Genomic DNA, 62,069 nt, shown 5'->3' with positions numbered 1-62,069 from the left:
AGTTTGAAAATAATGGTTTCAGCCAATACTGAGTAAGAACATTCTGGCCTACCCTGGCCACGTGTGGTTTTGCTGCCAATCAGGAGCGATTTTACTTATTTAAAAATAGTGGTTTCAGCCAATACTGAGTAGGTTATTCAAGCCAGACCTGGCCAGCCGCGCGGGTTCGCTGCATTCATATGCTAATTAGGGCCATTAGTGCAGCTGATCGCTCTCCACATACGTCAGAGTCCGGTTCCGACAATTTGTGGCACTGAAAACGGCGACAAGCACGGGTTGCAAATTGTCGTTAACTGCCGAAAATTAGGGAGATCTGCGGTAGTTTACGGGGACGAAAATCTCACTTTTCATGCAGTGATGGCTCTCTTTAGCTTGACAGTTCCAATCTTATCACCGGCACTCTCCGGAACCACCACTTCTGACATTAAACTTAGCACAGTGTGATCAGACATATCTTCTGCATTTAAGCTCTTGCTGCATTCCACCCCCAACTTATCTTTTGTCTTCAGGCGATTGACCAAATGCCGCATAAGGTTGCTGCCTATGATAAGGTCCTCACTTTGTCCTGCAACCACCGGCATAGGCCCAACAACTTTGCAGCCATACATTTCCACTGTAATGTCACACACACCAGATGGGATTGTCCTTGAACCACCACAACCAATCAGTACAACATCAGTGGGTTGCAAGGTGGGGGTCTGCAACACTGCATGATCTAAGAGGTGGGGTATCAGATCAGTACTGAGGGTGCAGGCCATGGAGCCACTATCAAGCATTGCTTTAACAGATACTCTGCCATCAAGGGTCACATTTTCATAGAACAGTTTATCGTGTTGTTTCAATCTTTGGGTGTTCTGAAGCACTGGTCAATGACCAAGCTGTCATTCTTCACAGACAGTTTGGTATACAGACTCCAAATCATCATAATCAGTCTCTTGGGGCACAATTTCAGGCCTAACACTTGCCCCCTCCACATGTAGGCCAACTAGTTTCCCATCTACTGGGCACCTGATTCAGGCCCTCTCGCTTTGTTAGATACGGCCCTGGGACATTGAGCCCGTGTGTGATCCGCAGCATGGCAGATGAAGCACAGCTGATTGGCTCTACAGTGGTAATAGGTAGAGTGTGCTGTGTCAACACAAATTACACAGGGCACGACTTTGTGTACTTGGTCTCGATGTGCTCTGACATCATCTTTAGCAGGTGTTCTTGCTTGTCGAGGCTGACCCTCCAGAACTTTCTCCAACAGAGCTATCACATGATCAAGACGATCAGCAGGCGCCGGTGCATTGAGCCCAGTAGAGGTAGAGATCGGGGATGGCCTGGTACATTTACTGCTGCATGTCACCTGTTGCACATGAGGACTCACCTCCTGTCGCTGAGAACTTAAAGCACTGGATGCACTTAGCTGAGAGCCACACTTCTGATCTTTGCTGTGCTCCAGCAACTTCTCGTGTACATCACCAGGTGTCCACTGCTGCAACGGCTTACATTTGAAAATAAGAGACAGTTCTGGGTCTGGGCAGTGTCGAATGAACATTGTAGTCAGTTCTTTTGTCAGATATGCAAATGACTTATTCTGTCGTTTGAGACAGTCCTCTGTGAGTTCCATGGCTCTGTTCAGCCGGAGCCAGTAATCGAAAGGTGTGTCACCTAAGTTAGGTAATGTTGCATAAAAATCAGCCAAAGGCATGCTCGAACAGGCAGTGTCACTAAAGTGCTGTTTTAAGATCTCAAAAATAGGTTCTGGGCCTACCTTAAGACACAAGGATGGGTTACTGCTTATGCCCACCCTGACTTCCTCTCTTGCCTTCCCTGCCAGTTTACTAAGCACTTCATCAGCCTGTTCAGCTGTCTGTACCCCTTTTTCTTCAAATAGGTCATCATCATTTCCTCCCATTCCTGAACACTGCATGTGTCACAACCATCCCCTCTAAAACACACAGGTTCTTTAACATCAGATTTCACAGCCCAAGCGAGACTCAATACAAGAGGCAATGCTTTCTCCAATAGAAACTCCAATTTGCGTTGCTATCTCTGCATAAAGGCTCTCTGTTGTAGGTTTGGTATCTGATTTAGAATGATGGGAATCATCACAGTCACCATCAACAGGTGTTTCAGTTAACTCAGCAAAGACAGGCCTAGGTGTGGATGAGACTGGGGCTGCCAGCAAACCTGCTCTACCCCTGCCAAAAAACTGTAGTGGGATAAAACTAACAGTCCCCCTCCCTCTGCCAAAACCAGGAAGGTCTGTCATGATTTAAATCTGCTTTGTCCTTTTTTTCTTTTTTTTTTTTTCTTACAACCAGACGTACAGAATCCCACCTCAGTGTTCCAATAGAAAACAGCAAACGGTGGGAAGAAGGGAAATCCCACGGGGTTTCCCACAGTCCATGTGGTGACTCCAACCACTGTCCAGGAAATAGACAGCACCGCTGCAGATACAGGATCGCAGAAGCTCAGGTCACGGCACCAATGTAACCGGGTTCTGCTTCAGTCCACTGTACCGGGCTGGCCCAAGTAACCCCTCGACTCTGCGTTGTGTAGTTTTTTTTAAATGATGACGAGTTTCTGGGTTGTCAGGCAGTTTATTTCCTGAATGGGAACATATCGGGGTTTGAATCAGTGCAACGGCTCAGCTTCACTCAGCACGCTACAACAGAGCGTTATGTTAGCTTTTAACTTAGCACACCAAGTGTTTTACAATATTAAGAAAACTAAAAGTACAGATATTGGTGCCAGGCACACATCTAGTAACTAATCATTACAAAGTACTTGTCTAATTTAGTAAAAAAATTATGTTTTATGATGTTGCTAACACTTTTCTACTGTGTGCTGAAGAATGCAACTCACCTCTCGTGCAGCTTTCACAGACTGGCACTGACTACAGGGACCAGCAACATATAACCAACCACACAAAGAGGGGGGCGCTATTTCCCCATTGCACTGATACATAGAAAGCAAGTGGAATTCTACAACTTAAACCTAAACACTGTTACACCCGCAGCACCCTCCTTCCCGCGTCTATGTTAGAGTCCAGGTAAATGTTTCAGAAGGAGACTTTTTACTCTCATAGTGTTATTTACAAAAACTTAAACATTTTGTTTGAGGGTATTTGTGAATATAAGTAATTGAATAACTAATCATTGTGGTTTTCAGATCTTAGTGACTGAATTTCTATTTCCTTTCACTTTCTTTTTCCCCTCTTTGTAACTATTTAGCTTTAACGAACATTTTTACAGATTTTTTTTAAACAAAACAATATTCACAAGTTACGATTTTTTTCTGACAAACAGCCAACATTTCTATGTTTTCAGTATTTATTTGTATGTGGCAGATCCTTAGCATTCAGCTTATTATCTTTTAGCACCTGGAAAAGCCTCAGCATGCCTGAAGGAAGCACAAAAAATGCCATTTTAAGTTGTAGAGTTTTCTTGGAAGAAATGTGCAGCATATGATAACCTCCCAGTGTTTAGATTAAATAACTTCTTCATGTTGTTTGCTACTAGCTCCTCTAAATTGCCCTTAGCTGGACGATGTGTGCATGAATGCTTGTCTGTACTGTGTCGCTGAATAACATAGTATTGATTTTGATTCACTCAGTCATTTGTAATAAGTATTTTGATCATATTCTCTTCAAAATCGCAGTCTTTTCGCTATTTTTCATGTAAATCCTTGGTGGCGCTTGATAGCGAAGCCGGTGAGGCCTCTGCGAGCTTGGCCTCCCCTGGGATTGCGCAATCCCATGTTAACTGCGCTGGCTTCCATTCCGTGAATGCATCTTCCTGTCTCTAGATCATAAATTCAATTGTTCAAACAGTTATGAACTGATTTTCCACAATTTAATATATGTGGATTACGAATTGTGTTTTGATCATCAAACTGTGTGCAGGTAACAATGTTTTCGTGCTGCTGCGCGATCATAAAAGGCAAAGAGCTGGTTGTAGGTGAGGCCGGTGAGCAGGCTCTTCCTACGCTGATTTTTTTAGAAGAAGTGGCGAGTTAACCCAGCGGACTTGCTAGTCCTTCAATCAATAATGCAAATGTACATCACGTGATTTTTTACTGTTTAGAAAATGTTTAAAGACCTTGTTTTATTAATTTGTGGTGTGTATTTTATAATTTTGGAAACAGCTACCGATTAAAGTAAATTTTAAAACCTTGACTTGAGTTTTTTTAATTTTTGGTTTTAACCGAGAAATCTATCAGAAGTGACGTGACAGTGTTCAGCCCAGCCTCCCTCGCTGCAATGCGCGCTCCCGACACAGGGGAAACAGATTTCCATAGGGGAACAGAATTGCGCACAACACCGGCAGTTCCTTGGCCTCTAGGCAGGGGGCGCTCAAGGGGTACCGCTCCTGAACCTAAAACTGTAGAGTGACAGCAAGTTTTTTTTTTTTTTTTTTTTTTTTTTTTTTTTTTTTTTTTTTATTTAAGTAAATCCAAAATACAATTTTCAAAATATCAGATAAGTACAATTAAACATATGACAGCCATAACAGATTTTTTTTTTGAAAGACAAAAAATAAAATAAACTTGAACAGTCTCATTAAAGTTAAATCAAAAGTAAAAAGAAAATAAAACATATAACACAGGGGTTTAGCTAAAGTATACTGTTATCAAATCTGAAAACTTTAAGGCTTTGTTACTTTCCAGTAATTTGATTGAAGCATACAAATTCTTTACATCATTTTGGAATGCTTGAAAATTTGGAGAAATTTTAAAAAATTTGCATTTGTGAATAAAGAATTTTCCAATAATGAATATAGTATTACACAGAAATTCTACCCTTTTATCTTGAAAAGTAATGCCAAATTTAACTCCTTTATATTCAAAATTAGGAATCACATTTTTTGTTGATAACCAATCATGAATCTTGTCCCACAAAGACTTAACCACACAACAACTGTAAAAAAGATGTTCTTGTGTTTCCAAATCTTTCTGACAAAAATTACATACATCAACATCAAATTTAAATCTTAAGTTTAGGAACTCTGCACAGGGATAAATATTATTTATAGTTTTTAAAATGAACTTCTTTCATCTTGGGTAACACAGGAAATGAGAAAAATCTGGTTCTAATCTTAATCACATCCATCTCTGAAAATTCGTTTAAAGATAAATTCTTTTTAACTGGGAGAGGGAAAATTTCGTTGTTTATATGTTCTCTCATCATTTTGTTACTGAATTTGAGATCTGTGAAATCGTATTTACCTATAAGAAGAGAGGGAAAGATCGGAGTTACATCAGAATATTGAATCATTCCTTTGACCAAGTTTATCATGGTTGCTGGAATTGCCTTGATCACAGATAGAAACTGTCTCTGTGGGCAATCTAAATGATATTTTCTTTTAAATTCTGTGTAATCTAGAATATTACCTCTTGTATCCATTAGATGTACTATGGCCCAAATTCCTTTTTCATCCCAGTCCTTGTAGTATAGAGATTTTCTCTTATATAGAATATATTTGTTGTTCCAAATAATCATATTATGTGGTGTAAAGTTGTGCTTGTATAGCATTTTCCAATACTTAAGAACTTGTGTGTGGTAGTCTGATAATTTAATTGGTAATTTTGCAGGATCAAAGTCACATTTTAAGAGAAATTTTATTCCACCAATTTTTTTAAATAGTTGTGATGGGAAACTAAACCATAAACTTTTTTCATTCTTAATAAAAGTCTGCAGCCATTTTAATTTTATTACGGCATTCATTACTTCAAAATCAATAATGTTTAATCCTCCTTTTTCAACAGATTTTACTATGTCGTTCTTTCTGATCAGATGTTGTTTATTATTCCAAATGAAATTGTAATGAATTTGATTAATTTTTTTTATTGTAGAATTTGATATATTTAAGGAATATGCCGGATAAACTAATCTGGCTATTCCTTCCATTTTTGTCAACAATATTCTACCAAAAATTGAAATGTTCCTTTGGAGCCAGCTGTTAAATATTTGTTGATTTTTTTGTAGGATGGGTTGAATATTTATTTTTTCATTTTCAGTGTGGTCCTTGTTAATCATTAAACCTAAATATTTTACTTCATTTTTTGCTTTGATATTATGAATTAAAGTGGATTGATTATTTTGAATAGTTAAAATTTCACATTTTTCCATGTTAAGCTTTAAGCCTGAAGCTTTTGAGAAGAACGAAACTGCTTCTAAAGCCTCAGGTATTTGGTCAGCATTTTTTAAAAACAATGCTGTATCATCTGCTAACTGTGTGATAACAATTTTTGTACCGAGGAAATTTAGTGGACTTATCTTGCTGAGAGTGACAGCAAGTTATGGATGTATTATTAGCGAGTTTTGATAAACAAGTAAAGCACTAAAAAGACTCTAAACATACAGCTGGAACAGGACTGATCAAGGAAGGCTTTCCTCCCTGGTAGTGAGCTCCATTGACACTGAGAGACTTTTAAATCTGAAGAACTTTTAAAATGACCGATATTTTTGTTCAGAAAGAGCTCCGCATGGACTTCATTTATAAGTAGAGGTAAGACAGCGATAATTATAATTAAATGTGTGTAATGTGGGTTATAGTTTTTAAATGTGTTACAAATGCAGAAATCCATCAGAACTCATAAACTGTTACCAATCAGATGACAAATAATTTAGTTTTATTTTTTTCATCAAAGTATCAATATTTTTCCATGTCTCTTGGTGAATTTATTTGGCCCAATCAGTCTCCTTCAGCACTTTGCAATGAATCTACTCTGTAGAGTGTATATTTTTGTAAATCTGACTCTGGTGACGTCAGTGCTTCACCAGCTATGAACCCTACCGCACGTCACTGGCTGGCAGGGGAAGGAGCCAAGATGGCGGCTAGCGTTTAGACCACAGACATATATACGTAGACGCGTCATAGGGCGCAGGTTCGCACGTCAACGTCACCCCCATATTGTATGTGGCAGAAAAAAGTTGAGTTCTGTTATTGTGAACGTGGATCAGAGAAGATGCCTCATTCTTGTGCTGCAATAAATACACACACACACACACACACACATATATATATATATATATATATATATATATATATATATATATATATATATATATATATATTTGTGTGTGTATGTGTTATGAATATAAGGGTCAATTTGTTAAATCTAAACATTGTGGTCTTCATTATTTCATAAAAGCGTGTCACATGTGAACCTTTAGGAACAGACTGTTGGGTGAGTATTAAAGAGGTAAAATTAATAATATGAGGAAAAAAAGTCATAGGTCAATAAAGTAAAACTAAACAAACAAACACAAAAGTGATAATGTTATGATAAAAACATCATATTATGAGAATTAAGGGGGAACATTTCCAGAATAATCACAGTTTGCAGAATTATTTCACTCCTGGAGTAATAGGGCCAGGTTAGATTATTTTAAATATTTTTATTCTTTAGGAGAATAAATTCAGGAGAATGAAGCTAACGGGATACGAAAATAAACTTCTAATATTACAAAAAAATACTACGAATACAAAGTATATTCAGAGATTAAAGTCCCTCTGATACTGTTTAAGTGACTGAGTAACTGCAGATTTGCCACATTTAAGATGGCGGACGCTCTGACGCATCGCAGCATAGGCAGAACCCGCCCAATGACGCGTCTACTCTTATATTATGTCTATGGTTTAGACTCTGTTCGGAACTTTCCTCCAACTTTACTCTTCTCCCGTCGGAACAGATACAGTTGTAATGTCTTCAACTTCAACAACAAAACGCAAAACCGAAGGTCATCTGGTACTTACTCCTACAAAGTCAACATCTACCAAGAAAGGTAAAATGGAGCAAGCCGCAGCAGAGAACGTGATAGCGGTGCTAAAGCTGGCTATTGAGGAGCAAGGAACGTCTATTGGAAAATCTATCGATGACTTGAAGTCTTCTATTAATTTTCTCTCCGCTGACATACAAGATATTAAAAGCACGCTGCAAACCACGGTCAGCCGGGTCAGCAAAGCTGAGGAAAAAATTGGCGCTGTCATCATAAGGGCAGGGAACAGTCGGAGAATAACAGCACACGACTACATCAAGTTGTTTCCACGAGCGACACGTCACACGCCACCGCTTTATTTACTTCACACAACAACATTGCGCATGGTCCACAATTTATAGTCACACCCATTAATGACGTCACTGAAGAGCACTCATTAGAATACACATGACAACACATTGGAAAACAAAGTGCTGGAGCTTGCACGCGAGAAAAAGCGGTGGAATCTGCGACTCCGTGGCATGCCCGAAGAAGGGACGGAGGATGTTCGGCTCAAAGTGGTGGAGGTGTGTCAGAATATAATTCCAAACTACAAAGAGAAGCTTCTGGAGGTGATTGATTCAGTGCATCGGCTAGGCAAAAAACATCCAACCAAACCACATCCTCGAGATATAATCATCCAATTTTCTATGAAGCATTTCCGCAACATGATCTGGAAAATGGCAAAAAACTCTGGCTACCTGAAGCAAAGAAATCTCCTGTTCAAAGAAGACCTCTCTGTGGAAGACCAGGAGAAGCGCAGCCGGCTGTGGAGCAATAATCCAACAAGCCCGCAAGGATAAGAAGATCGCATACTTTGTAGGAGGACGAGCCTTTGTGGATGGCAAGGAAATTGAATAACTGTTTCGTCGGATTCCATTCAACTTATTATGGAGGAAAAGTTCTATGTTCCCAGTTAAATTCAACTAAAAACTCAGACTTTTATCTTGTTTATTTTTTTTGTTCTTCTTTAATATGTTAAAGTTCTTCTCAATTAATGCTCGAGGACTGAGGGATATCACTAAAAGAAAAGCTTTATTTCTGTTCGCAAAAAATTGTTGTGCTGATTTTTGTTTATTTCAAGAGACTCATTCCATTGAAAGTGACTATAAACTCTGGAAAACTCAGTGGGGAGAAGATGTGTGGATGGCCCATGGAACTCACCGTGCAGCAGGTACATTAACTTTAAAGCACAAATTCAATAGCAGCATCATCTCGACCGAAGCCGACCCAGCTGGACACTATATTCTCACAGTTATTAAGTGTGATAATGTTTTCTTTCTTATTGGTAACATTTATGGTTACAACAACACCAAGGAAAATGTCAGGTTGCTTGAAACTTTAAATTCCAGTATTGATGCTTTGATTAAAAAATTTAATGATATTAGGATAATTTTAGGAGGAGATTTCAACATTACTGTGAATGATGAGGTTGACCGATGGCCTGGCAAGCAAAAAATAAATTCTCAGATTGTTGACTTTATGAATGAGCGAAGTTTAATAGATATTTGGAGGGTAATTAATCCAAACACAAAAAACTTCACATGGAAAAATAAAGCTGGTTCTCAACACTCAAGAATAGATTTTTGGTTAATATCTGACTCCTTTCAACTCTCTAATTGCAAAGCTGAGATTATTCAAGCACCCCTTACAGATCATAAAGGCATTTTACTAGAGGTTTGTATTTCCCCTGATAAAACTACTAAAAGGTACCCTGCATATTGGAAAATGAATAACTCCCTTCTTAATGACAAATCTGTTTATTTAACAATTAAAAACAAAATTGCAGAGCTCTTAAAACTAGCACAATCTGAAAATAACTATGGACGTTACTGGGAGCTTTTAAAATATGAGTTAAGAAAGATCTTAAGTAAAGCTGGGGCAAGTAGAATAAAAAATAGCATAAAGGAGGAAACCTCCCTGATCTCTGAGTTGATATCTTTATCGTCTATTCTTCCTGAAAATCTATCTGAACCACAAAGAGCCAAATTACAAAGCCTTCAGCTTAAACTTGACCAAATTTACATTAAAAAAGCAAAAGGAGCTTTTATACGTTCACGGGCCAAATGGTTAGAAGAGGGAGAACAAAACTCTAGCTACTTCTTCAAACTTGAAAAGCAAAGACAAACAAGAAATGGTATTACTAAACTTAATTCAAATGGCACAGTAATTGATAATCCTAAAATGATTGCCAGTATTTGTGAAACTTTTTATAAATCATTGTATGAGTCTAGACATTCTCCTGAGGAACATGACCATTTCTTTAATTCCTTAAATGGCATAGGAACAATTGGTGACCAAAACAAAATATTATGTGACTCTCCAATCATGCCTAATGAAATTAAAGAAGCTATCAATAGTCTCAAATCTAATAAATCTCCTGGTACAGATGGGCTTACATCAGAACTTTATAAAATGTTCTCAGAAGAACTCACTCCATTTCTACATTCTGTATTTATTGAAAGCATTCATAATGAAAGACTCCCCCCATCACTAACTCAAAGTTTAATTACTCTAATCCCAAAACCTCAAAAGGATACACTAATTTTGGATAATTGGCGTCCTATTTCTTTACTTAACAATGATTACAAAATCTTAGCCAGTTGTTTGGCAAAAAGAATTAAAACAGTTCTTAGTGATATTATAGAAGAATCTCAGAACGGCTTTATGGCTGGAAGACATATTATTGATAATATAAGATTGGTTCTTGATGTCTTAGATTATCCAGAAATGGTTTCAGATAACAGCTTTATTTTATTTTTAGATTTTCAAAAGGCCTTTGACTCAATAGAACATGAGTTTATCTTCAAAGCCCTCAGCTTATTTGGCTTTGGAGACAATTTTCAACAATCAATTCGCACTCTCTATACTTTTGGAAATAGCTCAATAAAATTACCTCATGGAACTACCAAGAGATTTAAAATAGAATGTGGAATTCGTCAGGGTTGCCCTGTATCACCTCTTTTGTTTCTTCTCCCTATGCAAATTTTAGCTACTTTTATTAAAAACAGTGATCTCAAAGGCATCCAAGTTGCAGGAAAAACTATACTCTTAAGTCACTTGGCTGATGATACAACTTTATTCTTTCAAGATAAGGGTCAAATTGATATTGCACTTAAACTTTTAAATACCTTTTCTGTAGCCTCTGGTCTTAAACTTAACTTATCTAAATGTGAACTTCTCCCAATTAATAATTGCAATGATTTATCTCTTTCTGGAATTCCTGTAAAGTCTGAAGTTAAATATCTTGGGGTCACCATAGTTAAAGAGCAGACAGCAAGAGTTAACAAAAACTTTAATCCAATTATACTCTCCTGCCAGCAAAGATTTAATCTATGGTTACAGAGAGATCTGACTATCACTGGTCGAATACTGCTGGCCAAAACTGAAGGTCTTTCTCGACTTGTCTATGCAAGTTCAGCCCTTAATGTCCCAAATAGCCGTTGCACTGAAATTGATCGTATACTCTTTAATTTCATTTGGAAAAAAAAGCCCCATCTTATTAAGAAGAATGTCATGATCAATAAACTAAATTCAGGTGGATTTAATGTTCTGGACTTTAATACCCTGCATTCTACATTCAAAGTTAGGTGGATCCAAAGATATTTGAAAACGCCTAATTCAATGTGGCATTGGATTCCTACACAAGTCTTTAAATCCTTGGGGGGGCTAGACTTTTTATTAAGATGTAACTACAAAATAGAAAAGCTTCCTGTTAATCTATCCTGCTTCCATAAACAACTGCTTTTATCCTGGACTTTGGTTTAAAAACATAACTTTTCCCCTCATAACTGTTATATTTGGAATAACCAAAATATTTGTTTCAAGCATAAATCCTTATTTCTTCAGAAATGGATGGACAATGATATCTTATTTGTTAAACAATTATTCAATGAGGATGGTCAACTATTTAATTATGGTGAATTTCTTGGTAAATATAACTTCCCTGTGACCCCTAAAGAACTTGCCATCGTCTTTGATGCTATTCCTGCAGGTTTAAAATTTCTTATATCAACATCAGGTGGCGCCATTGTCCAGCGTCCAAGTTTTCCAGAATTATTTATTGGTAATTCAGATCCATTTTTTAGTATTAAAACTGGAAATAAACATATAAGAGAAATAATCCAAAGGAATACTGTTTGCAAACCTGCCTCAATCTTTTTTTGGAACAATCTTTATTCAGATATCAATTGGGAACAAACATGGTTGTTGCCAAGAAAGTTTTTTGTATCAAATAAAGTATGGGAAGTTTCCCTTAAAATTTTACACAGGTGTTATCCTGTAAATTCAGTATTGAACAAATATATTGCAGATATTGATCCTTTTTGTTCCTTCTGTCACATTGAACAAGAAACACTGACCCACCTTTTTTGGGAATGCTCTTTAAGCAAAATCTTTTGGTGTGACTTCAATAATTTTGTCAACAAGAAATGTAATATACTTATTCTATTGAATATTAAACATGTTTTCTTTGGTATTTCCAAGTACAGTAAGTCTGGGAAAGATTATATTATAAATTTTCTTATTTTGTTAGCCAAATTTCACATACATGTTTGTAAATTTGCTAAAAACAAACCCAACCTCACTGTTTTCAGAGCTTATGTAAAAGGTTTTTTGGACTCCTTAAAAATATGCACCAATTCTAAAGCTATAAAACTTCTAACTCTAAGCGATGAAGTTAATTTATAATCTGTAATTTCCTTTGTCTGTTTCATGAAATCTTGTGGTTCTGTTACCCCAGCACCTCGAGCATACTACTGTCTGCAGTTGTATATTCTTTATCTGTAAATAAAGTTTGTATTAAAAAAAAAAAAACGCACGTCACTGCTCCCACCATACCACAAAAATGGCCGAACAGGATAGATTTAAAGAGATTTGCTCTCAGATGGACCTCAGAACAGGGTTAAAATGAGGGAATGGGGGGTGAAATTAATAAGGAATTCTGACCAAGGCATTGCAGTTCCACTTTATATGGACCACAACTCATTGATGCAGCTAAAAAGCATGATGTGGCCCCTTTAATAAAAGTGTACCATAAGTCTAGCCGGCTTACTAAACTAATGATCACATTATGACCAATGAATGAGTGAATTGAAAGAGCAGGAACATTGCTGAAAAATTAACAACATTAAACTCCTCTTATCTCTGTCAGCTTCTGCAATGTTATAACAACAAGCAGTTTTCACACTTCTCAAATGATGTATAAAGAAAAACAGTTGCTTTTATAGCACACAATCCTTATTTTGATGATTATGTCTCTATAGTGCTACAGTGCAAATTCAGTATTCAGTTTTTGAACTGCTGCAGTTTTTTGGTGAAAATGGGGGGGAGGTGGGAGGCTGAATTATAAGGCATTCTCCCTCGTCCACTTGTGTGAAAAAAATACATTAGGTATTCTTGGATCACAGGAGATGTTTTATTTTAAAGTGTAACTCCCCCGATTTAAGGGCATAACACCACAACCAGACACTTTTGGGAAAAGAAACGCCACCAAAGTGGTAGATTCAAAGAGAGAGATGGGGGTGCTGAGTACTGCGAAAGTCCGGACGAAGGAAAACTGTGTTTCATTTCCAACATGAGACCCACAACTGAGAGGAGGTCCTCAATATTACACAGTGGTGCTCCAGGAAAAACCGCATCCAGAACACCAGCAAGACCAAGGAGTTCATTGTGGACAAAGGAGGTCCAGGAAGACTGAACACGCTCCTCTCTTAATATACGGGGAGGTGGTGGAGCGTGTGTTGAAGGTCCAACAACAGCTCTTCTTTCTCAGGCAACTGAAACGCATTGGACTTTCTGCTCTCTAAAAACAGAAAGTTAAACTGTGTTTCTACTTAAAAGTATGACAACATAGTGAAGCCTAAAAAATAGTGAATTTTAATTTCTATGTCTTTAATGGGGCATAGAATTGTATTATATCTCTAATTGTTGCTATGGGAGGCCCCAACAATTGTGTTTTTAAAAATGTACACAAATACACTTAAAATGTTTATTTTTGAACAGCTGCTAGGTTATTATGCATCCGCATGATGCCAAAATGATTTCATTCAAATATCAGCACTTAAGATATCCCTTAGCAGACATTTGAAAACCCACTTTCCATATATTACGGCGATAGAGAAGTACTTGCTTAAATTTATCACAGTTTTTGAGATACTTTGCTCAGTAAGTGTGAAGATGTTTTCCTGCATTTGGAAAAAACAAAAGGTATGAACCTGATTCTTTGTGTAATCTGCTGATTTGACTTAATGCACTAAGATGATTTCCACTCAATTTGATCGTAATTTAGTTTGACTTGTTGCTACTAATTTGTGAAAAGGTAACATTATCAAACTTAAATATCTGTTTTTACAACTTTTTAACAGAAAAGCCCTCCAGGGGATGTACGCTCTGGAGATGGTGATAGCGCAAGTCTGCAGAAGAGGTAAAGTTTTATAACAATCCCAACTTGTTTCCATGTAGTTTTAATTTATCAGACTTTATTTTCCTGTAACAAATGACTTGGACACCCACAAATTTGACATTTTCTGCTTATTTTTCTGATATCAGGCTACAGAGAGAGGCATGGTCTCCCATTTCCACCACAACCCCTGATACCAGCGAGGCTCCCAGGACTAGAAAAACCTCCTTCTGGCAACGCTGGTCTCTTCATAACAAGGTATGTGTAGCAGAGCTGATCATTTTAATTAATAAGCAGCAAAGAAAAGTGGTTGTAATTTGTGAGTGTCAGCACAGTCTGAGCTCATCTGTGTGGATTTAGAAGAAAAAGCAGACCCATCTCCCACAAAATGTGGACAGGATCACAATCCTGTCACCCTCTGTGACAGAAAGGAGGTAAAACAGCAGTTTTCATCAACAGCAGTTTTATATTTTATTATTTTATGTAGGAAAAACTCCCTAATTCCCTCCTCCCACTCTAACAAACTACCGTCTAAATGCAGCTGTTGGTTTTACATGTAAAGTTTGTGGCACTTCAATGCAAAATTTGGAGAAACCGTAGGTGGTATGAAAATAGAGTCTTCAATTTTAAAACAATATGATGGATTTCTCTAAAAACAGAAAGTTAAACTGTGTTTCTACATGAAAGTATGACAACATAGTAAAGCCTCAAAAATAGTGAATTTTAATTTCTATGTCTTTGATGGGGAATAGAATTGTATTAGATCTCTAATTGTTGCTATGGAAGGCCCCAACAATTGTGTTTTTAGAAATGTACACAAATACACACTGTAAATCCGAATGCTCAAAATAATTAATTAGAATAAGTAGAATGAACTTAAAATCATCTTAGAAGTTCTACTTACTTAAAAATGTTGAGTGCCAATAGCTTGTTCCCTCTTTTTAAGTTATTTAAACTATCAATTTTTGCTTAACAGTAACTTTTTGCAGGTTAATTAACTGCTACTTAAAATAATTTAGTCAGAGTTACTTAAAATATGTGGATTAAACATGGATTTAGCTTTTTTTTTAAGAACTGAACTCAATTAAATTCAGATAGATTTATATTTGTAAATGTATAAATTCTCTCTGTCTCTCTCTTGCGCGCGCGCACGCACTCACTAAAGAAGTACATAAAAAAAAAAAAAAAAAAAAAAAAATATATATATATATATATATATATATATATATATATATATATATATATATAAAATCATTATCGCTTTCTTCAAAGAAGAAGAAGAAGAAGAATCATCATCTGTTCCACCGGAAGTGCTTTTCTTTTGTAGTATTTGCGCGCGTTCTTCAGACAGTAGACCAGAGCCGACGAGTAAAGCCGAAAAAAAGACCGGGAGACTTAAAGGGGAAGTCCGGTCAACAAGGAAAAATCAGGGTATCGTTAGCTATAACTAAAACTAATACGTTTGTGGTTATTTAATGAACTTATCTTTAATCAATAAGAAAATAAAAACATAAATTGTCGTCTGAATCACTGTGTATGGGGGCTGACATTACTGCCCATATTTGGGCAGTGAGGGGCGTTTGACATCACATCCTGGGGCGTGGAAAAGCGGAAGCGGCGACAGCATTTCTCTCCGCTTTCCATGCAAAGTCAATAGGAGCCGTTCTACACAGCTGCGATCATCAACAATTTTTTCGGATTTCCAGAAGACTTCACCACTGACATTCCCAAGAGCTATTGCTGAAGCAACAATGCCCACGTGCATGGCCATCGGATGTTCCAACACAACTGGTAAAAGTGGAAAAAACATTGCTTATTTCTACTTCCCGATTCATGAGCCACCGGGCTCGTTGCTGGATTGCCAACTTGAACAGAGCGGATTTGCCATCTAACTTCTGGCCAGAGAGAAAACACGTCATATGCAGCAACCATTTTGAAGAAGAATGTTTTGAACATGACATGCAGTGTTGTAGTCAAGTCACTATGCCTCGAGTCCGAGTCCAGGTTCGAGTCACCAGTGTTCAAGTCCGAGTCAAGTCCAAGTCATTAAAAAAAAATCCGAGTCGAGTCCGAGTCGAGTCCACTACTCATCCGAGTCAAGTCCGAGTCGAGTCACTATTGACGTGTGATGTATGACATGAAGCAGTAACATTCCATTGCACTAATAACTCTTTCGCTGTAGTTACCCTTTGTTTTACTCGGTAAAACTACTGCTTTTTCCAAGTCTAAGACGTCTCCTAACCATGGTTTTTAAACATTGTTGTTATGGAACGCGCAACAGCGACTCGAGGTACGCTGATAGGCCGCATATGAAGGATGTTAAAGCCGCAAGCGGCGTCGATCGGCCCTCGCAGCCAAGCGCGCTCCGGCCTATTGGTCACCGCCGCGGCTCCGGCCGGCGGGCGGTGTTCGCGCACCGACGCGGTGCCGGCCGGCGGGCGGTGTTCGCGCAGTGTTCGCCGGCCGCCCGCCACCGCAGATGCATTTCCCTCGCCCGTCCACCGGGCGATTCCCACAAACGCGTTCGGCAGTGTTCCCCCATGACTCACAACAAATCGATGCAGGTCGATGCAGCGAGGAGATACAGCCGTTGGATAATGATAATGCATTTGGCCACCGGACCGGACTAAATTGTTCGGCGGGTCGGAAAATTTATACCGATTCCTGGACGGTGACTACAAACAGAAAAAAAAACGGCCGAGGACGGCATGAATGCCGAGCAGGAGAAAAACAACGACTTACCTTCCTATCAACTCGGCCCGTCTTTCCGAGCCCTCGACACTCAAGCCATCGTTTGAGCTGAACGTTGGTATGTTGTTCCACAGTTCTACCAGTAAAATGGGCGCCTGGACACCCTTTTGCGAAAGTTTAACAGCTGTAAAGTCGGTCATATGTATCTGTTGCATGTGTAATGGCTGGCTGCTAAGTGCGCTCTCACACTGTTTGCCCTACATTAGAGGCAAGGGGCGTTGCTCATGAGATGGTGACGTCACGTGCGCGGTACGGCATTTAGATATTAAAATCATACACCAAATAATATTCTAATGACATATTAAAATTATAGCCTAATGATATAAAAAAAGTCGAGTCTTTTTCTCAATTTCCGAGTCAGAATGATCTGAATGTAGGAGTCCGAGTCCAAGTTCGAGTCATCAGTGCTCAAGTCCAAGTCAAGTCACGAGTCTCTAAATTTAGCTAATGACTCGGACTCGAGTTCGAGTCTCGGACTCGAGTACTACAACACTGATGACATGAGAGCGAGGATTTTCGGTAAGTTATTTTTTATTTTAGAATTTTTATTTAGAATTTGCGGGGATGGTCACCGAGCAGAGTGGCGGAGGGATACCACATGTGATGTGGTATCCCTCCGCCCCAGCATGTGCTGGAACGCTCTTATATTTTAATATTTATACAATAATGACCACCTGCCCTATTTACTAGAGGGCAAATGTATAACTTAAGTCACTTCAGCGATCTCTCCTCCGCTGTGTGTGTGCGCGCGCTCCTCTGCAGCGCCGGCAAAGCCGTCCTGCGGCGGAACGCGCGCACACACACACACACACACACACACACACACATACACACACACACACACGCGTGTATACATATATATTGTAGGACCCGACTGAGTTTCCACTGGAAATAAGTACGCTGGATTCCGTCAAAAGTCCGGTTTCTGTCAAGAAACTCTTCTAAAAAAATCCATATCGCTATCAGATGATGATAGCTCCACGGAGCTCTCATCACTGTCACTAAGTACTTCATCACTCTCTGCTTCGTACAGAGCACCAGTCGTCGCCATGTTGGAAAATAGTGCGCCGTGACAAACAGAGCGTTGAAACTTGCTCAACTGCGGGTCCGCCGAGTGACGTAAAAAAATGGGAGGTGACAGTACTATTCTTGACCAAGATGGATTCCTCCACATAAACATGATTAAATGAAAATGATTCATAATTAAAAAAACATATAATTTTTTGCACAGTATGTAGTAGTTTTATATTTAAAGTACTTTCAGCAGTTTGAATTCTGATTTTGACCGGACTTCTCCTTTAACAACAAGAACCGCAAGTCCGCAACACTGAGTTGTGAATGTAAGTAGCCAAGAAGTTGCTTGAATGTTTGTTCCTGGGGGTTAAACGTGTTTTTAAAACGGACAAAGTAAGTTACGTTAGCTAACCGTGGCTAACCGGTTAGCTAACGGTTAGCGTGGCTAACCGTTAGACGGTTAGCAAGATAACATGCAAAGTCACCCTGCCAGTTAGCTGTAAAGGCTACGTGGCTAGGCTGGTAGCTGTAAAACCTGGTGATGCCTAAGTTGCAGTGGTGGATGAGGTATCACGGCAGAAGCTAACTAAAGCATGATGTGCTGTGCATATGGCTAGAAAATGTAACTGGAAAAAAGTCCAGTTTTTTTATTTTTTTACTTTTTGGAAAGCTAGAGATTGAAGTTATTCTCTGAAACTTAATTTAGCTGATTTTTTTTTTTTTTGTGATTGGTAGGAAAATAAGTTATAATCTAATAATTTATGAATGCTACTAGCCCAACTTTATGTAACATTGAAGCAGTGGTTAGCGCGCACGACCCATGTTTGGAGGCCTTAGCCCTCAACGTGGCTGAAGCAGGTTTGACTCCGACCTGTCGTGTCACTAGTGCCGTAAAAACCTAAAGAAAATTGTAATATAATATGAAATGTTACAGATTGAATAGCCTAAAAGGCATCTTTCACATTTACTTTTTAATTAAAGTTTTTGTATTTTGCTGTACTCCTTTTAGAGGAATATGACTGCAGGTTTTGAAGAAGGTTTAAACCTGTAAAATAATATTGTTTTGTATGTTTGGGTTTTCAGGTTGCTGCACCTGCAACAAATATGACTTGGCAGTGTAAGTTGTGTTCAGCTTCTTTTACCACTCGGACATATTTATTAAAACACTGCAGACTGCAGCACAGCCACTTTTCAAAAATTAGCCCTCTCCCATGTCTCCATGATGATTGCATGTGCACATTTCAGACATTTAGTGCACTGAGTACTCATCTGTCAAGATATCATACGCAAGAACGTAAGAGCAGTGCAAAGGAGATTCAGGAGCTTGTCACCTTCAAGTGTCCTTTATGCACATTTCAGCAACCTTTTTCTGAGTCTGTGCTCCTTAGTCACATAAGAACACACTTAAAAAAGCATGAAACAGTGGTATGTCCATACAAAGACTGTAAATATAGCACAAACGTATACTCTTCATTTAATTCCCACAAAAGTAGATTCCATCAAGGGAATATTGTATCAGAGTTTGGTAGCGACATTGTCTATGAGCATACTCAGAATCTCCAAGCCACCAGCTCTAATGTAACTATGAATGAAGAGTGTCGATTTCAGTGCACAGAAATGCAGGATGATGAGCAGTGTGCTACATCAGCACTAAAAAATCAGCTCAAACTTAATGCTGCATCTTTATTTCTAAAGATGCAGGCTATCCTTCATGTGTCAAACTCAGCTACACAAGAAATAGTTGATCACTTGAATCAGATATTCTCTTTATCTCAGCCATTAATCAAAGATGCAGTTAATGACATATTGCAGAGACATGGTCACAATATTACTGACTCCACGCTCAATGAAGTCGTCAGGGCTGTTATGGATTCTAATGTTGTATTTAGTGCTACATCCAAAGGTGCAGAGTTGTCTTCTCATAAGCGAAGAAAGACATTTATAGAGCACAATTATCCATTGGTAATGCCAGTAGAGTACCATTTAGAAGCACCTGGTCATACCATTATGTATGTTCCAATCCTTCAGATGATTCAGGAGCTGTTTAAAAATACAGACATCCTGAATAAGATCAAAGAACCAAACTCTGAGCCTGGTTATTATGTGTCATATCGTGATGGCTCTCATTTCCAAGAAAACAAGCTACTCTCAACAGAAGATCTACACCTAGCAATCCAGCTATATATTGATGATCTTGAAATTGCTAATCCTCTTGGTACATCACGTAAAGTTCACAAACTTTGTGCTTTATACTGGGTCCTAGCAAATGTGCCGCCCAAGTATAGATCAGCAATGCACACTATACAATTGGCCCTTCTAGCTAAAGTGACAGACCTCCAGAAATATGGATATGCAAGTGTACTTGCACCATTGGTTCATGATGTCAACACGCTAGAACAAGATGGTGTTTTCATTGAATCCGTTGGTCAGAATGTGAAAGGCACCATTTTTTGCGTTTCTGCTGACAATCTGGCTTCGCATGGCTTAGGTGGTTTTCTGGAGTCATTTAGAGCAAATTATGTTTGCAGATTCTGCATGGCCACAAGTGAACAGTTTCAAATCACTGAGGTAAAAAAGGAGACATTTGTTCAGAGAACCAAAGCGAGCCATGACCTTCACGTACAAAATGTCCTCCAAGATGACAGTTTAAGCAGCCAATTTGGGGTTAAAGGTGACTGTGTTTTGCGTGAGTCACTTGAGTACTTCCATCCTATTACAGGTTTTCCTCCAGATCTACTTCATGATCTTTTGGAAGGAATCGTTCCAGTTGAACTTTCTCTTTGCATTAAAGAAATGATTCGGCTTAAGTACTTCACTTTAGATTATTTGAACCAAAGGATCACGTCATTCCCATATCAGCACACTGATAAAATAAATAAACCACATCCAGTTCCCAAAACATTTATGTCTCGGGGAACGATTGGAGGCAATGGGCATGAAAATGCCACGCTGCTGAGACTACTTCCCCTACTTGTGGGCAGTAAAGTACCAGAGGGTAATATTGCATGGGAGGTTTTGATGGACTTGAAAGAGGTAGTTGAATTAGCTCTGTGCCCATCATTTTCTGATGAAACACTGGACTATTTTGTTTGCAAAATCAGTGACCACAGACAGATCCTACAAGAGGCTTTCCCTCAGTTTAGCCTTCGTCCTAAACATCACTATGTGGAGCATTACCCCACCTTAGTTAAGTGCTTTGGACCCCTGGTTCATGTTTGGACCATGCGATTTGAAGCAAAGCATCGCTTTTTCAAGAGAGTGGTGCATGATGCTCAAAACTTCAAAAATGTCTTGAAGACCCTGGCGATCCGACACCAACACATGATGGCCTATCACCTTGGTTCACCATCATTTTTCAAACCAAAAACGCAAACATCCAGGGTTGACTCTGTTTTGGTTTCAGCTCTGGCAGAGGTAGCTCAGGCTCATATTAGAGGACAAACAACTAGTGATGTTGTCTATAGTACATCAAAGGTGACCATTGATGGCACAGACTACACCACTGGAATGTTTGTTTCCGTTGGAATCAGTGGGGGACTGCCAAAATTTTGCAGACTAACACAGATCTACCTTGTGAATCACAATGTTTCTTTTCTCTGTTGTGATTATGACTCCTGGTATGTAGAGCATCTTCGATCCTATGAGCTGTCAGCCATACAGGGGAGCCTGTCTATCCACCTGCAATCTGACTTGAATGATACAACCCCACTCTCTGCATACAAGATTGGGAGCTTGCTGATGCTGACTCCCAAGAGGTTCATACAAGTGAGACAAAATTAAGACCACTCTACAGTAAGTAATTTTTTGTGCATTGGAAAATGTGCTTCCTGATCAACCATTATACGCAACATACATGACATGCATTTTGGAATTGCACTCTTTGGTAACACATTCTTAAGATAATGTCCATAATGGATTAAAACACAAATATTACTGGCTTATGTTATGGAAGTTATAATATACTGTGTGGCCTAGGTCCAAAATTTTTTTTTCTTTTCTATAAAGCACGCTTTATAGAAAAGAAAGTTCTAATGCTGAACACGTTAGAAGTTGTCATTCATGATTTTAAACATTTAGAAAGCCTTATAAATGCACTATGATGTCCATTTACTGATGTGTTTTTAACCTCTACATTTTTTCATTTATTAGTGATGGCTACAAGTTTTGTGGGGCTGAAGCCCCACAAAACATGATCCTTCGTGTCATCGAGGCGGACCGTGTGAGAAAATTAAAACTCAGCTCCCGTCCAGCCTCTGTTGATGCCCTGATTGATATTTTAAAACAACAGCTGGAACTGGACTGTGACTTTAGTTTGAAGTACGAAGATCCAGACTTTGATGGAAAACTCACTTGCCTTGTTGACATAGAGGAGTTGCCACAAAAAGCCTGTGTTCATATTTCACTTACACATGATTCTAGTTCTCTTGCATCTACTGATACCCTTTCAGATGTGTCATCTCCAGAACGTCTCAGCAGACTGCCTCCGGGTCCATTTCAGATTCCCACATTTGCATTTGATATTGAGCTGACACTTAGAGATGGGAATGCTAAATTTGAAAAGAATGATAAACCTCTACAGTTGTCAAGGGACCAGAAGCACAGTATTTTAGAGAAACTGGCATCTACCATATATGGTTTCAAGGCCTACACCACTGATAAGGAGATAGCAATGGTGGCTGAAGCTCTTGTGAGGACACATCCCTGTTTAAAGGAAGTAGGATCCGACAGTGGATGGAGTGGCTGGAAAAACAGCATCAAATTTAAAATGGGAAATTATAGGACCAAGATGAGAAGAGCTGGATGTCAGGAGGTCACTGTAAATGCTGGAAAAAGAAGCCGAAAAAATCCTGACAACGAACCCTCCCACTCCAACATAAAAAGACCTAAGTGCGCAGAGGTCAACTTTCTGCCCAACTTTCCGCAAGGACAGGATCCCTCAAGTCTTGACCATTTGAGGCAGGCTATTGTTGAGGAAGTAAAGAAGACTGAGAGAAACCTCCCTCTTATCAGTCAAATGATGCAGACCACATTTGCCTTGCGACGACAGACTATTGTGATGTCATGCCCACCGGTCAAAGAGCTACTGGACCTCTGGCCAGCTCTTCAAATGCAGTCTGAGGTAATGTGGATCAGCTCTTTTGTTGGTTTTATATTTGCTACTGTATGTCACTTTGTAATGTTACCAAATTTCATTAATCGTGAAAAAATAAGAATTACTGTACTGTCCTTTCCTCAATGCAGGTGTATGCAGAGTTCCAAAGGATAACAAACCAGAACCTACCAAACACTTTCTATGCCCAGCTTGATCGGCACACTCCTCGCTTGATGGCTTTATTCAGGCAGAAAGCTTCCAAAACTGGAAAGACTGCTGACGCTTTGACTTACATTTTCAAAGTCCATGATGCAGAGGTGATTATACATTTCACAGGTCTACTGTTTGTAGTTTAATGCTTCAGTTAAGCTTTTGGATTCCACAATTGCATCAGATAAGTCAGCAGGCTATCATAGTGGATTTATGTGCAGATATTTGTAATTAATTGGTAATTAGTTGGAACTGTTTGGCATTGGCTTTGACTAGTGAACTGTATTTACATTATTTTTATTTTCTCAGGAAATACATGATGTCCACACAAGACGGACCACTGTTCTCCATGCCCTTCCTGTTTATCTACATGAGGAAATCTCTGAAATCTTCAGATCATGTGTGGTAAGTCTTAAGTAGAGAGATCTCAGGCCTGCCCAGTAGGGCTTTAGAAAAGTCAGCTGCAAAGAAAATCAAGTAGCCGTCATTAGCCTAACAGTGGTACACATAAGTCATCTCTCATTCTCAGCAAACAAGAGCACAATGCAGCAGAATGAACAGGAGTCTTTTAGACTGTATTCATCTTTAATAATAGGACGATCATCTGTAATCAAAATTGCTTCAGCCATAGTTTCTGTAAATGTGATTAGTATATGATCCCCTTTCATTTTTTTAAGGACGGAATGGATGAACCAGACCTGGGGGATGCATCAGTGGCCCTACTTACAACTGTCAGTGACAATGCCGCAAGTCCAGTTCACTACCACCCAGTGAGAGTCTCTGTTGTCCTAGAGGGGGATGTGGTTGTCAACCTTCCCAGGCTTGCTGATGCCTTCGTGGTAATATTTGGATTGATTTATGCTCTACACCTCAGCTATCCTAAGGGACTCACCAACACTTTTGAGTTCACACAGAAAATCTTGCTTGGTCTTGATGACTCTAAACTATCACCTAAGCTGCAGACTCTTAAAAATGACCTGATGTTATATGTGTAACTCTAGACCCATAAAGGAATGGTGGATTCTGTTGGAGCATAGTCCACAGTCGCACGTCCATGTTTGTTCGTTGTTAATGTTAAAGTTCTGCTCTACTCAACTGGTTTTGAGACAAATGGCATAAAGTTGACGCTGCCCGTACTACTTAAATTTTGTTTTTAACTAGTACAGGAGTGTATTAAGTGTTTATACACTGTATGTTATATAGTATATTGTTAATCTAGCTTGAAGTTGCTAGAATTATATCAGATAGCCAAAGAAAGGCTACACACTGCCTTTGTACAGTTTTGAAATTTTTGCATATTTTGTTGTGAAGAATTTATAAGCAATTTTTTATGCATTGCTGCACTGCAGGTTTACAACCAGACGGCCAAAGGTGTGCCTTAACAAATGTTTCTTATTTCTGTATTTAATTTAATTTAATTTTATTCATTTTTCAGTTGTTTTTCAAATATTGTTTCGAGCAAATCTCTCTAAACTCTGATTTTTGGTCACCAACCAAGATTTGCTGATGCCCCCTGGTAATGTCGTATTAAAAGTTTTCTAAGTTATTTGTGACATTAAGATCTGTTCTTAATGTAATTTAAGCTTTTCTGAGTTTGAAGATTTCTACTATGGTTTATATTAAAAGATAAACAAAGTTTTCAGTAAGTAGACTTGTTAATTGTTTATATATATATATATATATATATATATATATATATATATATATATATATATATATATATAGTGTTTTAAAATACAACAGAAAGGTGTATGCAAAAATTCAGAATAGAAAAAAAAAACTAATTATTTTTTACTTTTGTGTCAATAGTACTTATTATCTTTAAGGCAAGGCAAGGCAAGGCAAGGCAAGGCAAGGCAAATTTATTTATATAGCACAATTCAGTACAAAGACAATGCAAAGTGCTTTACATGATTAAAATATAGCAAAATAAAACAGAATAAGAGCAAGTAGGAATAAAATATAGAAAGAAAATAGAACAAAAAACTGGTGATTCAGTTAACTAGGACAGTTGAAGGCAATTTTAAACAAATGTGTTTTTAATCTTGATTTAAAAGAACTCAGGCTTTCCGCACTTTTACAGTTTTCTGGAAGTTTGTTCCAGATAATTGGAGCATAGGAACTAAATGCTGCTTCTCCGTGTTTAGTTCTGGTTCTAGGTATGCAGAGTAGGCTGGAGCCAGAAGACCTTAATGGTCTGGATGGTTTATACGCTGATAACAAGTCTGTGATGTATTTAGGAGCTAAGCCATTTAAGGATTTATAGACTAACAGAAGTATTTTAAAGTCTATTCTCTGAGATATAGGGAGCCAGTGTAAGGACTTTAGAACTGGGGTTATGTGCTCTACTTTCTTAGTCTTAGTGAGGACGCGGGCAGCAGCGTTCTGGATCAGCTGCAGCTGTCTGATCCACTTTTTAGGCAGACCTGTAAAAACACCGTTGCAGTAATCAATTCGACTAAAAATAAACGCATGGATTAGTTTTTCTAGATCCTGCTGAGACATCAGTCCTTTAATCCTAGAAATGTTCTTCAAGTGATAGAAAGCCGACCTTGTAACTGTCTTTAGATGCTTTTGAAGGTTCAGGTCTGAGTCCATCACTACACCCAGGTTGCGGGCCTGATTAGTGGTTTTTAGCTGAAGCGACTGAAGCTGTGTGCTAACTTTTGATCTTTCCTCTATTGGTCCAAATATTATTACTTCAGTTTTGTTTTTATTCAATTGGAGAAAATTTTGGCACATCCACGTATTGATTTCTTCTAGGCATTTACTCAGTGCCTGAACTGGTTCATAGTCACCTGGTGACATGGTGATGTAGAGCTGTGTGTCGTCTGCATAGTTATGGTAGCTGATGTTGTTATTTTTTATTATCTGGGCTAGAGGGAGCATGTAGATATTGAAGAGGAGGGGACCCAGAATGGACCCTTGGGGAACCCCAAATGGGATTTTTGTCATCTCTGATGTAAAGTTACCTACTGATACAAAAAAGTCCCTGTCCTTTAAGTAGGATTTAAACCAGTTGAGTGCTGTACCAGAGAGGCCGACCCAGTTCTCCAGGCGTTCTAACAGAATGGAGTGATCGACAGTATCAAATGCTGCACTAAGGTCCAATAGTACCAGCACGGTGGTTCTTCCACAGTCTGTATTTATATGGATGTCATTAAACACCTTGATCAGGGCGGTCTCTGTACTGTGGTGAGCACGGAAACCTGACTGGAAAACGTCAAATCGGCTGGTCGTTGTTAAGAAGGTGTTTAATTGTTGAAATACAGCTTTTTCAATAATCTTACTGATAAAGGGGAGGTTTGAGATGGGCCTGTAGTTCTGGAGTAGAAGTTTGTCTAAATTATTCTTTTTCAGCAGTGGTTTGATAATTGCTGTTTTTAGGGACTGGGGGAAAACACCTGACAGGAGGGACGTGTTTATTATCTGAGTCAAATCAGACATTATGACAGGTAAAACTTTTTTAAAGAAAGCTGTGGGGAGAACATCAAGACAGCATGAAGAGGAACTTAGCTGCTGAATGATCTGCTCTAAGCTTTTGTAGTTTATTTGGCTGAATTGGGACATTTTGTCAGGATAAGTTCCAGCTGAGTACCGCTTTGGTTCTGGAGCTGGTGTGGATGTACAAACTGATCCTCTAATTTTTAGGATTTTCTCAGTAAAGAAGTTAGCAAATTCGTTGCAGGCCCTGGTGGAGTGGAGTTCTGAAGCCACGGACACAGGAGGATTTGTTAATCTGTCGACTGTGGCAAATAAGACACGAGCGTTATTAATGTTTTTCTTAATGATCTCAGAGAAGAAAGATTCTCTTGCATTTTTCAGTTGTAAGTTATATCTGTTAAGTCTCTCTTTATAGATGTCATAGTGAACCAGGAGTCTATTCTTTCTCCACCTGCGTTCAGCTTTGCGACATTCCCTTTTTTCACTTCTAACTGATGGAGCATTTCTCCAAGGAGATTTTTTCTTCCCGTAAAAAACCTTCACTTTAACTGGAGCAATGCAGTCAATGATGTCTGAGACTTTAGAATGAAAGTTATCTACTAGCTCATCTACTGAGTTGCAGCCCAAGGTTGAGGTAGCAGAGTAAGCTTGAATAAAATTTTCTGTGGCATTGTCCTTAAAGGTGCGTTTTCTTACGATGTCCCTTTGGCTAAATGAGTCACTGGTAATGATACATTCAAAGGTAACGGAGAAGTGATCGGATAAGGCAACATCAGTTACATTGACCTGTGAAATGTTTAGACCTTTAGTGATGATTAAGTCTAAAATATGCCCCTGCTTGTGTGTTGGCTGTTTAACATGCTGAGTTAAACCAAAGTTTCTAAGTGTGTCACACAGTTCTTTTGCACTTCTGTCTTCAGGGTTGTCAACGTGAAAGTTGAAGTCTCCAACAATAATTAAAAAGTCATAATCAACACATATCACAGACAAGAGGTCACTGAAATCATTAAAAAAGTTTGATGTGGACTTAGGAGGCCTGTAAACATTCAGAAACATAGTTCGTACCGGGCTCTTTACCTGGAGAGCCAAATGTTCAAAAGAGTCAAATTTTCCCAAAAACACCTTTTTACACTTTAGTGAATCATTAAACAATGTTGCTACTCCTCCACCTTTCCTTTGCTGTCTGCTCTCACAAAGAAAATTGTAGTTTGGAGGAGTCGACTCCAGCAGAATAGCTGCTTCATTAGATTCATGTAACCATGTTTCTGTTAAAAACATAACATCAAGATTATTGTCAATAATGAAGTCATTAATTAAAAGGGATTTTCCTGACAGAGATCTAATGTTTAATAAACCCAGTTTATATGATTTGGTGGTTGATGGTGTCTTTGTGGCAGGTTGCATCTGACAGTTTATGACTTTTAAGTACGACTGATTATTCCTGTCTGTTTTCCTTTTGCTTTTCTTATTTCTGCCACGTATCATAACAGATATTCCATGTTCTCCGTCAGGAGGCCCAGGCTTATGCTGGTGGCGGTCTTGACTGATAAACGTACAGCCAGGGCCTGCTGCATATCACAAGGACGTTATGCGAAGGTCTTCAGGACAGGCATGTTCTGTGATATGTAGAGGAGGAGGAGGATCTGGACCTCTGCGTCCTTTGGAAGATGCTGATTTAGTCACAGAACTGTGGTTTTCAGAATTAATATGTGGAGAGGATGTCAACCGTAGACCAATCTTAAGGACTTTGTTCATGGTGTGAGAAAAATCCAGGAAAGGAACCTCTGGGCTTTGTGGAGAAGAAGGCGAGGCGGGTGTAGTCTGGATCGGTGTTCGTGACGATGGATTTTCTTGGTCCTCTCTTTGTCCTGCTGAGATCTGGGATGAATCCTCCTGTAGCTCTGATGTAGCCTCTTTCTGTGTCATCTTTCTGGCCATCTTTATCTTGGCTTGTTCGGGCTGCACTGGGCTTATCATTTGTTTAGGCACTGGATGTTCTTTGTTTTGGGACAAAGCTGATGCTGTATGGTTTACAGAATAGAAGATGTTTGAAATCAGTCGTTTTGCACCTGACCTATTTAGAGAGAAGCCATCTCTGTTGAACAGATGTCTTCTTTCCCAGAAGATGTTAAAGTTGTCTATGAAGGTTACAGTTGTTTCTTTGCATGTTTTTTCCAGCCATTTGTTTAGCATCAGAATTCGGGAAAAAATCTCGTCTCCACAAGCCACGGGCGGGAAAGGGCCGCTGAGAAGCACCTTGACATTTTTGCCATGAACTAAGTTCAACAGACGAATGTAATCCTCTTTCAATACTTCTGATTTTCTTATCCGGGTGATGTCGCCCAGGGCTTCAGCTTGTATTATGAGTTTTTCCAAGGTCGGGCGCTCTTTCAAGATCCTTGGAAGGATGTCTAATAAATCAGACACCAGGCCATAGTTCGAATTGTTATAAATTAACACCTCTGTGTTTTTCTTGTTACAGAAATGTTTAATCCCACATACAGACCCACTGCATAAAATCAGGGTCCTTGGCCCCGTGGCATGTCTTTTCTCTGATGTATTAGAGCGAAAGTCGTTGACGTACCTCTGAGTGTTGTCATGATTCTCCTGGGTCACATTTTGGAGCGGAGCGAATCTGTTTCGTAAAGGAATTCCAGCATTTCCAGCAGGTTTACTCCTATCATTTGTTGTGGGAACAGCCCGCTGTTGTTTCACTTGTCCTGGGACATCTCTCTGTAGTCTCGGCCAGTTTTCTTTGTCTAGGCGTGGGGTTCGTTGATCCTTTGGTCTTGCACCCTGAGTGATCCAGGGATTCTCATTTTCCTCAGGGATCTGTTTGTTCAGAGAGTTGCTGGGCTGGTGGTCCCCGTTTGGAGTCGCAGGCAGGGTTGTTTCATTTCCATACGCGCCGTTTACATCATAATTCAGTTCGAGTCGGCATATCTTCTGTTCTATAACGGCGATCTTTTGTAGAAGCGTGTCAAGGTCCACTGTGGTGAAGGTAGGCATCTTTGCAAAATCAAAATCAAAAATAAATAAAAAGAAAATAAATAAAAATAACTAAATCCAACTTTCCGTGGTTTTGGCAAAGAGATAAAAAGGAGATAAAAAGTAAAACGCAGGAAAATGCAAGCAAGCAGGGAGCAGAGAAAAAAGCGTCCGAGCAGGCAGAGAGGCGGAGCAGAAAACTGCAATCAGTTGCCACAAATATTTTAAGTTTGGAGTGAAATGATTTTGATTTGTAACAAGTCTATGCTTTTGTGTCAAGTTTAATGAGAAGATTGAAAGAAAAAACTAATAAATGTTAAGTTCATTGAACCTAAAATCCTGAGTCTTCATACTTGAAATTATTAAATTTGCTGGAGTTATTTCAATGAGAAAGATAAATGAATATTCTAAGTAGAATAAACTGAAGAATTTTGAGTTGACAGATTGATAAATTTAATTACATTTTTATTTTAATTTACATTTGAAATAAACTCAAAATATATAAGTTCTGTCATACTCAAATATAGGAGTTTTAAAACTCAAAAGAATTGTGGCAACTGATTGCCTTACTTTTTTTGAGTACTGCAAACTTATTCGGGTTTACAGTGCAGTTAAAATGTTTATTTTTGAACAGCATTGCTAGGTTATTATTTTTGACTTGTTGCTACTTATTTGTGAAAAGGCAACATTATCAAACTTAAATATCTGCTTTTACAACTTTTAAACAGATAAGCCCTCAAAGTGATGTACGCTCTGGGAATGGTGAAAGCTTAAGTCTTCAGAAGAGGTAAAGTTTTATAACAATCCTAATTTGTTTCCACATGGTTTTAATTTCTTTTTTTTCCCTGCCACAAATGACTTGGACACCCAAAACCTGACATTTTCTGCTTATCTTGCTGATATCAGCCAGCAGACAGAAGCACCCTCTCCTTCTACCATCACAACCAGCGAGGCTCCTAGAACTAGAAAAACCTCCTTCTGGAATTGTTGGCGTCTTCATAACAAGGTATGCATAGCGGAGCTGATTATTTTAATAAATAAGCAGCAAAGAAAAGGGGTTGCAATTTTTAAATCTCAGCATGGTCTGACTGATTTTATCTGTGTATATTTAAAAGAAAAAGCAGAGCCATCTCCAACAAGATGTGGACGGGGTCACAATCCATTCACCCTCAGCGACAGAAAGGAGGTAAATTAAAACTTCATCAACTGCAGTTTAATATTCTATCATCTATTTTTAAGTTGTCGTTATAGAAGTGTATGCCACCACAGAATTAATTTTATTTTTTTCTTTATTTTACAGTTGTTGCACAAGTGAGAAGTCTCAGGGAGGAGAGACTGGTGTCGAGTTCAGGGCCTCACCTGTTCTTGACAGTCCTGTCTCTGCTCACCATGAGCCGCATCTCCAAGCAGTCCAACAATGCTCCACCACGTATGAGTTTCTTTACATTAGACTTTTTAGAGGTCAACCCAATTTCAGTCATTACAAAGTAAAATATAATTATACAAATACAGATGTGAGATTGTTTTGCCCCAGGAATCATTGGTTACTTGTTCAGTTTTTTCTCCACTTGTCCTCAAATTAAACTAATAACTGTCTTGTGGACAGTCTTAATTTTTGTGTCTTCTTCATAGTATACAATGCACTGGTGATTTTGGGGATGTCGAAGATGGAGGACTGGATGGTCCTCCTGCATCTTCTAGAGAAGGAGACTCCCACACTGGCCAGAACAGCAGAGTGGAAGAGACTGTCTTGTCCTCTACTGCCACAGCACAGATGTGAGTTATTATTTAGAGCTCAATAATATTTATATTTTATAGTTTTTCCAAGTTTCAAATGAAAAGTCATGTTGATCTGTTTTTGTGTGATGATTTTTGTGTTGCTTCATTACCAGCATAAACAACCAAGAGGACTGCAAAGAAAGCGAGGCTGATGTCCAAGACAACATCCAACCTGCGTCTGAAAGTCAAGATAAGACTCCCGAGAAAGATTGGTATGAAAACTGTCTAGTCTGGATTCAGGATGTTTGAATAGAATCATGCATATGCACTTACACACTTAGTATTTTTTTTTCTATTTTTCTGTTGACAATTTCTCTGTTTCCACACTCAATATATATTTGACCTCCCTTAACTATCACAAAATAGTCTGTAGAATTAAAAACTAGGTACTTGGCATATTATGGTCTGCATGTTTACGTATTAAGAATGTTGTGTAATTACAGACGTCTGAATGTATTTGCGTTCTCTTTCCAGCCCTTGAAGAGCTAACGCACCTGCCATCAGGGCTTGCAAAATGATTCACATTTCTTTAACTTTTCCACATATAGTCACATTACAACCAAAAATACAAATACATTTTATTGGAGTCTTATGTGAAAGACAAAGTGGTATACAACTGTGATGTAGCAAGAAACTAATACATGGTCTCTTTTTTTAACAAATAAAAAACTGAAAAGAGCAACGTGCAAAAGTATTCAGCACCCCCCAGTAAATATTTCTTGGAACCGCGTTGTGCTGTAATTACAGCTGCAAGTCTCTGCCAGTTTTCCACGTCTTGTGACTGAAATTTTTGGCCATTCTTCTTTGCAAATCAGTTCAAGCACAGTCAGATTAGATGTAGAGCGTTTGTGAATAGCAGTTTTCAGACCTTATCAGATCCAAAGATTCTTGATTCGGTTTAAGTGAAAGGTCGACCGATACAGGTTTTTAAGGCAGATACTGAGTATTTTGACAACATGCAAATCGGTACCCGATACGTGAAAAGTAAAAATAATACAATTGAAAATGTTGAGTACAACACAAAGTATCTATCTTTTAATAATAATATTATTAATAAACATAAAGACACTTTTGACATTCTCTTTAATTTCATAGTAACATCTACCCAATTATATTTAATTACTCAAATGCAGACTTTGGTGAATTAAAATCTGCTATTAATTTGATTATTAAAATTGGCTAATTACAGCAAGTGTTTTCAAAGAACTGACCCAAATACTGTTCTTATACTGCTAGACCAAAAAAAGTTAATTTGTTTATTGTTAAAGAGTCAAATTAAATTATTCAAAATAATCTATAAACTTGGTGAATACAACAATTGAGCTAAACCCTTTTTGAAATTTTGGATCTAAAATAATTTACACGTTAATTTTCTACAAAATATCTGACATTTAAAATAGTTATATTTTGCTGAGCAGGTAAAACATTAATGTGATTGTTTTGGTTTTAAAAAACAATTGTGTTCATTTTTCATTCCTTTGACTTGACAATTTTGGCCCATGTACCGAAAAGTTAGGACACCCCTGCTGTAGAGGCAACTGCAGTAAATGGATGAAAACTCATTTTACATGTCAGACATGTATGAAAAAGGGTGAAATAAAAAGCTTCTAACTTGTGCAAAGCTCCTTTTAAAAAACACAAAACATTAATGATGGCTAGCAAACAATATAGAACATTTAAAATATAACAATAAAAAATAAACACTTAATTGTTTGTGCACTTCATGTAGCAGCACAAGGCCTATGTAGTGCAAATTACGTTCCCGAGAAATGTTCAGTTTGACTTATATATTAAACGTATTTGCTCTACTTAAAAAAATGACCTTGTTTTACTGTGCTATCCATTCTGCTTCAACTGGCCTGAAGGAAACTGTCAAAGACACCGTCTTACTTCAACTAGCTTTGTGACTCTCAAACTAAACTTAATAACAGTGACAAAAGATTTTCTTGTCGTGGGGAGGAGGAGGAAACCTCCTAGACTGACCACTGCTAAACATTATTTTCTGCAAAGTTAAATGCTTCAAGTGTTGTTGATTATTTTTATGCGCATACATGGCTTCATATCAACGAGCACTAACACAGCGGTGGCAGGTGGCCAGCTGGAGATCAGACATGTTTTTTTTAGACAGTGGAATGGAGTTTTATACCGACTTTAGCAGCTTAACCAGCATTGACCTGCGAGTTTCATTGAGTGGAAGTAAAAACCCTGCTCTGTTCTCAGTAAAACAGCTGTTCCCACCCGCTCACAGGGACTGACATTCAAAGGGCAAATACCGCTAAATTGTCAATCAGTTTGACATTAGCAGGCGCTCTCTGCCAGGGAGGCAGCGGCAACGTATGCGCGTCACGGGACGTCAAAGCATGGTGGCTGAATGCGCCAATGGATCGGCCAATGCATGCAGTGTATCGTCCCATCCCGATACAACAGAAAACACAAATATTGTATTTTTAACTGTCTGATTTAGTATTTGCCCTTTGAATATCTGTCTCGGTCACTGTGAGCGGGAGGGAACAGCGGTTTCACTGAGAATGGAGCAGGGTTTTTACTTCCATTTTCACTCACAGAAACTCGCGTGTCAATGTTGGCTTTTAAATGGTGGTTGAGCTGTTTAAAGTCGGTATAAAACTCCATCCCACTGTCTAAAAAAACATGTTTGTTTCCAGCTGGCCACCACTGTGTTAGTGCTCGTTGCCATGAAGAGTCGGCGTTTACACGCATGAAAACAATCACAACGCTTATAGCATTTAACTTTGTAGAAAATAATGTTCAGCGGTGGCCTTTTTCTTCCTCCTCGTCCCCACAACAAGAAGTTATTTTCTCGCTGTCATTAACTTTAGTTTAAGAGTCACAACGCTATTTGAATTAAGATGTGTTGGAGCAGAAAAGGTGTGACAGAGTGGTGTAGATTGGCTACGAGCGCTCTTTCTGTGTGCGTATGTGAGCGTCTTCCTCTGTGTGTCCATCTTTGACAGTTTCCTTCAGGCCAGTTAGAGCAGAATGGATTGGATAATAAAACATGGACATTTTTTAAGTAGAAAAAATAAGTTTAATATATAAATCAAACAGAAGATGTTCTCCAGGAAGGCAATTTGCATTGGCCTGCCTGTCTCCTCTTAAACTTTCCAGCACTTTCCACCTCTCATGCAGCTCAGCTCTTACTCCACCTCCTTATTAGTTCCACCTGTCGTTCCTAATTAAGCCTGGATTCAGTGCACCTGCCAACACCTCTACTTAAACCTCCGCCAGTCTGCTCTTCTCCGCTGGATCGTCATCATTCTTCATCCAAACCTCGTCCTGCATCGTGTTTCTCACGCCTGCTAGCCAGAGCCTCCTACGCCTGCTAGCCAGAGCCTCCTACGCCTGCTAGCCAGAGCCTCCTACGCCTGCTAGCCAGAGCCTCCTACACCTGCTAGCCAGAGCTTCCTACGCCTGCTAGCCAGAGCTTCCCACGCCTGCTAGCCAGAGCTTCCCACGCCTGCTAGCCAGAGCTTCCCACGCCTGCTAGCCAGAGCTTCCCACGCCTGCTAGCCAGAGCTTCCCACGCCTGCTAGCCAGAGCTTCCCACGCCTGCTAGCCAGAGCCTCCTACGCCCGCCTGACAGAGTTCCCTTCGTCGACGCCTGCTACTCCAGCGCTCCAAGTAATCTTTCAGCTGTGCTGCTGGATTTCCTGCTACTCCAGCGCTCCAAGAGCTCTCTCCCCCGTGTTGTTGGCTATTCCTGGCTCCCAGCGTACTTCTGATTCTGCAGCTCTCTCTCTCTCTCTCTCTCTCTCTCTCTCTCTCTCTCTCTCTCTCTCTCTCTCTCTCTCTCTCTCTCTCTCTCTCTCTCTCTCTCTCTCTCTCTCTCTCTCTCCCTCTCTCTCTCTCTCTCTCTCTCTCTCTCTCTCTCTCTCTCTCTCTCTCTCTCTCTCTCTCTCTCTCTCTCGTCCTCCAGCGTTCGGGTTCATCAGAACAAATCGTGACAGAGGGTTTTTTTTCTTTTTCATACATGTCTGACGTGTAAAATGAGTTTTCCTCCATTTACTGCAGTTGCCTCTACAGCAGGGGTGACCAAACTTTTTGGTACATGGGCCAAAATTGTCAAGTCAAAGGAACTCGAGGGCCAAAAAAGTTAAATATGTTTTTTTTTAAAAACCAATACAATCACGTTTATGTTTTACCTGCTCTACAAAATATGATAATTTTAAATAGTCAGAATTGTGTAGGAAATGAATGTGTAAATTATTGTAGATCCAAAATTTAAAAAAGCTTTTTACTCATTTGTTGTATTAACCAAGTTTGTAGATTATTTTGAATGATTTAATTTGACAATAAAAAAAACTGAACTCCTTTTGGTCTAGCAATATAAGAACAGATTTTGGGTCAGGTCTTTGAAAACACTTGCTGTAATTAGCCAATTTTAATAACTAAACTGAATTTTAATTCATCAAAGTCTGCATTTGAGTAATTAAATATCATTGGATATATGTTACTATGAAATTAAAGAGTGTCAAAAGTGGGTTTATTAAAATATGAATACTTTGTGTTGTACTCAATGTTTTCAATTATATTATTTTTATTATATTATATATTATTTTCTGTAATCATTTTTAAATGCAGTTGGGGGGAAGCCCAAAATCAGTACAGGGGCCACAAATGCCCCAGGGCCCCACTTTGGACTAGCCTGCTCTACTGAACAGGCTTCATTAGTAAGTTCATGGGAGAGCGATCAGGGTCATGTTCTCTGTGACTCGCTGCACCCTCGCTCATCTGGCTACTTTGTTGAGTCTCTGTCTTCGTTGATGCATTAGCAAGAGAACACAGCCTCACCTCAATATTTACAGCTGTTTTATCTCAGAAGACAAGGCACCTCTGAACAAAAGAGCTGTGCAGTCACAGCAGCTGATACTTTTCCTCTTCTCCCATGCACAACACTGGTGTCATTTCAACATCTGGGCAGAGGGGGGAACTTTTGCAAAAACTCTGGAACTATGCTCCTTTTAATTAATTATTATTTTTTGGTTTAAATTGACACTTGTGTAACATTTGTTATAATTGTGTAATTTTTCTCATGTAAATGGAAAATCAAAAAACAATATCCGCTTCAAATCGGCCAGAAAAAATCGTCCACACGTATCGGGTATCACTTTGCCTGATGTCAAAATGATTGGTATCGGCCTTAAAAAAATCCTGTATCGGTCGACCTGTAGTACACACCATTAATGTGTAAATGCTGTGATTTTTTTTCCAATATACACATTATGTGACATGATCCAAGCTTCCCCTATTTCATTTGCTATTTCATAAGATTTAAATAAAATATTATTTTATGTTTGCGGATGTAATGTGACTAAATTTGGGAAAGTTTAGAAAAGGGCCACTGGAGGTGCTCCTCACGACTTACACGGCAGTGAAGGTCGAACAACGGCTTCCTTGGATCCACGCGTCACACTGCAGGAAGGTGCCGCCACCGCCAGGGGCCAACAAATTGCAGGACAAGAAAGATCACACGCCAGGAATCGTCGTCATCCACCTGAGCCACCGAGCTGGCTGTGAGGACAGCGGCCCACCACAAGTTTTGTTTTTTTGCAGGAAGAGGTGGGTGAAAAGCACTGCTCCGACGGAATCACAATAACATTCCGGGCAGTGATTTGAGTTGTTTGTCTCCAGAGAGAGAGACAACAGAGTTTGATACAGCTGATCTGTGGAGTACAACAAGAATCAGCCTGTTTGCCCATTGCTTATGCTCCCTTCATATCAGAGAACTGACTGATTAAAAAAAGAAAAAGGGGCGAAAGAGGAGGCAAGAGGAGGACAACGCGTTTATTCGTTTATTTAATTATTCCTTTTATCTTCTTCATCATTCATTCCACGTTGACATTGTTTTTCCATAATTCTGCACGGAACAACAACATGACATTCTTCAGGGAGCGGATGGCAGTCGATCTTGGTCCGTATTTTCACTCCAGTCTTAGTGGTCATTGCCCTGCTGATCGTTTTGTCAGGCTGCTTAATCCCTTTTGGTTAGATGACTGTTAACCTCCGCAGTATCTGTATAGCTTCTTTACGGGTCAAACGGATGCAGAGATTGGTGTTTTCCCCTGGAAACATGGCCAAAGATGTTGAAATTCCTGATCTGAGTGACGATGATGATTGTGATGTTAATGATACAACCTTTTAACACGGATTTCCTTTTTCCTTCTTGGTGACTGTTCCTTGTAATGCTTTTAAAAATGTTCCTGTGGGTTTGATGATATTGATTTGTTTGATTTGCAATTTTACAGTAGTATTGTCAGATTGTTGTTTTTTTTCCCCCATTACCTTTTCTGTTTTTATTTTGTTTTATTATCAGTTTCGATTTAGGCATGAATGAAAATGTTTAGTTGTGTTACTTCAGTTTTGCTTAAGCAATGTTAAAATTGATATTTGGAGTTTCAAATGTTTTTCCTGACATGATTTGTATTTGTTCTCACTGCTTGATGAAAGAAATGGAGAAGTTTTCTCACACCAAAGATCACTGATTTATGCAATTTTTGTTTATTATGGAAGGACAGACCGGGATCTGATTGGCTCTATAGATCCTTTAAAATTAGCTAGTAATGGTAACTCCTAGATTCAACACAGGGTTTTCTGGCTCAGATTGGCCGAGAGCAGATCTCCCTGGGGGTCTCACCAATTTTTACTACCCCTGTGGGTAGCGTTTTCTGTGGTTTCCCCGCCCACACTGAACCTCTCCTGCTTTTGCTCCTGGTTTGGTAAGTTTGAGGGTGGTGGATGGTTATCCATCGAAGTGGTGAGTGGAGGCTCGAGTAGGAGGGTTTTCAGGGTGGGGAGAAGGTAGACGGATTCGACCTAAATTAGTATACAGGCTTAGCTTAAGTAGTCTAATATACTAAAATAATCTGCGCATAGGGACCTAAAACAGGCCTTACTTAATTAGTTGAACCCTAAATGCTAAACCTTTGATCTTGTGTGTTAAAACTCCATGAAGCATTCAAGCTGATCTTTACTAAAAGTTCCAGCACACGTGATTTGTAACTGTTATGAGTCCTTGGTGTTGTATTTGCATATTTATGTGACGAGTTATCTTGTTTTTCAATAAATACTGTTTCTCAATAAAAGTGCTGGAACTTCATCACTCCACCGTCTCCTTATTCAATAACTCTGGGAAGTCAATAGTTGTTTAGAATTCCATCCACAGGGAGCTGAAGAATTTCTAAGACAAAGTGTGTTAAAGCAAAATCTTCCAAAGGGCGTGATATAGGTTGTGAGAAGCACTGACTCCCTGGACAGAGGTATTTGCCAAAATCCTGAGTTTGCATCAAGTTTGCACCCTCTAGCTATCCTAGGGTGTGCTCCACTCATGACAATATGTGTCCTTATTTTATAACAGAATTGCTCAATTTAGTTAAATCGACACACACACAAACTTCTTCTCTGTTTGGTCTGGGTACTGGGACCATACGTGCACACCAGTCAGTAGGCTGCTCTACTCTAGAGATTACCCCTCTCTTCTGTTTGAGCTAGTCCTTTTTTACTCTGAGTAACAGGGAAGAGTGACATGTTTTGGGGTTGACAGAGCAAATGGTTTAGCATCTGCTTTAAGATCAATTCTGTATTCACCCTCCATGTGATCTAAGCCGCTGAATAGTTTTGGGAACTGCTCCTCTACTGCTTCTACCCTGGCCACCAACCCAATTGCTACGCTTGCTGTGTGGCTAAGTAACCCTTGTGTCAGATCGGCTACTACATACACAGGCTGTACTGTAGTTTTGCTGGGAGTGCTCAGGTTAGCGGTAAACTTCCCTTTAACTGCTAGTGGAGACATACCTGCACCATACAATGTATATTTTGTGGGTTGCAGCTGTGGTGTCTGTGACAGAGAGACGTACACTTTTCCTGGCAACACGGTTACATCCGTTCCTGTGTCTATTTTGAGTAAATAGTCCAGATTGTTCAATTTTACTTCAGTGATCCAAGCTTCCTTCATTTCATCTGTTGCTACTGAGCCCAGAAATGCAACTTCTTCACCGTAATCACCTGCTGCCCATATTTCTCTTGTTCCAGATCTGCACACTATTGCATAGTGACCCTTCTTTTTACACTGATTACTCAGTGCATCTCTGGCTGGGCACATGTTTTTACTGTAAAAGGGAGTCTTTGGCTTTCATGATGTCCACATTATATTTATTTTCTTGCTTAAAGTTAACTTTAAGAAGATCCTGCTGTTCCTTAACAAGCTCACAAGCCACAATGTTCTGCCAAGGCATTTAATTATGTAATAAAGCCATCTGCTGTTGCACTCGCTTCTTGTTACCTCTGATTAAACTCAGCACGTTGAAAGCTAATGTTCCTTCTGACAACAACGTGCACATCCAGTTAGTATTTGGGAGTGTGGTACTCACCTCATCATCGCATAGTTTCAGTGAAGGAATCATTTCCTATCCTTTGTCGCCCATGGTATATATCAAAGGGTTTCCCACTTTTTCAAAGTGGGAAAAAAGTCCCAATTCGACATTCATCAGATCCGGTGATGCTTTAAACATTACCAAACAGCATCTAGTGTGTGCCGTGCTTATAAAAGTTGTATAAATGTAGCAACAAATGGTGCTTTTCTCTTTAGACAGACGAAATGCTTCCTGACGCTCAAGTCAAGCATCAAAAAATAGGAGCATGCATATTGTGTAGGACCAATGATGTCAGACTAATGAAGCTTTGGACAAATAGTGTCCCTACCAAAGTTCAAATCAAACCTACGCTCTTGCGTCTGACGCCCTGTCAGCAACACTGCACACCTTCAATCCTCTGACCCTTTGATTTGAAGCATATTTTTTGTTCCAATGCACATATTAATGTATCTGAAAGCATGTTTCACCGTGCTCTAGTGTTGTTGAGTTGGCTTAAAAAGTGTTGTGGTAATTTACTAACCACAATGTTCAAGTCTGGTCTGGTGCAAGTGGATAACTGAATTAACACATCTCTGTATCAGTGACGTGCAGTCAGGGGAGGCAAGTGAGGCCAGGCCTCCCTTGTCATCGTGGAAAGAAAGAAAATATATAATAACATAATATGAATTTTGATTCACTCAGTCATTTGTAATAAGTATTTTTTATCTAATTTCCTCATTTTTGATCATATTCTCCTCGAAATCGCAGACTTTGCTATTTTTCATATAAATCCTTGGGTGCCTCACCAGCTATGAACCCTACCACACATCACTGATTATTTATATATATAATAATATCAAAAAGTTAGATTAATTTGGGCAAATAGAAGCCTATCAATCAGAACATGTGTGGTAGAAAACAGATGAGGCTTGGATAGCACTTTTAAAGAGGTAGTTTCCCTTTAAAGAACACAACAAATCCAAAAAAATTAGAAGGCACATGCGATATATAATATACATAATTATGCCTTTACATGTCGCCCCAAACCCTTCAACTGTAGCTCTGACTATACGTTTACTAATGTTGTGCAGGACGGTGAACTACCTATTCATTTTCAAGCATATTTCAGTCTGCAACAAGTGTTCCTCTTCTACTGTATCTAACTTTATCCATCTTCTTATCAACTCTGAATAGATTCCCTGTCATGATTTATATGAACCCGAACACAACCACACACAAGCAGAGCTTAGTTTAAAGAGTTTATTGAAGGTTGTGGATAGTGGAGGATGGATAAACCAACAGTCTGTACCGGGCTGGAAGATGGCGATGGCAGGAACTGGCAGTTCGGCAGGTGAATACTTGCACTACCGAGCAACAGCAGAACGTCAGGGTGAATACTTGAAGGACCGGAGTAACAGCAGAACATCAGAGTGAATACCTGCAGGACCGGAAACGAAGGAAATTCAGGCTGGCAAGGAAAACGTAGGCGAGCAGTCATGAGCAGATGTAAACAGACGAGCCGACAGGGAAGGGCAAACTGAGGGAGGTTTAAATAGTGAAGCTGACAGGTGGATTGAGTCCTGGCTTGATTAGTGACTGGCAGGTGTTGACGATTGCTGAGGTGGAGAGGAGACTGGTGTGTATGGAGGGTGAAAAGTGCCCTGAATATGTGCATGGTGCAGCAGACAAAGCTGCACCATGATAATTCCCTGTCCCTGCTGAAGAAAAGCATCCCCATGGTATGATGCTGCACTCCACCATGTTTCACCAGGTGGGAAGATCTTACCTGGACTATTTAGTCTCATTTTGTAATTGTAAATTACAGCAAATAAAGATGAAATGTGGCATTCCCCAAGGCAGCTGCATGGCAGCCTGGCAACAAAAAGGGGTCTGTATCCGATCCCATTCCCCTCTATGGAGTTTGCATATTCTCCCTTCTGTTTCTGTGCCACTTTTAAAACCAAGCGTTATTAGTAAACGTTGAAACGGCCCCACAATGCTCGAAAAAGTTAAAGGAGCTCTAAATACACCAGATCTCTATTTGAAAACAAATCCTGCTAAATATCCACACTAATATAGAATGGGTAATGTTAGAAACAAAAGGATGTCACATCAATTGATAAAAATGATAAACCCATAGGGGGATAAATTTAAAGTCACAGGAAAGTGAGACTGAAAAAGTGATGCAGCGTTCTGGTCCGGTTTGCTGAAATGTCAGTGCAGCAACTCAAAATGGTACTTAATGGTTTGTGTGGGCCCTAGGTGCTTCAATGCATGCCTGACAACGTTGGGGGGATGCTTCTTAGGAGAATATAGATGGTATCACCCCCCCCCCCCCCCCGATCCAAACCAATACATCAGTGAGCTCCGGGACAATTGGTGGTGCAACCTGGTGGCGTCAGATGGACCTAAAGATGATGTACCAGAGATATTCTGTTGGATTTAGGTTAGAAGTATTGAGGCCGGTCAGTGGTATCAATTCATTTATCATCCAGGAACTGCCTGTACACTCTTGCCACATTAGGCCAGGCTTTATTGTGCACCAAGAGGAACCAGGGACCTAATGCACCAGCAAAGGGTCTAACAATGGGCCAAAGGAAGTCATCTCGACAGCCAGAGGCAGTAAGAGGCACGTATTGATGTGCCACCATGGTGGCATTGGTATTGACTCATGCTACCAGTAGTAACCCTGACCCTTGTCAAACGCAAAACTATGGAAAAGCAGTCAGAAAGAATGAAGAGGGCGAAAAAATCTCTGTGGCCTCCACCTGAAAAACCATTCCTCTTTTTGGGTTTTAATGTAATTAACACCAGAACAGCTGATCACTGACTAACTACTGAAATCACCACATCAGTATTCTACACATTTAATTGATTTGATATGACTGAAACTCTAATTAAAAAGTGTTAATGTCTTCTGTTTTTTTTTTTTAGCAGGGTATAGTTTTTTGTTCTTTCATTTTACCATAGAAAATAAATGCAGCACAAAAATTCCTAAAGAACCCAACAGGCCTGTGATTTTTATGCATAGGTCTTAAAGGTTTAAATCCAGTCAGACATTTGCATTCTTTGTTTGTTTTTAGACCCAAGGGGAATGAAAAAAAAAAAACCTTGTCACAGTTGATTTTCTTAACTGATAAAAATCAGTGACTGTATTGGTGTGTGAGTGATGGGTAACGGCTGTCTGTATGTGGGTGTGTGCTGGTGGGGGCTAACTGTCTGACACCTGCAGCTCTTCATACTCAAAATGCAAATCCAGGCTCACCCCACCCACACCGTGACCCCTCCTTCGATCCCAGAGATCTGGGATTACCGGCCAACGACTTTAACAAATCTAGATCAGATTTAGATTATAGCCCAAGGCTGACAACATAAAATCTTAATGCTTAATTTGCTAGTCTATAAATTGGTGCCATCTAGTGGTTTCGGTAGTGATAGTGCCGGAGGAAAATTTGGGTTTTATAACTTAAAAGGCTCGATATATACTTTCAAGATTTTAGCCATTTCTCAGCTCATTTTATTTAAAATCGTGCATTAAAAGGTTATTGTGAGGTGTTTCTGTTTGACTTTTTCAAAAACAATTGTGATTAATTGTATCTATCTATCTATCTATATATATATACCTTGATTAACCTACCACTGATCTTAAATGTCCTGTTTGTACTAGCTGTGCATGGATATTAATCACAATTAACAGAAATAAAGACTTGAAAACGGTCTCTGTGTTGTGTGTAATATATACAGTATATACAGAGTTCTGCAACACAGCAGTTCCTGCATGTTTGGCACCAAGAGATCATTGATTTCTTAATGAATGAATAAAGTTCATTCATTAAGAAATTAAATTCCTTGTAAGTGCAAACCTACTTGGCGATTAAACTTGATTCTGATTCTGAAGGTTAGATAGATAGATAGATAGATAGATAGATAGATAGATAGATAGATAGATAGATAGATAGATAGATAGATAGATAGAATAATTGAACAAAAAATATAAATCTTCTGTTACTCATCATTAGTTATGTCCCTTAAGATGCACTTTCAAACTTTCCTTGCTGTGCTCAAAAGCTGAAATGTTGAAATGACCTGGCTTCCCCCACTGTTATTGAGGGGGGATACCAATGTAGGAATTATCAGCAACCAGTGTTTAACACTTCATTTTATTTCTGTAGTTATCTGCCAACAAAGAAAATGCCCTTTAAACGTCCCCGGCTTTGTCCGACAACCCCTCCCGGATCCAGAAATATGGCGCACGACCTGAACTTCAACCTCGGATATTTTTTCAGCCTTGTTCATCTGTTCGATAAACTGCAAATCCATCACCCAAACTTCTCGCGATAGACGGCCTTCATATATAAGAGGCAGCTGAGGAGGTGCCCAGTCCACTTGGATGGGAGTACGGTTTCCTCCAGGGTCTTGGGTCGAGTCTGGAACAGCCAAGTAGACGGGGAGACTCCCTTTATTTCCCGTGGCAAATGGAATTCGAAGAATAGTGATAAGTTTGTTCTTCATCAACATGAGCGTCTGCTGTGGCATTTAATACTAAACCGCTTATAGCTAAATGTCCACGGAGCTGAACAATAATCAAGAAGGATAATCAGATCATGATTACTTGTAAGTTAAACATAGTTTATAGTTTCATGAAACAAAAATGTACAGCTGCAAACTGTTAGAAGTAAAGTTTTCCGTCATTGAAATGCGCAGAAACACAGAACAGGTCAAAAGTAGGAGAATCACAGAAGAACACCTTCGGTCGGACTAACGATGTTGATTTTTACCCTGAAAAGCCTCAGTTTTAATACGGCGACATTTAAAGCAGAAAGTCCTCGGCCAACAATATAAACCGCAATTAAATCGTGACTGTACGGCTGTCTGGTTGAGACAAGCTGCAGAGAATCAGTCAAATGCTGGAAACTGATAAACTGATTGATGAAACGGACTGATTTAAACCAATTCAAGAATCAAGAACATGTGTCGTCATCATCGTATCATTTTGGTGAGACACTGGCTCAGAATGCACATAGATCCCACATAACACATTTACACAAGACATAATGTTTACACTTCTTTTTTTAATCTGGCCTTAGATGATCTGTGTAGGATGTTCTCTCCATCTTCTCCACAGAATAATCCCACTTGCAAACAACACCAAACCAAAAATGAACACACGCTTCTCTCTTGTATATGTGACCGAACTCCTAAACAAACGGCAGACTAATACTTGTTGTTTCTGCCGGTGTTTCAGCATGCTGGTGGTGTAGCAGCCGCCATTGTTTTTTGTCACCATCTTTTCAATGGTGTTGATCAGCTGCGCCACCTGGAACCGGTTGCTTCTGGTCTCGTCCAGCTGGTTGTTTTTCCAGTATTTATTATCAACGACATGGCACCTCTCTCCGCACCTCGCCACCAGATCTTTCAGAGGTCGATTTCGTCCAATAAACTCCTCGATCTTCATTTCATCAGCCAACTGGTTGCCGTGTGTGAAAACGACTACAGAATACTTAAAAACGTCAGCAGAAAAACAGTCCTCTATGTTCCTGATGACCTGTTCCTCCTGTGACGTAAACTTCTCCACTCTCAGCACAAGAAGAAAAGCATTGAGGCTCCTGCCATGAACGTGTCCCGTCTCTCCCTGACAGCGAGCCTCCTCTGAGCTGGTAAAATGTTTGGGTCTGAAGACTGCCTTCTCAAAGATGGTGTTGGCCAGGCTGCTGTTCCCAGATCCAGTTTTCCCCAACAGGGCAATCCTCAGTGTGTCTGGCAGTAGGAGAAAAAAAATCAATTATAATGGATTTACCAATTATTTTATACAATTAAATCGCTGCTGCTGACATTAAATATTTCCAAAAAATGCAATATACACTCCCTGATTGACGATCTATAAGGCGGTTCACACATCAAGCTAAGCTCCGTGTGCAGAACCACTTTTATGTTAGTCAGAAACATTTTGTGGTCCATCACCCTGTCCAGTGGATTTCTGAAGAGTGGATATTTTTCCTGTTCTTTGTTTACACTCCTTCATTTTTAATGATTTAAATTTTTTTTCCACATGTGTCATGTTTACAATCAGAAACTTAAATGCATGTTGAAGTGGATGGAATAGATTACACAATACTCTAAAAGGTGAGGGGTGCATATTCACCTCTCTGAGTTACTGTAATACTTTGTTAAAAACCCTTTGGCTCCAATTCCAGTTACCTCTCTTCTGGGGAACGTCTCTGCCTGCTCTCAGATCTTCTGGTTCTGATCTATTCTGCAGAACCAGAACCAAACATGGAGAACCAGTATTTAGCTCCTATGCTTCACAAATCTGGAACAAACTTCCAGAAAACTGCAAAACAGTAGAAACACTGTGTAAGTGCTGTTGAATTCATGTTAAAATGAATCATTTATAATTTATGTTGTTAAATAGTTTAGGTAAAAACTTGAAATGAGTAAACTCATGTGCGTGTTATAAGATAAAACACGGGTTAATTTCATAAAGTATTATAAGTTTGTTTTATCGCCGCTGTTATGTTTCAGCCAGGAACCAATGTTCGTACTTGTGTACCACTACGGTAAATGAATCGATGCAGCACTATGAAACTAGATTGCAAAGCCTGATCCAAGCGTGTCAAGAACCTCTCTTCATGACAAGCGGCTAATGAGGTATTACTATTATTTGTTTTAGTGATGCATTTGTTTATACTTATGCAGCGCAGCATTTTGCTCTTATTAGTACTTGGACACTGTTTGTTTGAGCTGATTTTTATATTTGTGTCTGTACAGTTCTCACGGCATGAAAGTGTGAACGTCATAAAGTGTGTAAATAGAGTGTCATGTTGAACGACATGAGAGAAAAGATGAAACAAATGCCAGTTAAAGAGAAAACGATCCGTGTCTGCCGTGACGAGAGCTACACACCGAGTTCCTTTTAAGTCAACACTGAAAACCCACCCAAATGTGATGTGTATTGATATTTTCACCTGATACAATTTAATGTTTGTTACGGGTCTCACTTTTTTTTTTTTTTTTTTTGCCCTCAGTCAGATTGGGTAAACAATACATTTCAAGTCTTGTTCTTAATTAGATTTAGGTCTGGACTTTGGACCAAATCCACTTATTAATTTGCATCTAAACCATTCCTCTATTGTTAAAGCTCCACATCAAACTCAAGTCATGTTCAGCTCCCCTGACCTGCAGGAGAAATACTTCCTCACAGCATCATGCTGCCATTACCATCTTTCACCATTGAGGCGGTTGAAAAGGGAGGCAAATGCACAGCAAACTGATTAGATTTGCTTGTAAAATATTTCAATAAATATGCAATTTCCTTTCTTCCTTTTCAACGCATGCTTCTACAGTGTCATATATTTAAAATCCCAATGAAAGACGCTGAAGTTTGTGATTTTAATGTGGTGATTTTAAGGGATGAAAACTCGTTTAAAGGTACTGCAGAAGCTCTTCTTATGTAATCGTGTTGTTTCCGTCCTGCAACACTCTCGGTGCACAGTGAACGATTCTTTGCCTGCGAGGAGAAACAACATGGAGGAGCCTCCGTCTAGGAGACGGTGCTATAAAGCAGATCTGAAACTAAGACAGATTACCTCTGTGCTGTTCTTTGTTTTGTTCAGACGGTAGAGTAAATGTTCTGTTTCGTTTCAGATTAACAAGTCTACACTCTGGAAGAAAAACATGACTCACCATCCATAACAAAGAAGAGATTGGAACCGTGTTTCAGAAAAATGCTGCTGATGGTGTTTGTCTTCGCTGGGCGAGTTCTATCCTGTTGCACTCAAACGTGGCTCGACAACTTAGTTTCACTCATAATCTAGCTGAGCCACAGGACCATTTCCTGTCAACCCCAAAGCTAGAGAAAGGGTGTGTGCTATGTCATTTAACTCAACTCAAACTTTATTTATAAAGCACATTTAAAACAACCGGGGTTGACCAAAGTGCTGTACAGAAATCACAGTTGCAGAGAATAAGATACAAACTGAATGCTAAAATACATAAACACAATGCAAAAAGAAAAATTGAATGGAGATAAATATAATAGGATAAATGTTTCAATTTAAATAAAATAAATGTTAAAATAAAATATAATTTTGCCAAATGTCCACTTAGACTTGATTAAAAGCCAGGGAGAAGAAATGTGCTTTTAGAGAGGATTTAAAAACCTCCAAGGAGCCTGCCGGTCAAATATGCCAAGGCAAGTTATTCCAGAGTCTCGGTGTCGCTGCCATAAAGGCACGGTCACCTTTGGTTTTAAGTCTGGTTTTAGGCATGGCCAGTAGCAACTGATTGGAGGATCTCAGTGTTCTGGCCGGGACATGGATTTGGAGAAGCTCAGTCAAATACTGGGAGGCTAGACCATTAGCAGCTTTAAAAACAAACAATACAATTTTAAAATCTATTCTAAAAACAACCGGAAGCCAGTGCAGTGAGGCTAGAACAAGTGATATGTGGTCACGTTTACGTGTGCCAGTAAGGAGACGGGCAGCTGCATTTTGTACCAACTGCAAACGGTGTAAAAGTGAGTGGTCCAAGCCAGCATATAATGAATTACAGTAATCTAATCTTGTATTAATAAAAGCATGGATTACAGTCTCCAGATCTCTGCGTGGCATGTACCCTTTCACTTTTGATAAAATTCTTAACTGGTAAAAATATTACACCTAAGATTTTTTATGACAGAATTTTTCGGTGTGAGAGGGCACAAGGAGCCAGGAGGAAAAACTGCTGGACTACAACCAAACATAATAATTTCGGTCTTATTTTCATTCAGATTCAAAAAGTTTGAGGTCATCCAAGATTTTACATCGTTTAAGCAGTCAGAAAAATGACTGTACAGGCCTGTTGGATTTTGATGCTAAAGGGAAGTAGATCTGGACATCATCAGCATAACAATGAAAAGAAAGATTTTGGTTCCTGAAAATTGATCCAAACGGTAACATATATAGAAGAAAAAGAATAGGTCCAAGAATGGAGCCTTGGGGAACCCCAGAACTCAAAGGAGCTGAAGATGAGGTGAATTCACCTAGCTGCACTGAAAAGCTCTGATCAGTCAAATAAGACTGGAACCATGAGAGAGCAGATCCTGTAATGCCCACCCACTGCTCAAGTTGCGTTAAGAGGATCCCATGGTCCACAGTGTCAAAGGCAGCTGTTAGATCAAGGGGCACTAGCATAGCAGGATTTCCTGAGTCAACAGTCACCATTAAATAATTAAAAACTCTCAACAGTGCTGTCTCAGTGCTATGAAAAGGTTTGAAGCCAGATTGAAACTTCTCATATATATCATTGGCCACAGAGAATGATTGAATCTGGATAAAAAACACTTTCTCTAAAATTTTAGATAAAAATGGCAATTTAGAGATAGGCCTAAAGTTGGACAACACAGAGGGATCTAGATTTTTCTTTTTAATCAGAGGTTGTACATCAGCATGTTTAAGAGCAGTTGGGACACATCCGTTACTCAGAGAGGAATTAACAAATAAAAGTATGACAGAGCCCACCTTAGTAAATACCTCTTTAAAAAGACGAGAGGGGATGCTGTGTGAGGGACATTTTGTAGGTCGGAGATGCTGAACTATACTGGCCAGTGAGGAGAGACACGCAGGTTCAAAGTGATCAAAAACAGCATTTAAAGGAGGAACGGTGAGGTCAAGGCTAGGGCCTACGGAAGAGAAGGCAGGTGGCCTTAGAGCAGATACTTTATCAATACATTTTTTTTAAAAACTCTCACAAAGGGTAAGCGATGGTACAACTGGGGAGATATCACAAGGATTTACAAGAGAGTTAAATCGGAGTAGTCAGTAGATCAGGGAGGACAGGACGAATCCAACTCATATGCATATGCAGTACACGCTGCACTGCGGGGAAGTAGCGTCCGTCATGGATTAGACAAGCATCAAATCCTCCAACAAAAGTCGCCAGGTAAGCCTTGAATTTCACAATCACGCCACCTCGTTTTCCGCGTCTTCTAGAGCGCTTTTTCCGAGGAAGAGCACAGGGTAAACGCAAGAGGTGTACAGGTAGGCTACTCCAGCAAACACAGGTGGGAGGTTATGTTGGTTTCCCAGTCTGGGCTTTAAGTTTAAAAAACGACCTTGTTTAAAGTGCATTTGTTTTCTGTTTCAATAAACATAATAGAAATTCACAAAAAATCTCATTAATTAATATTAATCCACCCTGATTGTAGGATATTTTGTATAGATCAACATAAAAACATGGCCTGTCCTGTCCTAGAAACCTGTGTCGATAAGTCTGACAAGCACAATCCTTATTGACACACTACAATGTAGTACTGTTAAAAATGTCAGTTTACGCGGTGACGGACGTGGGTTACTGACCCGGTAGCTGTGCTGTCGCTGGGTGGGTCCTGGGTGGGCCTGGGGTCCCTGGAGCGCGCCGCCCTCGGGCGGTAGTGACTTACCCAGCCTGGATGTCTACTGTCGAATGTATGGTGAGATGTTTGAATGTTAGTGTTGGGGAGGGGTTAAATCTACGGGTGGGGTGGGAGGGGGGGGGGGGGGGGGGGGACGTTCTGGTGGGCTTGTGTCCAGCCCCCTGTCCCGGTCCTGGTCCGTGTAGTCTCCCGGTGCGGGTTTCGCCTGGGGGGTGGGGTTTGGGATGGCTCGTGCGGGCTGGCTGGCGAGGGTCCCCCATCTTATTAATTTATTTGTTTATTTATTTATTTGTATTTATTTATTTATATATATATATATTACTATTATTATCATTATTATTACTATTATTATTATTAATTTTGGGGGGGGGGTAAAGCCAGTAGGCTTGGGGGGTGGGCTGGTGGAGGTAGAGGTGTTGGTCCTGGTGGGTGGTTGGCTGGCGGGCCCTGCGGCCTCTCCCCGGCCCCCGAGCTATGGTGGTGCCGCTGGAGGGGCCCCTTTCTCCGGGTGGGGCTTTCGGGGAGCGGGGGTGCCTATTGGAGTCAGTAGGGGAGCTGGCTCCCTGGGTTGGCTCCCCAGTCCTTTGCTCCCCATCCCCGGACTCCTCCCTCTGCCTGCTCCATCACGCCGCCACACATGTAGGTCCTTGGGGAGAGGGCGTTACTGGAGGTTGCCACCTTTTGGTGACGTCCCTCTCCCCAATTTTATCATGCACTTTAGACACTTTCACTCCAAACATTTTCACAACGCACATTCATGTAGGCCACGATATGGGGGGGTGGGTGGAAGACGTCTGGGGGGGGGGGCTTATGTTGTGTGAGCCTCGCCTCGGGCGGCTCCCTTCACCCCCTCTCGCATTTAGACATTGAGGGTTCTGGGTAGTTGCTTGGAGGGGGGGCGCTGGCACCAGCTTCCTTCCGGAGGGGGGGTGGGCTGTGCCATGCACAACATCTGAGCGGGCGTAGGGAGGATCGGGGGTATTTTGCACACCCCCGATCTCCGATCGCTGCACGGAGTCTGGGGCCTAGAGGAGGTGCGGGCCACTTGGTCCGGGGTCTTGGCGGGGGGCTGCTGCGGGTAGCCAGCGGCTTACCGGGTCTGGGGCTGACGCCTCTGCTCTCCCCAGGAAGGGATGGGGGGCAGGGATGGCTAGGGTAAGGTCGGGGTGGGAGGGGGTTTATTAGGTATATAGTGGGTGAAGGGGGGCTCTGGTCGGGTGCCCCGTACGGGTCGTGTTGGCCCCCCCTCTTTGGGGGGCCTGATCCGGGGGGCGTCTTGTCCGGGGGCGGGGCCGGGGGTCGGGCACAGGCAGTCGTATTGTTGAATTGTGGTGACCCCCCCCCCACTTGGGATTTTTGGATGTGAATGCTATGTGGGAATGTGTGTACAGCGTCCTTTTTTTTGTGTCTGTGTGTGGCGAGTGGGGCACAAGGGAGGGATGGTGTGAATGAGTTTTTTTTTTGTTTTTTTTTTTCCAGGTACGGGCCCGGTCCGCTCCGTCTCCCAAGAACATCTCAAGTCTCCGCTAGGTGCGGAGCCCATCCCCCCACGTCCTGCCCTCCTCCGCTGCGTTGGCGGGCGCCTTGGCCCTCTGGCGCATTTACGATCCTCGAGTTTGGGGCGGGTTCCCGGGTGGGCGCCGGCCCATTCCCGGCGGTGGCTTCGCGGAGCCTGGCCCCCCGGGGGGCGGCCGGGGCCCCTGCCGCGGGGGCGGGGCGCCCCTGGGGCTTCTGGCCCCCAGGGCCCATAGCCAGGACCACTTCAGCGCGGCCGGCTGCCGGCTTATATACAGAAAGGCTATAATTTATTTATTTTCTTTTACTTTCTTTTTTTAGGTATCACATTACACATGAAAGAAAAAAAATAAATAATAAATGTCAGTTTAATCTAAGTAATTGTCAACAGGGTTTCTAACAGCGGCTGAAAACTACTTTAGGGAAACAATTTTCTTCCCAGTTTTGGTAAGAATTACTTTAAGCCACTGAAAGATTATATGCAGTCAAGTAAAAAATATAATTGTTGTAAATAAAGCATCTGAAAGTGTAGTTTTGTTGAGCTTGTCCAGAAGTCTATATTTCAGATTTCAGACTCTGGCTTAGACTCGTTATCACACCAGTCTGCTGTCAACATACTGGACTGCTTTTCATTTTGGAGCAAAATGAAACTTTATTGGGCGGTGCTGTGGGTAGCACTCTTGCCTTGCAGCAAGAAGGCTTCTGGGTTCAAATCCAACCCTGGATCTTTCTGTATGGAGTTTGCATGTTCTCTCCGGGTACTCCGGCTTCCTCCCACAGTCCAAAAACATGACTGTTAGGTTAATTGGTCTCTCTAAATTGTCCTTAGGTGTGAGTGTGTGTATGAATGGTTGTTTGTCCTGTTTGTCTCTGTGTTTCCTTGCCACAGACTGGCGACCTGTCCAGGGTGTACCCCGCCTCTCGCCCATTGAACGCTGGAGACAGGCACCAGCAACCCCTGCGACCCCATGAGGCATTAAGCGGGTTAGAAGATGGATGGATGAAACTATATTTCCATTACATATACTGTCCTAAAGGAGTAGAAGAGAGGGTTTCTGTTAAAGCTGACTTTCCTGTATTCTGTCGCCACCCAGTCAAAAGCTTATGGCACTACAGAGAACGGTGTTTGAACCTTCCCCACTTCTTGGATCAAATCGCACCATGTCTAAGCTTAAATATATCATGTTCTCTGCCCTGTCAGTGCATTACAGACAGCTGTGTTTTCATAGGTCGAAATTATCATAATTAACAGAAATAAAGGCTTGAAAACATCCATATGTATGTAAAGAATCCATGTAATTTGCTTCACTTAGTGAACTGATTTACTGGAATAATTTAGCAAATGATTTCCTGTATTCTCCTGATCTTTTGTCTGTCTACCCCGCTGCCATTTTGTTTTACACCGAACATCTTTTATGGAAGCCATGTTAAGATTTTCAATAAACATTCTGTGGGAGTTCAGTATCGTTGTTTATGTGGAGGATATACTTATTAAAAAAATGTGGTTTCAGCATCATTATTTTGATTTTAAAACGTTTAGGTCATATAACATGGTTATATTTAAGTGAAGTAATGTAAAGTTTAAATAAGTACATTCTATGTACAGGGGATGATGAGTTAAGGCAAAGTAGATGTATGGAGTAAAAGTAAAAGCCCCTTTCCTTAAATTAGATTTACATTTTTGTTCAGGATTTCTTTTACATTTTTTTTGCTCTCAGATAGTGTGTGGTTATTATTGAGTTGAATCCCTGGTTTGGATTTTGAAATTGTCTTAGAAAACTAAATAAACAGAACAGGAAATTAGAGGATATTCACCTACTCAGCCTGGTTTGGCCCTTGTGAAACAGAATGAGCCAGGATGCACTGATCTTACTAAGTCAAGCCTGGATTTATCTCTTCTCTTGAATTTCTAAATTCTGCTAAACAGGTTTCTACAAATGTCCATAAGGTGATAAAAGGCTGACTGAATTCTCTTTAGATGTTGTTGAAGGTTCAGGTCTGGGTACATTCCTACACCAAGATTTCGGGCCTGATCAGTGGTTACTCTTCCATTGGTTCAAAAATTATTATTTCAGTTTTGTTTTTATTCAACTGTAGAAAATGTTAGCACATGTAAAGTAATAGAACACATTGGTCCTTTGTTACTTAAATTAGCAGCTAAAGTTCTTTCTTTAAATCAGGATTTTCTGTGAAAGAGGTTAACATTATATGCTAGGTTATTTGGAAAACTTTAATAAATTGACTATATTCGGTTTCTGACCACTTTAGAGAATATAAGGGTAGTTATATTGGACAGACTGTCAGGCTAAATTGAGGATATCCTGACTATTGTAATAAATCAAACATAATGAAATGCATAAAGCTAATATTTAATAATTTGTTAGTTAAAGAATATGCTGTGAACCATAGTGACTATTATAATAAATAAAATATAATGAAATGTATTAGGCTAATCTATATTGATTTATTTATGTAAAATAACATACTGTAAAATAGTAATGTTAATGTTCTGGACTAACTCAGATATACTGAAATGCATAAAGCTAATATGTAATGATTCAATTAAATATAAGAATAAAATCTCCTGGGCGTGGCACCTTTTATTTTGAAATGTTGGCAAGGTTTAGAGTTTGATGAAAGGGCTCTTAATCTCTCTCTAATCTGAACCTCTTACTTTGGGAACAATAAATAAATGACATCACATTATTTCAATAGTAAATCAAAGAAACACTTTCTGACGTGGCATTTCATTTTGGATCATCTTAAAAAGGTAAAACTATCTGCTATAGATCTGTATGACAGTATTTACGTCCCAGAAAAAGGCCTTGGAGCAAAATCAAAAGTGAAACGAAACTGTAGAGCATCTTTGACCTTAAAGAGGGAGCAACATATCATGATCGTGGCACTCACACTGGTTTGATTCATCACCCAACACACCTGGATAGCTCCGCCTTTCTCTCATCACCACTCACCTCATTCACCTGTCCCTGTCACTATTTAATCTCCCTCCTAACCAGAGACGAGTGCCAGATTTTTTCGAGCCATTTGGTTAGACAAATCCAGCGTTTTCTCTTGAGTACCTGACTGCCTGTTTCCTGACCCGATCTGTTTTCTCGTTTTCTGAGCCTGCCTGACCCCTGCCTGTTTTGCCTAGCCAATCTGTGTACCGACCTGGAACTGGACCTTGACTTCGCCTTGGATTTCCCCTCGGACCTTCCCCGGACCTCTGACCTGGATCTGACCCTGGACTGGACATCGGAACACGACAACTGGACATCCCCTTTGAACCCTCTGCCCACGATCCCTAACGGATCCGAACATCGGCTCGCCCCTCGAGCAACCAGTGACTGTAAAAGGCTTCTCCCCCGAGCTGAACAACCATCTCAGGCGGGTCCGCCTACCCACGGTCGCCGGCCCTCCTTTGTTCTCTCCCGTCTCCCGCATTCTAAGAGGTCAGTGGTTATTTTCCCTTTTACACATCAGCCCCGAAGTGTTGGCGAAATAACTCACCTGCTGTTCCTCTCTCCAGACCTCCCGGCCAAGGACGCTGAGGACAGTCCCACAGCGCGCAGCTGTCTTTTTCGTTTGAATAAACAAAACAAAGCACCCTCTGTCTGGTTGAATTCTGGGTCCTTTTGCTCCGTCGTGACACAACACTGTCTTTAAGTTCAAAGTTTTCTCAAAAACCCAACAACTGACAACATGGTCTTCACACTGCTTTCAAATCATCTTCGTCATGGCACGTAAGTAACTTTTAGTTCCTATAATTTGTCGGTAAAAATATACAAATAACAACAGCACTTGTAATTTAACATTGACAAATGATTTCCTGTATTCTCCTGATCTTTTGTCCGTCTACCCCACTGCCATTTTGTTTTACCCCGAACATCTTTTATTGAAGCCATGTTAAGATTTTCATTAACATTCTGTGGTAGATTAGTATTGTTTTATATATATATATATATATATATATATATATATATATATATATATATATATATTAGTGCTGTCAAACGATTCAAAATTTTAATCGCATAATGTCGATAGTTAACTTGAGATTAATCGCATATTTTATCCTTTTATTTCTGAAAGTGTAATAGCCTGTTTGGGCATTTTAATGTGCAATTTTGCAATAAATGACACTAATAAAATACATGATTGTACAAAACATGCATTTTTCAAGCACTTTTCAGAATTGGAATGAAAACATTCTGGTGCCAAATGTTAAACTCTGGACTATAATGGCTAAATGACTAATCATGACGCCCTGATGTTTACACCATGTGTAAACAAATGTGTAAATAAATACCTGTTTTCATGCCGATATATTTTTTTGCCTCTTAAACAAAGCTAGACATGGTATTATGCATAAACATATAAATTAATAAAAATTGTACATTTCAAAGAAGTCATAACTTTTGTTCATTTCTTCACTCTCTCACACATCTAATTCTGAGCTTTCACACCAACAACAATAATTTCTTTGAATATTTTTGCTTGCTGTTTATATCCATATTCATAGAGTTTAAGCCTGGAAGAAGGTTTTAAATTTCCAGGTCATTCCAGTCTTACACTTTGCTTGCAACTGGGTAGGAGCTTAGTACCCTGAATGAGACTGTTTAGCAACTGTTTAGTAACTCCAGGTACTTCGTTTGGCAACGTAATTCAGCCTTAGTTTGTCAAATACAGAGAAAACAAATTTTTAAGCATTAAAGTACGGTTTATGGGTTGGGGTTTCTGCAATTTTATCAATGTGTAAAAGCTCATCTTCAGAACCAATGTCTGATAAAATAGTGATCTGCACCATGTAATCTACTTTCAGCAGTTATCACCGGTTATTGCACCGTAAACTGCAGAAAATACGTGCTCTGTCTGCCTTTACTACCGTCGGGTCCTATGGCGGAGGGATAGTTCAGCTGGATAAAAAGTGTGGGCAGTGCAGGCAGGTCTCATAATAGCCCAAATAAGCGATTTCACTTTCAGAAACGTGCCCAAAAAAAAAAAACGCAACCCGTGACTCATGAAATTTAGAAGCGCTTTTAGAAAAAAAAAGCCCAAAGTCGCATGTGTCCGAGGGTGGGTCTGTTTTGCTACAGCGCGGCGGGGGGGAAAACATTAGGGAACGGTGTGTGTGTTTTGACACGACGCGCGATTAACGCCGACAAAAAAATTGTCGGCGTTAAAATGGGTTTGCGTTAACGGCGTTAATAACGCGTTTAACTGACAGCACTAATATATATATATATATATATATATATATATATATATATATATCTATATATCTATATATATATATATATCTATATATATATATATATATATATATATATATATATATATATATCTATATATATATATATATATATATCTCTATCTCATGGTTTTGAGGTGTTTGGCCCACATGCAGACACAGTCGAATACAGAAACAGTTTTAGGATGTTTATTAAAGGCTCCACTATGACTTTGCACACAACATGAGCAACAAGCGAGGACAGAAGGATTGCACACAGCATGAACGGCAAGCGAGATCGGAATGTCAGATCGGACTGCAGGGAAAAAAGGGAACAAGATTTAACTTGTGGAGCAGAGTTAGTAGAGCTCGTAAATACAGAATAGTAGCTTTACCATTTGCAAATGTGTGTGGAGAGTTGTGTGTCTGTATCTCGATTTGTGTGTGTGCAGTGGGATTTGAAAATGTGTAAATAAATCTGTAAATGTGTGAGGAGATTTGTGTGTCTGTACAACAATCTGCAAATGTGTAAAACTATTTGTGTGTAATGCGTTTTGCAAATGTGTAAAAAAAATCCACAAATCTGTATTCGGATCTGCAAATGTGTACTGAGATTTGCAAATGTGTACTAAGATTTGCAAATGTGTAGATCAATCTATGAGCACACACAGAGACACTTCTGTCTGAAGTATTTTCGCTTCAAGACCCAGAAATATAAACAAATCATTGGTTACAAGTCAAGCGGTTTTTCGGTTGGCGCTCTTTACACACGTGATTTTTGCTACACTTCTGCCGCGTGAGATGCACAAATGCGTGGAAGGATTTGTATGTGTATCTTTTCGATTTGTAACCCCTTGCGCAGGCTCACAGGCTCAAAGGCTCACATGTTGCCCTGAGCGCAGGCTCACAGGCACACAGGCTGCCTCTTCCGGCTGTGGGAGGTCACGTGACTTTCAAGGATTGTACCAAAGCGTGTTGCTTCCAGGCTGATAAGGCAATTTGTCATAACTATATAACTTTCTCCCTTTAACGGCAAAGGTTTCTTGTTTTAATGAGAGACTTATCTTGCTAAAACCAGATAATTGTCTCCTCATAACAACGCAACATAACCTGGCATCAGCTCGCGGGATATTTGAGTGTCATGGAGAAGAGGAGAGATGGAGGGAGATTATTTCTTTTTTAAGAAGTCATCATTTGTCGGAGGAATATATTTCTGCACTGAGGAGTGACAAGGTAAGTCATGCATATACAGTAAGTCCTCTACTTGAAATTTGATCAATTCGGCAGTAATTATTTATATTTAACAACTATGCTCTGGATACACCTACAGCCCTGGGGTCCGTTCTTCGTACGTCGCTAACTCAGTTAGCAGGATTTCATTGTTGACGATTTGACATGATCTTGGATCGTTTGGTTCTTCGAAAGACTTCCTGCACTTGTCATAGCAACATGTGCGCCAGCTTAAACCTGCTCGAGAGCAGGCTTATTTCATGTAAACAAGATTAGATCACGGCTGTATAAGCGGAGGAGATAGGGAAGTCTGCCGTAGCCATGTCCATTTTTACGACTGCAACCTGTTGCGGAAGGTGCAAGAATAATTTGCAGAGTTTTTCGAATTAATCGCGTATTGCGCAATAGACAGGATCCTTTAGCGCAGCGCGACAGTGTAATTGAAGAGAGATTTTTCTTGGTGGCTGTTATAAACAGACAAACACATCATTTAACATTGGCTTTTAAAGAGGAAAAAGTGGTGTTGGAGCCATAAATCTAAAAATATTTAAGTTATTTGTATGATGGTTTGCTTTTTATTTTTATCATATTCAGTAAGAAGATTTGTTCGGGCCATTTTATTGTGAAGTTTAGTTTTACTTTGAAAGGCTTGCTTCCTGTCGAGCCGTATATTGTATTAGAAAAAACTATGGATGGATTATCTAGACACGGAGCAATACAGTTTTACCGTGTAAACTGTGGATGACTTGGAAAAGGAAGATTTTCATTTTTTATGGATAAAGATTTAATTTGTTAAAATTCCCAGTTTGCACGTGTCCTTTTACTTCCCGTCTCTAAGGAATGACACTGAAATGTGGATCTCTTGACATAACAAGTGCCTTTTTAAAATAAAGTGTAATAATTAAAGGCTACCATTTTGTAGAATATTCTTGTATTTCACTTTTACTTGTCCCCATGTTCTAGTGGGTCCCGTGAAGGCTCTGATATAAAAGAACAAAGTAAATATATTATTAAAATTCATACTGTAGAAAGTGATAGAAACATCTACCATGGACAGTATTTACGCATTAATTTGTCTGCCGCGTTTTGCCAGCCCTCTCTCCTGGCTTTAACAGATTTTGAGGTGTTTTAATTTATGACTCAAATTCGGCATAACCTTCCAAGCTCTTGTTCTGCTTGGGAGAAAAACTGTGGGCGTTCTTTGGCCATGCTGAACAGCCAATAGCAGCGCTGCTGATCATTGTTTCTACTATCGATACATTTCCCCTTTTAAACAAACGCATGAACGCGCAGTTGTCTCAGATAACTCAATCCAGCCATACTAATCGTAAACAACAGGTGTGTTGGAAGAACCCAGTTAGCCGGATCATGATTAGCCGGATGAAATCATCTTGGATGTGTCATTTGATCTCGGATGTTTTAAGCAACGTACGAAGAACGGACCCCTGTAGTACAGTCTCTGGCTCTGTTTACACGGTGAAAACAGGTTTGTGTTGCTTTTGTACTCTCCATTTACACACTACAAGGTTTAACTGTTGCTTAGGGGGGCTTTCAGCTATAGCTGTGGGTTTATTTACAACAGTTTGCAGCCGAAACAGTCCTCCGCCAGCCGCTGTTTTCTTCTTCTGGGCAATTTGACGCAGAGCTTCAAAAATCACAGCGCTACTAGTGGTGCGGCATGGGAATTACACCGTTTAAGTACTCTGTAAACAGGGCCTGTGACTGTAAATGTACCTATGCCTTTATTTATTTAAATTAAATATAATTTACATTTGACACTTGTTAGGCTAATTAAAAGTATGTGTATTCTAGTGAGGCTAGATAAAGCTACATTTATCCATATTTTATTGTGTCAAAACAAAGTGATGAATACAGAGCTTTCTAATGTGACTATTCACAAGCCAGTAAAGGACAGCTATTTATATCAGCTCCATTAATAAACCCAGTCAACTACTGCTTTATGCTTTAATAAGGAGAAAAGCAAAAACTGATAATCGATTATCATTGCTGCAAATTCAAAAGTTAATATCAGAATTTATCAATAAAAGCGCCTGGCAGCAAGGCACAACTGTTCTCAGTTTATTTGTTGTTGCATTTGGTTTTTTCTGATGTCTTTAAACTTACTTTAAAGACATCAGAAAAGAAAACAAATATTAATCAACAACATTGTTGCATTGCAGTCTAGGTTTGAGTGATTCAACATTGATCCAGTCTAACTTTTAATCACAATTTTAATCAGCAGCTATTCTCCTTCTGATGGGAATTCTGTAAAAGTACTTTTTAAAATTCCCATAAACAAAACCATTAAGGTAGGTGGACCAGGTTTAAGATAGCTACATTAAAAATACAGCCAGAAAATCATGAATGTTCTCTTTTACATCTTAGAATGCCTGTCCCTTTGATCTGACAATTTAAAGACTTAAAAAGTTTGAATTTTCTCACATTTAGTAGAAGTAACGTGCTCAATATTTAGAAAGAATAAATTAATTGTTATTTTTACCTTTGTTTAAAATAAAAAACTTGAGAAAAAAAAAAACGATAACAAAATCTCTGTGTTTACAGGTTGGCATCTCTAAAGCTGAATACATGGATGGTGCTGTCCAAAAGTTACTGCTGGATATTTTCTTCCAGCAGTAACAGAGGGGGTACCACAGGCAGAATTCATATAGACATGGAGACAGAGAATGGTACAATGAAAGACATTCAAAGATTTTTGCGTCTTGATGACAACTATCCTGAAAACTTCTTCATTGTGGGATCCAGCACCCACAGCCAGCACATCGACAGCTGGTGGGATTTCTTAAGGAAACGTTGTGCACAGTACTGGATGCACCTTTTTAAAAAACTAAAGAATACAGATTACTTTACTGGTGACTTCTTGGATAAGCAGCCAATTCTGCTTACCTGATTAAATATCACCGAGGTATGTTTGAATATAAAAGATGAATACTATATGATACATCCTTTTAAATATGAAGTATGTACTTTAAGAACTTGTTTATTTTCTTGTCTTTCAGGAAGAACTCTAAAAAGTGGTTCACTTATGAAACATCATTCGTAAGATTAGAGATGCAATTGCTCCAAGTGGCCGGTCCTACATAATGTATACCTGGGGTGTCAAGCTCCGGTCCTCGAGGGCGTGTCCTGAAACTTTTAGAGGTTTCCTTGGTCCCACACACCTGAATCAAATGGCACAATTAGCTCCTCAGTATGCAGTCAGGTTCTTCAGAGTCCTGGTAATTACCTGATTATTTGACTCAGGCGTGTTGGACCAGGGACATATCTAAAAGTTGCAGGACACCGGCCCTTGAGGACTGGGCTTTGACACCTGTGAACCCTTCCACAGCTTTTTGGTGAACAAGATCATCTCAAACAGGTTTCTAAGCAAGCGGCAGAAACTTGCACAGTCCAACGTCTTCAGAGGACCATTCACGTGTGATGAGACAGTTCGAACTATCATACCTTCTGATGACAGAAAACCTTCATGCACACATGAAACAATTGAGTTATGCTTATTTTTAAGAGCTTGTATACACACAAACCTGTGACATTTTCTTGTAAAAAAAGAGTTTGTGGAGCAAATGACCTTGTGAGCCTGTCCAGAATGAGCCTGTCACTTTTCCACACAGTCAGAAATAGGCAGCTGCATACCTCACAACCAATAAAGGACAAGCAGTCAAAGACATACAGATGGAGGAAAAAAGAACAGACCTCTGTTTTCTTTGATTCCCATGTACTTAAATGTTTCATCATGATGTACATAACTTTTTGAATTTTGTTGCTAGGTTTTATATTTTGTGTGATTCTTGTTGTGCATGACAGCAAATATATGCTACTACATATATTAGGACAATAACAAGAAATTTAACTTCACATTTGCCCTGTAATCTGTCATGTAGGACAAAATGTT

At 39.7% G+C, this 62,069-nt stretch overlaps 2 protein-coding genes and 2 long non-coding RNA genes across 5 annotated transcripts; all 4 read left to right on the top strand.

Moving 5' to 3' along the window:
- The first annotated feature begins 14,218 nt into the window (after window positions 1–14,218).
- Window positions 14,219–30,641, top strand: LOC118559230. The gene is made up of 3 exons (XR_004928710.1): window positions 14,219–14,408; window positions 30,378–30,436; window positions 30,556–30,641. It is a non-coding gene; the product is annotated as an uncharacterized LOC118559230 (long non-coding RNA).
- LOC118559229 lies at window positions 15,509–22,048 on the top strand. 2 transcript variants are annotated; one of them, XM_036129901.1, is made up of 3 exons: window positions 15,509–15,545; window positions 18,200–18,241; window positions 18,999–22,048. In XM_036129901.1, the coding sequence occupies exon 3, from the start codon at window positions 19,020–19,022 to the stop codon at window positions 21,693–21,695; it is 2,676 nt and encodes an 891-aa protein (XP_035985794.1). In that variant the 5' UTR covers window positions 15,509–15,545; window positions 18,200–18,241; window positions 18,999–19,019; the 3' UTR covers window positions 21,696–22,048. The 2 variants fall into 2 exon arrangements, 1 of the variants encoding a protein (XP_035985794.1); XR_004928709.1 differs by lacking the exon at window positions 15,509–15,545 and having other exon boundaries at window positions 18,999–19,032; window positions 21,541–22,048.
- On the top strand, window positions 22,093–24,908 carry LOC105929611. The gene is made up of 4 exons (XM_036129902.1): window positions 22,093–23,034; window positions 23,157–23,324; window positions 23,527–23,622; window positions 23,895–24,908. The coding sequence occupies exons 1-4, from the start codon at window positions 22,105–22,107 to the stop codon at window positions 24,210–24,212; spliced, it is 1,512 nt and encodes a 503-aa protein (XP_035985795.1). The 5' UTR covers window positions 22,093–22,104; the 3' UTR covers window positions 24,213–24,908.
- Window positions 30,642–30,911: 270 nt separating the features above from the next.
- On the top strand, window positions 30,912–32,328 carry LOC118559231. The gene is made up of 4 exons (XR_004928711.1): window positions 30,912–31,078; window positions 31,282–31,425; window positions 31,542–31,640; window positions 31,903–32,328. It is a non-coding gene; the product is annotated as an uncharacterized LOC118559231 (long non-coding RNA).
- The last annotated feature ends 29,741 nt before the right edge of the window (window positions 32,329–62,069 follow it).

The sequence above is a fragment of the Fundulus heteroclitus genome, unplaced genomic scaffold (assembly GCF_011125445.2).
Source record: "Fundulus heteroclitus isolate FHET01 unplaced genomic scaffold, MU-UCD_Fhet_4.1 scaffold_249, whole genome shotgun sequence".
NCBI classification, from domain to species: Eukaryota; Metazoa; Chordata; class Actinopteri; order Cyprinodontiformes; family Fundulidae; genus Fundulus; species Fundulus heteroclitus.
This window is presented reverse-complemented; position numbering and strand designations above follow the sequence as displayed.

Bases quoted from the DNA above. Each gene is read 5' to 3' on its own strand.
- LOC118559229 (XM_036129901.1), top strand. From the start codon at position 19,020: ATGACTTGGCAGTGTAAGTTGTGTTCAGCTTCTTTTACCACTCGGACA.
- LOC105929611 (XM_036129902.1), top strand. From the start codon at position 22,105: ATGATCCTTCGTGTCATCGAGGCGGACCGTGTGAGAAAATTAAAACTC. The intron at 23,035-23,156 runs GTAATGTGGATC...TCCTCAATGCAG, and splicing joins CTCTTCAAATGCAGTCTGAG to GTGTATGCAGAGTTCCAAAG. The intron at 23,623-23,894 runs GTAAGTCTTAAG...CATTTTTTTAAG, and splicing joins AAATCTTCAGATCATGTGTG to GACGGAATGGATGAACCAGA.